The sequence below is a fragment of the Thamnophis sirtalis genome, unplaced genomic scaffold (assembly GCF_051295495.1).
Source record: "Thamnophis sirtalis isolate CommonGarterSnake01/CBP01778 unplaced genomic scaffold, rThaSir2_p1.2 scaffold_7, whole genome shotgun sequence".
NCBI classification, from domain to species: domain Eukaryota; kingdom Metazoa; phylum Chordata; class Lepidosauria; order Squamata; family Natricidae; genus Thamnophis; species Thamnophis sirtalis.
This window is the reverse complement of record NW_028261387.1, coordinates 31,906,725-31,978,813: the sequence shown is the minus strand read 5'-3', so window position 1 is coordinate 31,978,813 and position 72,089 is coordinate 31,906,725. Positions and strand designations below refer to the sequence as shown.

The following is a 72,089-nucleotide window of genomic DNA, read 5'->3' as shown; positions in this document are numbered from 1 at the left end:
ATATATATATCTTCTAAGATGTCCTGCAAGAACACCGAAATCTTGCAAAGTGTAATTACATTTGTTTTCACAATTGGTCGTTTGTTTGGCTTAAATGCTTCAATGGTTTCTCCATCACAAATGGGAAAGATACAGCATTTAAAATGCTTGTAGTTGAACAGAATCTCTGTCTCTAAATGTAGGGAATTCTCTTGCTCATGTTAAATCCCCCACCCCCCCACCCTCATTTCAGCATTGCTTACATTCACTGGCTGACAAGGATTCTTGTCTTCTATTGCCTGTGATTGAACTTCAGTTTTCTGGGGTCTGTCAATGAGCTTATCATCTGCATCATCCTCTGCATGTCCCAAATCATGCAGTCTGGTCATTTTCACAGTCAAACATCTGCATTGCCACATATTTCACTTGGAAGGATGTTAAGTGAATAGTAAAACTTATTGTTTTACTATTCAGAAAATTCTGAAATAGTTTTGTGTCAAGAAAGAATTTGTTATTTAATCCCCATGGTAACATTTGATTCCCATGCACTTGACCCATTCACCTTTTTGTTTTAATCTAATAAACAAGGTTCATAATAACTTAGATGATATCCTGGGGGAAACAACATAGAAAAATAATTCTCTAATATATTGCTGAGGTTAATTTCAGATTGGAGAGTGTTTCAAGGGAATATTTATCTCATTGTGACAGGCCTGTCCTAATCATTGATCCCTACTCTTGCACTGATGGCCTCTTCCCAGCCATTGTCTTACTTTCCTCCATGAGATCAAGGCTCAAGGGTGAAAAACTCCAAATAGTTTTTATCAAGTTGGAGGGTGTCCTTGATGGAGTAAGGGAGAAATGCTATTTCAACTATAGTACAGTTAAGGACAATATCAGGCTGCTGTCTCACTCCTGGGTAGAGATGCAAGGAAAATACTATCAACAGAAAGCAGAGAGGAAAAGGGTTGCCAGGATATGTTGGTTCCAAGGTTAGGACAAATAAGGAGAGGCCCTTAGACTAGAGCTAGAAAAAGTGAAGCAAAAGACAGCTGAACTGATTCGATAGCAAGTTCCCTATGAGGAAACATTGCAAAAAAAATGGAGTACTTTAGTTCTAAAAGAGTTGTATCAAATTATATCTGGTGGGAAGACTGTGGATAGATGCTGACATAACTAGACTGAGTAGTTGATATAAGAGAGTCATCATTTTCAGGAAACTTTGTGAGATAGCAATCAAGCAGTAAAGGCTTGATTCTTAGACTTGTCTCTGTCTCCCTCTCTTCTCCAACCACCATCTTTTTTCTTCTTTCAGGTCAGTCTACCTTCACAACAATAAGCTTGATGATGCCGGACTACCAGAAAACTTGTTCAACGGTTCTGACAATGTGGAAATCTTGATCATGTCCAGCAACTTCTTAAAATATGTTCCAAAGAATCTACCACGGGCATTGTACAAGCTACACCTTAAGGTAGAATATCAGTTCCATTGCATGTCAGAAACTCAGCCTTTATAAAGCTTATTCTTTTGAATTATTGAATACATTGACTGCTTAGCTATTGCATTTATGGATCATATTGTTCTGCTCAAGAACTCCATAAAAGAATTAAAAAAGAAAACTGCCCAATAGAATCTTTAAAAAGTAGTGGCAATATCAAAGTTGCATTCTAGCCAGTAGCCAAACTATACCAGCACAATGCCAATCCAATCTCTGGAGGTGAGTCAGATTTTGATCTCCTTCCTGCTGATACCCCTGAGAATTATATTCTATAGAAGCTCAAGAACAGAAGAAATCTGGCAGGAAATTCTGGAGATTGTCTTCTTATGTTCATCGAAGGTCATCCAAATAGGGAACACTGCCTTAAGGCTTAAGGTCACATTTGGCTTTTTCTCTGGCCTCTTCCTGACACCGCAACCACCTTAGAATATCCCTCTTATACTCTGAGGACTGAAGTTTCAGTGAAGAGGCTCACACTTTGTTCCCTTTGTCTCTGGACAGAATAACAAATTGGAGAAGATTCCTGTAGGAGCTTTCAATGAGCTGTCAGATCTTCGAGAATTATATTTGCAGAACAATAAATTAAACAATGAGGGGATGGACAATGAAACCTTTTGGTGAGTTTGTTAGTTTTTAATGGATGCACATTTAGTAGATAATGGCAGCTGGGTTACTTTGCATGGTTCCAAACAACCATGGGACTCCTCTTCTAAACATACCCAACTGTTAAAGGGTTAGGAATCCATATTTATTTTATTTGATTATAAGACATAATTAACTATTTTTACTCCTTTTTTGTCTCATTCTTTGATTAAGATACCAAACTGGAAACTGGGGTTGATTTAGTTTTTGACAAGCTTAGTTAAATGTTTATCTTGTTTTTCTGGAGATTAAAATGGCAGCTTACCAGCGGAGCTGGCAGCAGAGTTAGACAGTGCGGAGGTTGGGGAGGAACATGGGCCAGTCCTGGAGGCTAGGGAAGACTCAGATGAGGGCTCTGTGTCAGAGGCAGAGTTGGGGCCAAGGCCATCTGGCAGCTTTCAACTGCCTTCAGAGCTACATAGCAGTGAGGCTGAGGAAGAGCTGGAGCCTGTTCCCAGTGTGCGCATGCGCAAAGCTGCCAGAAGAAAAGAACAGCTAAGAAATCAGGGTCAACTTGGAAGTAAAGCTACAGGTGGACGGTGAATGGCCCCTGTCATAGGAAATAAAAGAGGACTGAAAGGGGAGTGGGCTTTTGCAGGAAACAATTTGTTAGTTCGTTAGTTCATTTCAGGAGTGTGAAGATCTGTCCATGAATCTCAGAGACTCTGTGCCAAGTGTTTCCTTGCACAGCACTACATTTGGAAAATATTTACATGGCAGCTTTCCAAGCTAGATATGGCCTGTGGTCATAACTTCACCTCTGAAAGACTGTTTACAAGGCCTTTGCTAAATGTGAATGAGAGAAATTCACATCTGTTTAATAAAAGGGGTTTTGTCGGGACCAGGAATCTGCTTCGTGTTTTGGGGGAAGCCTAGATCAAAATACTAATAAGAGGAGGCTTATACAAGTGTCTGCAAAGTGCAGTCAAAAAATTCAAGCTGAACACCATAATGGTGTGACCCAGGAGTTTTGATCACACTGTCATGGCTGCCAGGTTCAACCTTTTTTTTAACCACTCCCTGTTTGTGTGGCTTTAAAGGGGCAATCACTGCGTGTGGATTCTTGAACAGGGGTTTATTAATCATGAACTGTTATAGGTAGCAACAGTTTTTATGTACATGTGAGGAAAAAAGTCTGGCATAGTTGCAGGTATAATTATCCTAATTGCTACAGTGATGAGGAACAGAGGCAAAACCTATTCATTTCCCCTCTACTAACACTGTGTGTTTGGCTGCTTAAACACTTAAAAGGAATTCCCTTTTTCCCCCCTCAGGAAACTCTCAAGCCTCGAGTACCTGGATTTGTCTAGCAATAATCTTTCCCAGATTCCACCCGGTTTGCCTCGAAACATTGTCCTTCTCCACTTAGAGAAGAATGCAATAACATCAATTGGCAATGATGTCTTGACCCAAATCAAAAACTTGGAATATCTTCTGCTTCACAATAACAAACTCAAGGCCCGAGAGATCCATCCACTGGCTTTTCATGGTCTGAAGAAATTGCACACTGTTCATTTATATAACAACCTGCTGGAAACAATCCCCAGTGGGCTGCCCAGACGAGTAAAAACTCTTATGATTCTCTACAATCAGATTTCAGAAATTGGCAGGGAGGACTTTGCCACTACTTATTTTATGGAAGAACTAAACCTGAGCTACAATAAGATCACCAGCTCACAGATTCATCGGGAGTCTTTCCGTAAACTGAAGCTACTGAAGTCATTAGATCTTTCTGGCAACAAACTCCGCACCATGCCTCATGGCTTCCCCAAGAATTTGCAAAGCCTCAAGTTAAAAATGAATTTGATCAGTTCCATTCCCAAACGCACACTCTCTGGAATGGCAAAGCTGCAGGAGCTTTATCTCAGTGCCAACAAATTGAAAAACAATTTAATTCACAGTGGATCATGGAGAGATCTCACCAGTCTTAAGGTACAAACAGACAGAGATCTAGAGTCCTAGAGATGCGTAAAAACAATACTAAAAATAGTATATAACTCTTTCAACTAGGCAGATCTAGGGGGGGGGGGAATTAAGGTGCGTGTTCAGAGAAAACCACAGCTAGAATAATTATAAAATGAAAGAATGATGCAAACCACACAATATGAAAAAAATTTATGCTAGTTTATCACATAGAATTTGAAGTTCTGTAGGTAGTATGGACAAGCAAAAGGGAGAGGAGGAATTAAAAACAACACAGGTATATTGAGATGGGTGGAATATTAAGGAATCAAAGACATTTCTATCTCTAACCATGCAATTAACATGCCCTGCTATGCATTTCTAAAGTCCTTGTTATAGTGCCTTTGACTCAGTATTGATCAGGAAAAAAATGCAACAGTTTTTAATTGCAACGCACTGTTTAATGGCCTAGGTGTCATGTAATCACCAGGGGTGGGTTCCTACCGGCTAAACAGCTGGTTTGCTTCACGCGTGTTTTGGCGCAGAAGGCAAAAAAACAGAAGTTAATGCCAACCCCAAAGGAAGGGAAGGGTACAGCTTACCTTGCATCCAGATTCAGCTCATTTCCATAGTGGTATTTCAATCAACGTATATGTGAAAGAACTGGGATTCCTCTTTGCTAATATGTTAGCTGACCAGGATGAAAGAAATGAATGAACAAAAGGAAGTTAAATATAATACTGCAGAACAGACAAATGAAATTGTGGAATATCGAAAGCGATGGTGTGTCTGTGTGACTGTGAAGGAGAGAAGATGAGAAATATAGTGACAAAGGTAATAATATTGGATTTGCTGGGAAGAGATGAGAGCTTGCGTTCATCTATTGAGCACTGATGCTTACAGTAATGTGTGGGTAGCTCACTGGTGTGTAGAGTAAACCTAGCACCTACAATATACAGATCTGAGTAAATTATAGGATGTAGGATTTATAGTAATTTACTCTTTTCAAGTAAATCAGAATGACTTTTGTTAATTATTTAAATTATTCTCTTGTGGATCTTTTTCCAGATACTGGACATGGCTGCCAATCAACTGACTTCGATTCCATCTGGCTTACCAGAAACTCTAGAGTATCTATATCTCCAGAGCAATAAGATCAGCATTGTGCCAGAAGATGCCTTTGATTCCACGCCCAATATCAAGGGAATTTATCTCAGGTGTGTCGCCAGAAAAAATATTAATGGCTTCGCAAATATAAAAAAGATTTTCCTTTATGTATGAACTCTATATTGTACTTCAAGCATGTTTCATTCTGTGCGCTAATTGTTTATGAACAAGACATTGTGCATTCATTGTGCTTATAAATCCTTGTCAGATACAGTATAGGTAGTCCTCAATTTACAACAGTTCGTTTGGTGACTATTTGAAGTTACAACCTCACTGAAAAAAAGTGACCTATGTCTGTTTTTCAGAGCGTTGTGAAAAATCTCTGTGGTCACATGATCAACATTCAAACCCTTGGCAACTGACTCATATTTATGACAGTTGCAGTGTCCTGGGATCATATGGTCATCTTTTCAACTTTCTGACAAGCAAAACCAATGGGGAAATCAGATTCACTTAACAACTGCAGTGATTCACTTAACAACTCTGTCAAGAAACATCATAAACTAGGACAAAATTCACTTCACAAACATTTATTTAACAACTGATATTTTGGGCTCAATTGTGATCATCAGTTGAGAATTACCTGTATCTAGATCTTTCTAATTTTATGCATATAGAAATCTCCTGAAATTGTAAGACAACAGTTGTAAGAATGAAGAGACGTAGAATGGGTGGAGATGAAACCAAAAACTGAAATGTGAGCAGAAAATGGAGAGAAACAGACTAACCCTTTTCTTTATAAAAAGTCACTTTGTGATATCCTTCTCTTAGTATAGAGTTTATAGGACAAGGAAGGACATTGCAATAAAGGATTGGGAGGTAATTCTATTCATTTTTTTTCCTTTACCTTTCAAGGTTTAACAAGATTGCATTCAGTGCTGTGAAAGAGAGCACTTTCCAAAGACTGAAGCATCTGCAAGTGCTGGACATTGAAGGAAATTTTGAATTCAGTGACCCCTTAAGAAATGAGGATCACTCAGAGGAGGAAATGGAAGAAGAGGAGTAACAGGGAGGAAAGGAGGAGTAACAGAGGAGGAAACGGAGGAAGAGGAGTAACAGGAAGTGGCATTTACCTGAAAACAAATCTTTGCTAACCAAAGCGTATCACATGGTAGAAGATTAAGTTAAACGCTTTTCTAAGGACACACATAAATTATCTCATTTATTCAACCCACGCATCTGTGACAAAAACAAAGCTCTTTATGGCCCCATCCCATGAATGGCTAAGTTAGCAAACAAACATATAGTTCACAAGTCTACATCATTATAATTGATAACACCACAGATGAACAAGTGATAAGGATAATATATCTGCATTGGCCAGCAGTATCATATTGAATTGAATTGAATTTATTGCATTTATATGCCGCCCTTTTCCCCGAAGGGGACTCATAATATCCATTATGGCTTTAAGGTACCTCATACCACAGGCTGATTCTGCACTGATAGGCTCTGGATTTTGTGGCTCAAATATATCATATTTCCTTAATAGGAAGACAAAGTGTGTGTTTTTAATCTGAATAATTACCTGTACATTGGAATGGAGGATGTCTTAGCATGGAGGTTCTCATTTAAGAGCAGCAAGCAATGAAATGAAATTGGCTGTAACAGAGAATTAATCTCACTCCACCCTCTCGTCTGTCCTGCACAATATATATATATATATATATATATATATATATATATATATATATATATATATATATATATATATATATATATATATATATATATATATATATATATATATATATATATATAATTTTCCTCCGTTGTTATAAGAAAAATAATTCCTCATCCCTCTGAAAAAATTTGGGGACATCACTATCTCATTGTGGGCCCCCACTGTGAAAAACGCTGCCCCTGTCTAAAGGCCTATGAAAGTCTTTAGAACATTTTTAAAGAATCATATCAATGACTGAACTTCAGAAACAGACAACCAGTGGACCTCCTTATACTGCTAAATTAAAATACTGTATGACTTACCATCTGCCACCTTAATTAAGGCAATAGAAATTGCAATTCATTGACATCTGGAGAGCCATTGATTTAGCTGTAAAATGGTTTTATATATATATATACACATAGATACACACACACACACATATATATATATATATATATACACACACACACACACACACACACACACACATACACACACATACATACATACGCAGGTTTTGGCGTATTCAGGTCTTTTCCCGTGTAAGATTGAGAGTATCTTGGCGATGTTTCGACAAGGTCCCTCGTCGAAACGTTGCCAAGATACTCTCAATCTTACACGGGAAAAGACCCGAATACACCAAAACCTGTATACCTGTACCCATGAAAATTCACTCTGAGTCACTGAGTAGATCTGGCATTATAACATTTAAACAAATTACTAGTATGGTCAGCTTTCAAATGTCTGATTCCTATCTGCAACCTGGAACTCATGTTTGGCAGATTGTATTTTGAATGGAATTTATTACAATCCACACTGATAATATGGATTGTGATAAAAATGAAATAAACTATTTCCTCCCTGCAGATTTATATCATTGCTGGAGCAACAAATCATGAATAAAATGCTATAAGTCACTAGTGAGCAAATTGCCAAATGCATTCTAGGGTGGGATAAATGATAATGATTAAATAAATAACATTTTGATTTCTTATTCATCAGGAACTAATTCAGCAAAATGGAATGTCTCTTTGGACTGTCTATCTGTCTCAGTCTGATTCGTCTTGATGGTCCATAAAGATACAAAGCACTTAAGAGGAAATGACACAAATATTATAAAAGTCTTTCTAATCCTTTGCCAAGCTCAGCCAAAACAGTCTGCTAATATCAGAGGAGTGGGTGACCCTCCTCTAATCTTATTACTTGTACTACTTTTTTTTTTAAGTGTTTCTTGGATCATTGTGATGTGAGAATTTACAAAAGCTGGCTTTTGTTTACTTAAAAACACACCTCTCCCTATTTTTACTTGTTAATAAAAGGTAGACACTGTAGAGTTAAGGCCCCAATTCAAGGTTACTGAGTTAATGCATTTCACCTAACAGCTATACTCATCCATGTAAGACAGGAGTACGTGTCCTGTAGCTTCACTGTAAGTCTAGTGTGTGGCATCTCAGCCCTTAACTGACAGTCAACACAGCCACATTGGACACTTGCTCAGTATGTATATATTTGGATTTTAAAAAAGAAATTCTATTATGGCTGGATCCTTTTTTTTTTAATTTATCCCCATTCCCAAAGAAATACAACTCTACCTGAAGACTTAAAATACCAACTTATTCTGTTTTGTGAAAATTAAAGTATATTTTTGCCTTGGAATGATTTGTCCAATTTATTCTGTATGTGCATGTGAGGTTCTTTGCTAAGGACATATAAATCTGAAATTCATCAACTATTAGACTTAACTGGATGTACTAAATTTGAACAATATTTGTATGAGATTTTGGGCCAGACGTGGCTATTAATCACGGTTTTTCTAAAAGCTTGGCCTTGTATTCAAAAATTCGCTAACAGAAGTTTAGACACTGTTAGATATACCGTTTTATTGCAAGCAAAGAATTCATATATGTGCGGAGAATTCGCTCGCTGCAAACCCAATAGTCCCAACTTTCGACTTGTTTCCAATTGTTTCCTGTTAGTTGATTATTAATTGCTTTTCCCTCAACCATGAGATTATAGTGGAACTGATCAATGTTATACAAAGGCTTTCTCTGCTCTGACTACTCACCTTGCCATCTTCAGCCCTTACAAATCTCATTAGTCAAAAATATGCACTCAATTTTCTCTGCAGATAATAAAATCATGTGAAAAGTTCCATAATTTCTTCTAGTTTTTGAGTTGTGGTGGATCTATCATAGTTTTAAAGAAAGATGAGAAAAGGTGTATATGTGGATCAACAGAAATATTTTGCTTTCCAAAGGATACAGTTACAGTATTATATAACATGCCTATTTTTTCTAGGCAAATAGATGTTGCAAATACAAAGCCCTGATTCTGTTTAACATAGAAAAAAGTTAGATAAGTCTATGTAACACGTCAAATTCCTTATTGTAAACCTAATTGCATTTTTTAATTCCTTTTCCTTGGAACTACAAACTGTCAGGAAGAAGATCATTTTGTGCTTTGTATTATCCATAGAAAATATTTTTAAACGTGAGTTCATGTTGCAAAACACTAGCAATTAGAGTGGCCACTTACTCTTATCCACCCAAAAAAAAAAAAAAGTAATATTTTAATTAAGAAGGCCCAGCTTTTTCTAAATTTTCATATACTAATGCAAGATTGTGGCACCTCCGGAGTGGCTTGTTATTTCAGAATCCTGCTTTCTGCACTCACAGTATCATGCCTAATACAGTTCTTTAAAAATGGAAACTTGGTCTAAAATCTTAGCTTATTAAGGAGGAAAAGATATTATGTTTAAGGTAAACATGAAGCAGACCACCTGGTCATTCAATCAGCCATGTTTTGCCAGTCCTATTAGATCACTCTTTCTTACCCACTGACTAACTGGAGCCTTCTAAATATAGTTCTCTGGCTACAGCTATGTGGAAATCCAGTTTTATTTATATATCAAACTTCTTAATCACCTATGTCCCTCATAGAGGGAAAGATCATACTTCAAAACACCAACAATCACTCATAACATTACTTGATTTTTCTGCATATATTTCCATAGTTTTTTTAAAAAAACTTTTTATTAAGTTCCTCTCATTTGTAAATAACTTTTAACTATGCACTTCCCTTATTAGGGGAATAGTTCTGCTTTTGCTGAGACATAGCAAAGAACTTGGCAGAAGTGGAACAGTTGCAATCCAGTTTCCAACTGTAGATCAGTAGGGAAAACACCTGATAAATATCTATGCCAACCAAACTTGCCAAGAAACCTTAAGATCATGATAGCCATTTACATCCTGCTCACAGTCTCCAAACAACTGCATTATTGCACAATATGAATCCAGCTGTTATTCCACCAAGGACAGGAACTGGGGAGAGAAAGTTTTAGATAGATTTTGCAAAAGTAAGAGCTTCTGTTATGGGGAAATTACAATAATTTGTGGGTATAGCTTGATATTTTCCAGCAGCAAAGTTTTCTCTTGAAATCTGGGGTGATTTGTAAAATAATGCTGCCAAAGCAGTATTTTTTAGGGACCTGTTTTATATCTAATGAGTAATTTAAAAGTTGTAATTCTCTTTGTCACAGATTTGTATCTCCAATATAGCATGTATCACATATTAAAATTACACCCAGTAGTAAGATTTCAGCCATGCATTTCTTAGAAACTTAAATATGTGGGGACAAAGAAATCCAATTGCAAACAAATATTACAATTGAATAAAATAATTTGTTTCTATTTAGTTAGCTTTATCCAAATCAAAATAATATCTAAAATAACCACTCATTTGCGTCAATCTTCCTTCTTCTCCACTAGGACTATATACTGTGAAACAACCTAAAGATTATCAACAGCTGAAATTGATACTTAAGATGTAAAATGCATAATATAATATTCCTATATTTGTTGTTATGGGGAGTTCAGTGGTGATATTCTTACACTGCCTCCTATATAAAACTAGGAATGGCACATATAATAATATCACACTGCTATGATTAGTAAAAAAAATCTATATTTTACAAACAAATTAAAAGAACTCCTCTAGGAATATGGTTTTTGTCTTCTTATATCTTGGGAGGGGAAAAAATCAGATGGAGAACTAGAACGTCCTACATTGGAAGCCTAGTCTGAGTAAAGTTCTCTATTATTTCATTTTCTACGAGCAGAAAAGGTCTCATATTTTTCTGCTTCCAAGGGAGAACACAGGAGTATAACATGAAGTCTACTGATCTGGATCAACCTAGCCCAGCTTTATCTTCCATTAATAGCCAAGTAAATAAAAAGGTGGAAGAAGGTATGGTGTAGCACCTGATTGCTGATGTTATCTTGTAAATACTATTCAATGAATTAATTATTTAGTAATGAGAAGGAGAATGGGCAGTGAAGAAAATAGAACATGATCTACTAAGTTAATTTGTTGATTTCCAGCAGGCAAAATAGATACGTTGGTTACACTTGAAGGTGTTGAACAAAGAAACACAAATCAAACTCTCCAAGATTAGCCATATGTACCTTCCCCTATTTTTCTTGATTTTGTAAAAGTTCACTTGTCCCAATAAAAATATTTCATTTTTCCCCCTCAGCCAGTATGAATACTATGATTTTTATAAGAAATATATATTCATTTATTTCATATAGTCTTAAGTGATCCCCTGCTGTAAAATCTTCAAAGGAATATATTTGGTTAATTAGGAAATGCATTCATATATGGAAATGTGCCAATTATGCAACATATCAGTCCAGCCACACAGAATTTTGGTGAAGCTCTTTATGCACACATTATAGTCTGGAAGTTATACCTGTAAACAGATGAATGGAAAATGTTGCTTATTTGAATATTCACTTAATTTTCAAGTGCTTGATAAAAAATATGGTAGTTCTTATAACATTATTGTTCAGTATTGCAGGTCAACTTTTTAAAATAAGAACATTTCAAAAGTTATTTACAAAGCGCAATGATAGAATTTTAATAATTCATTCTGGATTCAAAGTTATCCCCCAGAGGAAGCAGAGTATGTATCCCCTATATGAAATGAAAGATAATAGCCAGATATACTTGGTAAGAAGTTGTGCTGATAAGATTAAATATTTTCCAAGTTTGTGGCTAACAGAACTTGGTCTTAATTACGAATTAATGCAATTTTTTTCTTAATTCCTGTAATTCTTCACTATCAATTTTACAAAACTGTAACATACAGTCATTTTTATCGACCTATAACACTTAATGATAATCTAATTTTATTAGGCAAATGGAGGCTTAATTCAAGCAGTTCATCGTTGCATATATTAGTTTGCAATTCCGCTGAATATGAAATTATGACAAGACATCTGATGCAATGCTAATTATAAACAACTTTAAGAAACATGATGGTTATTATTTCCTGGATCAAGCTACTCACAGGAATGTTTTAATAAAATTGAAGAAGGGAGGGAGAACAATGGAGGAAGGATGATGATGAAGGTGATAATTTTCTATTAATCTAGTGTTAGATGAGAGGTGGTGACTAAACATTTGGGGAACATCATTCCACCGCAATTTGAATGAGTCACTTCTCTTAGTCCAGTATTCTAATTCAACTTTTGCCAATCCTTTGTTCTTGAAATTTCAGAATGTGTGTTAAAAACATGTGTCTTAGCCAAAAATCTGGTTAAAAAAAAAACCTAGATCAATTGCTAGAGTAACGTTCAAATGGGAAGACAAAGAAAAATATACTGTTCTCCTAGATGATTGAAAAATTGAAATAGAACATGTTTCCACCTTCAAGTCAATATTTTCAATTTTAGGAATAAAACCTTTGTATCTATTTTTACGGAACAAGGAGAAATGTAAGTAGTAGCACAGTGTGAACTCTCAAGTACTGAAGGTGGAATTTAGGACATCAGCCAATGGTAATATCTCAAGGTGCTTAGGCTTGGAATTTCCTCTACCTTTTCCCCCTCTATATTCCCTCCCCACAATTAATCTCAAAAAATCCCCAAATCCTACAGAAAAAAAACAATGGGGGAGGGACACTGATTGTTCTAATGCTGGATTAACATAGATACATGTGTCTATATCTTTCCAATGCTCATTGCAATTCAATACAATATTTTTCCAAAGACATATTGCAAGAATGGAAGATAAGGAGAGACCTGCCCATAGAATTGCCAAGAGTCAAGCACAATTGAATGGATAACATCATTTTTCATTGGGGGAGGACAATCAGATGTCAGGAGTTAAACCTGGTAATTTGACAAATAGGAAAGCAAAGGAACAGTTGCCCAATACAATTCCAATCCCCACCTATGGTACGTAACAATAATGCCTCATATGGGGAGCCGAAAACAGTCTGCAACTTGTGTGGCTGGTTGGTGCCCTGAGAGCTCCCCCGCCTTCAATTTTACATTATTTTTTTAACAGGGTTTAATTATTGTTGCCTCTCTCTAAAAATAATTTCAAATTTTTAATTTTAATATTTTAATTTTATATACTGTTTTTATATTTTAACATCTTATTGTCCGCTGCCCAGAGTCCTTCTTTGAGGGAATTGGGCAGTTCAGGAATGTAACAAACAAATATATAACACCTGCTTTGCTCTATCCAGGGGAGAATTCATTCTTTGATGCTAATCAGATTCAAGAATGCCCAAGAACTCCAGTGTTCACACCCTAACTTTGCATGGGATTAGCAAGTCAAAGGGCTGGGTGGAATTCAGATGGAGGAATATTACTTTCAGCATGGAATTAGAGAATTAAATTCTACTGTTTGGTTTCTCAAAATTCAAGCTTGATATTTCTAAGATTTTTCAGCCATTTACATGAATATTCAGTCTTCATAGTCCTACTTTCAGAAAACTAATTTGATGTGTAATATTTGACTTCACATGATCAGCAGTATGCAGAGGTATTCAATATTTGGCTATTTATTACTGTTGGAATATAATGGTTCTAATTAGAAAGTGTTTTCTCATATGTAATACCAACCTGTATATGGCACAAATGTAGAAGGTGATCCTGTATTTGTCATTTTACCAGACTGTATATCCAATAAAGCAGTTGAGAAATGCACTCAAAATTAAAATTTTGAAGAGGAAATATCAAGAGCATTTAAAATTAAATTTGTGAATATGCTCATATTCAAATGCAGATTTTAATTCTGAATTCTCCCAATATCTATTAAAAGAATGTTGTACTTTGTGAGGAGATAATCTTCTCAAAATATAATCTGTACAAAATATAATCCTCCCATATTTTTGCCAAGAAAACTACATGGATGTGTTCATTAATTCACCAGGAGTTAGGTTGATTCGAAGGAGATTTTACCTTTTATGGTAAAATAGAAATTTGTTAAATATGTGTGATTTTTTTTTAAAAAAGAAATGTTTAGTGTAATAAGATACAGATAATTGTTTTTGCAATGACTTGTTTATTAAAACATTTTTGCTGGAAGCAATTTTAATATACATGGTTCATTTGGAATCACTAGAAGATATTTTAGATGCAAAGGATATGAGAAAGAGATAGTAAAAGAAAAAAACAAGCACATTCCCATTTAAACATAAAATTTTAGGGTTAGTTCATAAACATTTCTCCTCCCAAATGGTCTCATCTCTCTTCCTCAACAAACTAGACAAATATAAAACTTCTTTTTCTCTCAAATAAGGAATAAGGCAGGGATAAAATATTTGCAAGAATGATAAATGATCAGTGGAAATAAACATTCAAAACATAAAAGATAGAGCACTGGAGAACAGAGAGTGAAAGAGGTCACACAAGGACTTGTAAGCTAAAACTTCACAAAAACCCTTCTTCCATGACAGGCACTGAAAAAGAGAATTGTTTCCAGCTGTAGAAGGAGCCAGATTTCCTTGAACAGAGCACAAAATAACAAATTATTTACAAGTTTGCCTTATGGGAGATATACAGCCCAGAATCTCCACCCCCTGATCATTGCCAACCTAGTGAAGGCCACTGCTGATGATTCCATAGAGTTATATATTGCATCATTACGTCCAAAGGTAAGAGAAAAAAAAAACTGCTTTGGACACTTCTGCCAAAGGAAAGGCGTGTATGTATATGTATATGTATATGTATATGTATATGTATATGTATATGTATATGTATATGTATATGTATATGTATATGTATATGTATATGTATATGTATATGTATATGTATATGTATATGTATATGTATATGTATATGTATATGTATATGTATATGTATATGTATATGTATGTATGTATGTACGTGTGTAGGTATGTATGTGTGTATATATATACATACATATATACATATATACATATATACATATATATACATATATACATATATACATATATACATATATACACATATACACATGTACACATATACACATATACACATATACACACATACAAATATATATATATATGAATGAAACAAGTTAAAAATTGGCAGATATACCTCGTCCTATAGGGGAATAAGCCACGGCTGCCAAAATCTAAACTGATTGCATGCTATTTTATTTTCCCTAGCAAACATCACTGGTGATAAACACCATGTTCCTCTATTTTGTTATCCCAATATTTTTGGGTCATGAATGACAATATTTGGTTCACTTTCAGGAAATGAGCTTTGTAACTGACTCTTCAACGTTAGTCTTTTTTGTGAAAAATTCAAACTTTTAGCCCAAGTATTAAAGCTATAAAAGCACTAATTCCCTCTATCTCCTTCCATCTAATGGGCTGTAAGAGTGGTGCAGCAATTCAAAAGTCAGAACTTTGCTTCTTGTCTCAGACTTGCTTTAAACTGCTCCAAATGGAAGCCATTTCCAAATTAAAAGTACAAGATGATAGAGTTGAAGCTTTGAACTGGCTCTGAAGAAAGTCATCCAAGATACCTTACATAGCATATTTGTGTGTGTAGGGGGGTGGGAGCAAGTTCAACAATTTGCATTTATAGACAGCAATCATAGAAACATTATTCATCTGAATATATCATTACAATGAAATTGTGCCACAATTGCATATGCTAAATTATAAGTTATATTTACTCAGACCACAAGGGGCCAAACTATCACACATAGAAGCTATATAAATTACAGAACATTGTATAGCCTTTTTAGCACCAGTTATTTTGGTTAGGGATTTTTATAATTAGACCAGTTTTTCCCCCCAACCGTGTCAATTTTAAGATGTGTGGACTTCAAATCCTAGAATTCTCCAGCCAGCATCCCGTACCTGTACATCTTAAAGTTGCAACAGTTGAAAAACACAAATTTAGTCACTGTGGATTTTACCAAGTTAGAAGTGGAACCAAAAGAGATGCAAAATATAAGGAACTACTTAGGAGGCTAATATGATAGGGAAAGTTTAGAATGGGGCTTGATACTTTATTTTTAGGGATCTTAAAAATAAAACTCCCCTTCTCTATCACCTCATTAAACAAAACATAATTCTTCTCAGTTCAAAAATATACTATTATAATATATACATTGTAAACCTTAGAAAATAATATGTAACAAACAGTATTAGTTGCAATTTATCTCTCCAAATAATGCAAAATAAAAATGAAAGGGCTCTGAGAATCTTTAATATACAATGGGATTTCTATACATGATCATTGATGTTGCTACCATCATAGTCAAAAGTCCATCAAAACTACTATTAGAAATTGACTATTTGAAATGCATGTGGTGGTGGATATAAAAATCACATTGGTCTATTCATTCATTCCTTAAATTTATATAGTGCCACTTCAAGAAACTCTTGGAGGATTCATAAAAATTGTAAAATGCAACACTAAAACTTCCATAGTAACTTAAAATTAAACTTAAGTTACATTAAAATTAGAATTATGTAAGAGCTCCAGTTCTATCACAATTCATCCCAAATCCCCCAATTTTAACAAGCTTCTAGATTTTAACTAGCTTCTAAAAGGCTTTTATTGATGGCGCCAATCTTGTTTTCAGGACAGCCATTCTATATAACAGGGACCATCATAGAGAAACAACACCCTGGGTCTTAATTCCCCTCCCCTCCCAAAGTGGTGTTGGGGATTAACAGTATTAACAGTTTCTCCTGGAACATAAAGGTCTCACCTGGTTGAAGGAGGCAGTCTCAAAGATACTTAAGTGTCAAGCCATATAGGATGTTATAAATTAAAAACATTATTTTGGATTACAACCAGAAAGCTACTACAATATTGACTCAGAACATTGAAGAATGCAGAATGAAGCTGCAAACAAGAATGACTTGTTAAACAATTTCAACCCAGGTTGCACGTAACACCAGTTTAATGACCTCTCAAGGCCACTGAATTCATGCACTGTTCACTCCACCTTCATCTATGCAACTTTAGGAAACCAGACTAATTTCCATTTGAAACTAACCACTGCTTATGATCACAATGTATCCAAATCAGCAGATTAATAACAATACTTTATTTCACATAACTCAGGCTCAGTAACCAGGACTTGATCCCATCCACAATTTAGTTTTAATCCATTAGTTAGTAATACATTTAAAACTAAGAATAGACCATTAATGAATTTCTGGAATATTCATTTTGATTAGAAAAATGGAGACAGGGTGATTCAGTAGAAATCAGTTCAATGGATCAGAAGGTTTCTTCTTAAAAACATCACCATATCTGTAAACAACATTTGTCCAGTGATTAATTCCTTTCTACTAACCCAACCGACCAATGGAACCCATCTTCCATGAAGCCTTCTGTCTTCACAGGTGTCCACAGCTATTTTATAACCTCAGTTCAGGAATAACAGTCATTTCATGCCTTGCCATTGAACGAGCAGGCCATGTCCCAACCTCATTTACAGGATATTCTTTTGTTTTCAGAGACTTTTAGGATTAACTGTACATTACACATTTGTTTCCAATTCATTGATTTCAATAGTACAGTGGTCTTTATTGTTGGATTTCTCTGTGTAACATTCTGTGTGATTCTCTTCTTGTTCCATTTGGATAGGTAAGTGATGCAGTGTTGTTTTGATTGGTTCAGGTCCACACATTTTATTCACGGACTTCACACAGCCATTCTTCTGATAAGCAATAATTTTGCGGATACTAACAGGTTTTGTTTCTCCAATCAAAGGCACCTATGAATTGAACAAGGGGGTCATACTATTACAATGCTTCATTATTCTAAAATACTTTTCTATACTTATACTCCATTTTAGCATACAAAATTATAGATTGCCTCACACTCATATTGGAAGCACCAAGGCACTTCTGGGTTGAAAGAATTAGCCGGTCACATCACCGTTGCTTGGCGGAAGGCTCAGTTAGGACTCCTTTCATGTCCCTGCCAGGAGCTGCAGCAGAGGACAGGAGCTCACTCTACCCTACGGCAGCACTCGGATCTCGAACGCAGGCCTGGTAACCTCCAACCCAGCACCCTAACCATGTGAACCACAATACTCCAAAAAAATTATAGGTAGGACACACCGTTACACAGAATGCCTCTAAAAGAGATACCTAATTATCTTTGTTTGGTCAAGTGAGTCCTCAAAGTATCACATCAGTTTTCTCCTACCTCAGATCTTTCTGCAGTGAATTCTTTTCTGCAAATATGCGCCATTATTCCAGCAGCAAGAGCATCACCCAAAACATTGATCATTGTCCGAAATCTGTCTCTGTCAAACAAAATGAAGGCATTAAAATGACATTTTTCTTTCCTTGTGTAAATGTTCATCAATCTACATAGTTATTTATACAGAAAGTAACAGTACCTGCACACAAGCTGATGTTATTTTACTCAACAGATAATATAGCACAGGGCTAGGAATAAAAGTACCCAATTAATTTAAACATGTAGGCTATCACACTATGGCAGATCAAATTGTTCCAATACTGAAATCTCATGGATTAATTTTATGGTATGAAAGCATAATGCCAACAAGAAATAAAAAACACTCCATGAACATTTTCCTAATTTGTTTCATAAACCCCTATTTTTTATGTTGACTCTGGTATTTGATTTTTCCATTTTTATAAAATTAAGCAGAACAATAACTGGAGAAGGAAAAAACTTTCACAGATTTTATATTGCCCTCTGTTTGCTTTCCTAGGTACGATTCAAAACAAGAAATAATTGAGCAAATTTTTTTTTTGTGATAAATAAATAACTGAATTTTCCAAACCAAATCTTCAAATCTAACCAGCATTGTACTTATGGTCTCCAGAATTGTGACATATTTGGCACCAGGAATCTCCAAGAGAATAGATCTGGAATTAATTATAAAGTCGAGAGTCTGGTGCAACAATTTTAAAGGGAAAGAAAGAAAGAGAGGGGGGGAGGGAAGGAAGGAAGGAAATTATAAACAAAGCAAACAATCTTAAAAGCCAAATGTTAAATAAAACTGGAAAATGCTTTTAGAAGAAAACAGAAGAACAAGAAGGTAGACTAGACCACATAGGATTTTTTATTTAAAAAAGGGAAGAAAATAAGCCAAAGACACAAGCAAGATGTAAAGCCAGTCCAAATGGAAACTAGAAAACATTTGGATTTCAACTGGAAAAACAATCAGATTTGGACATTTATAGCTGAGGGATATATAGAAGAATGTAGGAAACTGAGGAATAAATTCTCAGAAGACAAATAGAGAACAGAATGTCTGATGCTGCATTTTAGATTAATCTCTCTCTAGTGTCTGCATTTGCTGTTAGCTGTCAGCTTTTGGTAACTTTAAAAAAATAAATCCACAGTTGATTTTAAAACTGTAACAAAAAATTACCGGTAATTATATTATGACTTGTGATTATCACAGATCAATGCTGAGGAAATTTTTTTTTCTAAGTAAAACTTTACATTGACTTAAGGAATTTAAACTAGAGGAAAAGGCCGGAGTTACTTTTAATGCATTGTTTGAAGCTGACTCAAGTTCATTTGGCAGAGGTACATTAAATCTGAAATGCATCATATGATTTCTTCATTCTTTTTTCAGTACAATGAGCCCATCTGAGACGTCAATCACAATGGTTATTATATTGATGTGGGTCATAAAACTAAAATTCAGGAACATCCAGGTGTTTGGCTTAGAAAAGAGTAACGTGATCCAAAATCAGCAATGTTCAGAGTTTGACTTCATTAGTATAAAACTGAGTTGAAACGGAAAGATTTTTTATTTGCCACTTACGTAGGTACAAATGAAGATATGGATCTGTTTATGTTCACATTTTGTGCCCTTCGTTCCCATGAATGCTTTGTTAAAATCTGCTCTGCAATCTCTCTCAAGTTTGCTTCCCCTATAAAGGATGCTTCTGTTTTTGTGCTGTCCATGGTTATAATCTATGGTGGGGGTTTTTGGGGCTGAAAATTTGAAATAAATGCTAGTTTTCAGCCAAACCATAATAAATCATGGTCATGTGACCACATGATGCTACAAATGGCTGCAAATGTGTTGCCAAGTATCTATAATGCAGTCACATGATGATGGGTGGGGAGACTGTCCTTCAGAATTTCAGTTCTGGGTTGTAAATATTTTGTGGGGAGGTCTTTGGAATTTTGAATGGTCCCTAAGCAACCAAATTGCAAGTCAAGAACTACCTATACACTGAAAAGATATCTTTTGGTTTGAATCTGGAAGGATAATTCTTATATTTTTGTTTTGTAATGTAACAGCAGATGAAAAACTGTGACAAACAGAAAGTAAAACCATGAGTGAGCTTTGCTACCCCCTTGACATGACCATGTACTCAACATCGACAACAAAGTGAGTGATAACTCCCTAAAAACTGAACCACTCAATCCTCATATATCCAATTAGAAAAATGCAAAGAAAAGAAAATGTTTGCACAACTTACAGAGCCCAATCAACAGCAATTATTAGAGTGATGTCATCTGTAGGCAACCCGACTGATGTCAAAACGATGACCATGGTCACAAGGCCAGCCTGTGGGATTCCAGCAGCTCCTATGCTGGCAGCTGTTGCCGTAATGCTTTTATAAACAAGCAGAAAGATCATAATGATGTAACACAGAAGTACATCCAAAACTGGATAACTTGATCATTAATAAGAACTAATGTACTTGGCATAAGAATCAAATACATTTTACTCTGCATTCAGTTGCACAGAATTCCCCTGAACAAGGTAAATAAAACACAGGACTGCCCAATATAAGTAAGGTCAACTTTGCATGATGCCAGAGTTTTACTAGTAGAGTTGGGTCCGGGATATAATTTCTTTGTTTGGATCATGAGAAATAAAATCAAGGAAAAGCAACAAGACTGACATTTCACAGGCAGAAATTTAAAGGCATCTGCCACCAGCTGTGAGGTTAGGTTAAGTAAATGTGGCCTTAATTTTATCACAGTAGTTTACATGCATGTTTTGTAGAACAGCCTGAGGGATCATGAAACAGAAGATAAGTTTTCTCTTTCTATTCTGCCACCATCTCTCTTTCTCAAACTATTACTTGACATTTGAAATAATTTTTCTCTAACATCAGCAGGAACTTTCCCCAAATGCAGCATCACAGAGGGAAACCATTCAAATAGAACCAATGGACTACAATTTTATAGTAACCATAATTTTATCTCTTGCTCTTCAAATATAGATCATGATGATAAGGGGGTGGTGTTATGAAGACATATACATCCACATATATTTCCCGTCCCAAGATCTGCAATTTATCCATTCTAAGTGAACCCAAACAGTACTTCGACTGCCTAAATTCAACTTCTTGTCAGTTTGCTGAAAATTTATGGAAATGGTCAAATCATCAGGTTGTAATTGTCCCAAGTGGTGCTTGTCTTCTAGAGGTGGCAATCAATTCAAAAAATAGGTCTCTGCAGATGGCAGGAGAAACAACCATATTCATGAGCCATAATCCAGCAGAATTAAGCACTCCTAAACCCACTAAAATAAATGGGCTTTATTTACTTAACATTGGATTGGATTGCTGGCTGTGGTATGATTACAATTCTCTTAAATCTTTGAGATCCAACAGGTTTTAATGATATTGTGTATGAAATAATTCAATTATTGGGATGAATGAAATTATTGTTTTAAAGGCTGTTGCAGAGATGGAATTGAGTCTTGATCTTTCACTAAATTCTTGTCAACTTCTGTGTGACCAAGGTGATATAGCCATCAGCCATGGTATATATTGTGACTTACCAAAGCTGCTAGATTGTACAGTATGCAGCTATTTGATCTGCGCCTTGTAAGTAATTCAAGTTTTCTTTAATATGCTGTTTAGTAAAGAACAAGGCAATCATCGCACTTGATCTAATAGGAGGAATTTCCCTGCTCTCAGCAGTAAATCCCAGCATGGGGCAGAATTGAAATCATAGCTACATAAGCACGGATTAATACAAAGCTGAATAGGCTGAATTGGGATAAAGTAACACTATGTCTGATCTAGCAGCAATTCAGTCATATACATAGACATTTTGCGAAAGAGTTTTGTTTTGTTTTGATCTGATAATACTGCTTTATGGAAATCTGTCAAGTTTGTACAGATCGCATCCACTTAATGCTTTATGCTAAGCTGTACAGTATTGCTAGTAAATATTCTCCAGATGAATCTACTTTTCCCCCTCATTTTTTTTGTATTTACAAAAACAAAGAAAACTAAAAGAATATTTACAAAAGAAAAAGGATTGTTTAAGTTATGCATTCCTTAGTTGTTCAGTTCAACTTCTGAAGCTTTTAAATGTACAGAGCCGAATACAAAAATCTCAAAAATGGCTCAAAAATCAGTCATGATACGGCTTCCTGGGAGGAGCCTACTGGTGGGGGCAGCAAAAAATCAGCTGCCTCCGAATTCCTGGCTACGTACCTGTTTAGAGGATCTTCCATCTGACGTCTTATCAGGTTTTCTTATCCTTCAGGCAAGAAGGAAAGAAGAAACTGTTTTGCTGGCAAATGCTCTTCGATTTTTGCAGCTTTTGTGCTTGCAAGGAAAGGGGGGCTAGCCCAAGGCAGAACGGCTGTCCGTGCTGGGAACTTCAAACTGCCTTGTGCAGGACAAAGTAGGTCTCTCCCACTCTGCTCTAAGTTTTGTTTGATTTATTCTTATCACGAGCTGGATCCGTTTACTGTGGACAATAATTGCTTATCAACATTTTAGCTTCTTTTCTTTTTCTCCTCCGAAAAATTATTTACTCAGAGGCTTCTAAAATGGCGCCGAGCAGGCTGGTTTCTCCGGTAATAACGAACACTTTCTGCTAATCCTCACAAGAATTCAAAACAAAAGAGATTGCTTATCACTTGTTTTGGTTTCACAATAGAAGAATTTTACTCCTTCATTAACCTTGCTTATTTGGAAGTTAAATGGTGATGAATCTGCTGAATGGTCTTGTTACAATGTTTACTCACTGAAAGTTTTGCCAAGCCTTAAACTTCAAAATAAAAGCCTCTTTATTTAAAGCTGCATATTTAGGCAATAGAGTTTTACTAACTGCAGGCAGATAAATTTTGAAATGGCCTCAAAACCAAATATTAACTTGAAGTCGTCACCCTCTACCTCCAGGGGCACATCCTCAGTGCCTGGCACAAAGCTGCAGCCTCCGCTTCCTACGCCCCCTGCTGGGGATGTGTTAACGAAAGAATTTTTCCTGAGTAATCTAAGCGAGGCTCTTAATGCACAGACAATTAAAATGGAAGATAAATTTAGAGATAATAGAGAGGAGAGAAAAGAGGAAATAAAAGAAATGAAAGAAGAAATTAAAAGTGAAATAAAAGGACTTAAACAGGAGCTGTATGAGAAATTTGAGGCTAAGGTTGATAAAATTAGAGACGACATGCTGAGTCTTGTAACTGTATTAACAGAACATATTTCTGGAGTGGAAGATACTCTAGAGGTTCTTAATGATGCCAATGCTAACTTGACATTGAAAACAGAGGTGGTGGAACAAAAAGTGGAAAATGCTGAAAAAGAAATTATTATGATACAGTACCGACAAATGGAGTTCGCATTAAGAGTAAGGGGGCTGCGTGAGGAGAAACAGGAGAACCTGAAACAGATCCTATCGGAAGCTTTTGACCGCCTGATGGGAAGACCAGGGACCAATCAAGATTGGCGAATTGACAAAGCTTACCGCGTTAACTCCTGGCTGGCAAAGCAGAAGCAGCTTCCTCGAGACATCGTTATATATTTTACTACAAGAGAGTTTAGAAATATGGTACTGCAAGCATCTTATAACACTAAGCTTCAAATTGGCGGTCAAGACTTGGCTGTTTTGAAAGAGATACCACCTCAAATGTTAAGAGCCAGGAGAGACTACGCTTTTTTGGTCGAAGAACTCAGAAATCGTCAGATACAGTATAGATGGGATGCACCATTTGGCATCATATTTACATTTGATAAGCAAAGATACCGCCTCAACGCTGTATGGAAAGCCCGAGATTTTTATTATAATATATTGAAGGCCGGACACCCTGCACCATCTGGACCTAGAGAAAGACCACAAGAAGGACAGGATAGACAGCAAACTACACAACCACCAGACAAGATGGAGCATCTCTCTTCTCTAGAAGTGCAAGGTGCTATGGAACCAAGACCTAGCCGCATGACTACTAGACGTATGGAGAAACAAGCGAAAAAGCAACAGCATCAACAATCATCGGCCATCGATCAAGGATCTACAACAACAAATCTGGAAGCAATGGGAGGAGCTAGACCTAAGGTTAAACAGGCCGTGCAGGAAGCTCTAAAAATGCTTCAACCAACCAAAGATGACAACTAAGATTTTAACATGGAATGTTAACGGACTGAACTCTCCACAGAAGAGGAAGAAAATATTTCATTATCTCAAACAGTTTAAGAACGATGTAATTTGTTTGCAAGAAACTCATATCAAGTCAACTGATCAAAAATATTTGATTAACTCAAAACTTGGTCAACATTTTGTAGCTTCTGCTATGGAAAAGAAGAATGGTATAGTTGTATACTTAAGAAAAGACATGAAAGCTGAATTAATAGAAGCAGATCCCTTCGGAAGATATATTGCTTTAGACTTAATCTTAGAAGGGAAAAAGACATTACTTTTGGGAATTTATGCTCCCAATCAACAGCAAGATAGATTCTATAGAAATCTTCATGCTAAATTAGTACAATGGGACTATAGTTCCTGTATACTATTGGGTGACTGGAATGGAGTGATAGACACTAAGAAAGATAAGAAGATTTCCCGCCTAAATACCAAGATGCGAGCAAAGTTACCCAAATCTTTCTTTGACATTATGGATGATTTTGAATTGAGAGATATTTGGCGAGAAAGAAATGCAGAGGAATGTGACTTCACTTTCTTCTCGGACAGGCATCAATCCCTCTCAAGGATTGATTTTATTCTAACCACTAATGATTTGCTTTCTAGGGTCAAGAAAACAAAGATTGCAGCTAGGATCCTTTCGGACCATAACCCAGTTTGGATGGAGTTGGGAAGGGTAGTGCAGGCAAGAAGGTCTTGGAGATTGAATGAAAACTTATTTAGATATGAAAAGTATATTAATGATTGTAAAAAATTACTATCTGAATATTTTGTTTTGAATATGAATAAGGGTACATCTATGGAATTTGTATGGGACGCAAGCAAAGCGTATATGAGAGGAGTTTTGATGAATATAAATAAAACACATAGAAATAAGCAAGGGTTAAAACGAACAGAACTGGAAGAGGAAATTAAGAGAAAAGAGCTGGAGTTAACAATGAACCCAGACGATACAAAGGTTAAGGAAGCTATTAACATATTAAAATCTCAATTTGACATGTTGATCTCTGACCAGGTGGCTACTAATCTATTATATGCAAAACACAATACTTTTTGTAATGCAAACAAACCTGGCAGATGGTTAGCTTATCAGATTAGGAAAAAAAGGAAAACTCGAAATATATCTAAACTGATTTACAGAGGGAAGGAGGTGTTTCAACAGGAAGAGATTCAAAAGGCTTTCTGGGAATTTTTTACAGAACTGTATAAAGGGGATAAAATTAATGGTTTAGACATAGACAAATATTTAGACAAAGAGAAAATACCTTCAGTTAGAGAAGAACACAGGCAAAAATTGAATCAACCAATAACCTCGGGGGAAATCCTGCAGGTAATTAAGCAATTAAAGTCAGGGAAAGCACCAGGTACAGATGGCTTGACAGCGGTTTACTATAAAAACTTACAGTTAGAAATGGTAGAACCTCTTAGAGAATTATTTAATATGATTCAAATGGAAGGTAAAGTTCCTCCATCTTGGAAGACAGCGTTTATATCTTTGATACCCAAAGAAGATCAAGATACTACTCAACCCAAAAATTATAGACCTATTTCATTACTGAATGTAGATTATAAAATTTTTACCAAAATATTAGCAAATAGGTTAATGTTGGTCATTCAACAATTGATACATACGGACCAAACAGGTTTTATACAAGGGAGACAGATGAAAAGTAATGTTAGATTAATTATTAATGCATTAGAATATTTGGGAAAGAACAACCAGATTCCAGCTGCGTTTATATTTTTGGATGCTGAGAAGGCCTTTGATCGAGTTAACTGGCAATTTCTGTTGAAGATACTGCAAAAAATGCAGATAGGAGATAATTTTTTACAGTCAATTAAAGCAATATACCAACAGCAAACAGCACAAATCATAGTCAATGGAAGTCTAACAGACTCTTTTCAAATTGGAAAAGGTACAAGACAGGGCTGTCCTTTGTCCCCATTATTGTTTATTATAACTTTGGAAGTATTGTTGAATAAAATACGGGGCTTGGATGGTTTAAAAGGGATCAAGATTAGGTAGCAAGAATATAGAGTCCGCGCTTTTGCGGATGATTTGGTCATAATATTGGAACAACCGCAGGAATCTAGTATGGTTTTAATGAATATGATTAATCAATATGGTCAAGTGTCGGGCTTTAAAATAAACTTAGGAAAAACCAAAATATTAGCTATAAATATGAATATTAAACAAAAGGAAGAATTAGGAGTGATGCTAGGATGTGAGGTAGTTAAAAAAGTCAAATATCTTGGAGTTAACATTTTAACTTCAAATGGGAAATTATATAAGCATAATTATGAACCACTTTGGCATAGTATACAGACAGAGATGAAAAAATGGGAGAAATTGCACCTATCTTTGCTGGGTAGGATAGCGGCAGTGAAAATGAACATTCTACCAAAATTTTTATTTCTCTTCCAAATGTTACCTATATTAAAAAAAGATGCGAACCTTTTAGAATGGCAGAAGGGTATCAACAAATTTGTGTGGGCAGGAAAGAAGCCGAGGGTAAAGATGAAAATAATGCAAGATGTACGTGAGAGAGGAGGATTGAAACTACCTAATTTAAAACTATATTATGATGCAGTGGCATTATCTGTAATTAGTGATTGGATTCACTTAACCAATGATAGAATATTGAACATTGAGGGACACGATCTGCTATTTGGTTGGCATGCTTACCTGTTATTCAACAAAAAATTGGATAAGAACTTTAAAAGTCATATTTTAAGAAATGCTTTATTGCGGGTCTGGAAGAAATACCAATATAAATTAAATGACAAGATACCCATGTGGGCAATTCCTAGACACGCAATTGAAAATATGAATACAGCACAAAAACAGGACAGAATTACCTACAGACAGCTTCTTACCTCGGAAAGGGGGGTATTACAATTAAAATCTTTAGAGGTATTAAAAGAGGAGAAGGTAGTTCAAACATGGTTCCAGTATGGGCAATTACAGGCTAGGTGGAAAATAGATCAAAAAATTGGTTTTATTCAAGTTGAGGATAATCTGTTTAAACAAATAAGAGATCAAAGCTTAATACATATAAAGAGGATATATAATGTATTAATACAGATGGATTCGGAAACAGAATTAGTTAAAGATTGTATGATAAAATGGGCTCAAAATATTGAGGAACCAATAATGTTGGATACATGGGAAAGAATTTGGGTAAGAAATGTGAAATTTACACAAGCTCAAAATCTGAGAGAAAATTTTTACAAGATGTTCTATAGATGGCATTTAGATCCTAAAAAGTTGGCTTCTATGTATCCGAATGTACAGCCTAAATGTTGGAGGTGTGGTTCTCTCGATGCTACATATTATCATATATGGTGGACCTGCCAAAAGGTTAAGGCATTTTGGATAAAAATATGGTGGGTCATGCAAAATGTTTTTAAAAGAAGGATAAAGTTTAGTCCTCAGTTATTTTTACTAGGTATATGTACTGACTTTACAGTGGTAGAGACCAATTTGATTCTGCACCTGATAACTGCAGCAAGACTGTTGGTGGCGCAATATTGGAAGAAGGAAGACTTGCCTACAATCCAAGAATGGACATTGAAAGTAACAAACTTAGCTGAAATGGCTAAAATATCGGCATATCTCAAAGATCATTCAAATGAGAGATATAAACGAGACTGGAAAAAATGGATTGACTATATACAAAATAAATACGGGACTAAGAAATTCCAGTTAGCCTATGCTTAAGATCAGAAATGATTTAAACTGTTAAAAGTCAGTTCAGTAAGAAGAAGCTAAGGTCAATCTAGAATGTCATTAATTTCTTTATTTCTTTTTGCTCAATAGATTTTAGACTGTGTTAGTTAAAAATCCATACCGGGTATGGGTTCTGGGAAGTCGGGGGGGGGGAAGGAGGAAGGGGGTGGGGGGGTGGAGGGAGGGAGGGGTACACACACCAAAAAAAAATTGTACTTCAATGTCTTAATGATTGACAAATGATGACATATTTGTGTTTTTTTTTTAAAGAAAAATAAAAAAGTTCTGTTTAAAAAAAAAAAATCAGTCATGATACCAGGATTCAATGCTGGTAAATGCTAAGTAATAAGAAAAGGAAGAATATGTTGTGTAACATGTACAGAATTTCCTCTTTAATTCCTCTGGCGCCTCTTAAATTGTACAATAAAAACTCAGGAACAAGTTTGATTTGTAAAGTTAATGTCCTCCCTTCTTTGTATATTAATTCTCAGAGAATGGAAAATAAACCAGATGACTTTGAGATCCCAATATAAGAAAACAAATATGATTCAAATTTTTAACTGAGATTTTGTGGGATAATTTTCAGAACTGGACTACAATAATTGAAAAATAAAAGTTATTCAGAAGGAACAGATGCAGCACAAAAAGAAAAGGAATTGAATTATATGTTACAATATCATCATCTTATAGAAACCCAAGGGTTAGGATACGTAAGGTGGCTTTCTTAAAATGCTTTGGTAAAATAATTTATTATTTTAAAACTTACTTTAAAATAATAAACTTATTTATTGATAAACTACTACCATCTTTGGATACTAATCCACTTATATTTAAATAATCAAAGAGAAGCTGTGGATATTTTTTCCACAAGAAAATGGCAGATCTTTAAAAAGCAGTGAAATTGCAGTCTTGGGAGACTTTGATTTCTCTAACATCTGTTGGGAGAACAACTCTTCCAAAAATGTCTTTCCAGGAAATTCCTTATCAATCTTGCTGACAACTTTTCCTTCAGCTGGAGAAGCATGCTTTATTTGGAGGAAGGAATGTCACTTAAAAGTAAAGAATCATTTATATGCCGTTCTTGTAAAGCTCCAGAATCAGTTTTGGGTTCCAACACTGTTGCAAGCAAATAATCAATAAAAGCAGCCTTCCCATTTGTGACAGGGAAATGCAGCAGAGATTCAAGAGAAAATATCTTCCACTGGGAGGAACTCTTGCATGAAGTAATATTTGACTGTTGTAGCTTTCTGTTTACAGGTTAAGAAAAGGGGCTTCACAGATCCTCTCCCCTAGCAACCAACCTCATTTGTTTTACATACAACTAGAAAAAAATGCACTAATCTTCTAATTCCATTTTCAAATGCAACCAGAGAGCTCTGTCTAGCTTCCCAGAGTGCAGACAACATATCGAGTAAGTATTTTGGATAAATGCCTTGTGAATGTTAGAGAGTGTTAGAGATTTTCTTTATTTCTTTTTGTGTGTGTGAGGTTCAATGGGAGGGAAGGGATATAATTTCTTCAGGAACTTCTCATCACCATCACCACCATCATCATCGTATCATCATCATTGTAGCATTTTCCCCACAGGTGCAGGGTCTGCTTTTCAGGTCAACAAATGTCACCTTACATGATCAAACACAGCATCTGTGTCCAATTGGGCATTTTTCATGTCTGCATTTATTGTCCTGCCAACTTTCTTTCAGCCTTCCACACGGGCGCTTGCCATTTACATTAAAATGGAAGGGGATGTAGGCAACAATATGGGGACCTGCTTGTAGAACATGGCTGTACCACTGTACACGTTTCTCCTGCATTTTCTCTGATGTTGGCATGGTGGCACAGTTTGCTTCCAAACTGTATCATTACTGACATGGTCAGGGAGAGAATGGCTAACAACCAACAAAGCATGCAATCTTCATGGTGCGTACAGTGTACTCAATGCATTTGGTGTCTGGCCATTTCCTTTCTTCAGGAACATTTTTAATTAGCAGTTAATCAAATGCTTAAGATTTTCCATCTGCACTGTTAATATGGATTATACATTCCATTAGTTCTGAAAATCATTTTATACGACTTTAGATTATTATCTGCTATGCTGGACACTGAAGACCAGAACATTGTTTTTCCTGCAGAAGCCTATGTTGTAGCCTTCCAGTGGCCAGCGGAGCTGGCAGCCGAGTGGGACAGTGCGAAGGTTGGGGAGGAACATTGGCCAGTCCTGGAGGCTGGAGAAGGCTCGGACAAGGGCTCTGTGCTGGAGACAGAGATGGGGCCAAGGCCATCTGGCAGTTCTCAACTGCCTTCGGAGCTAGACAGCAGTGAGGCAGAGGAATAGCTGGAGCCTGTTCCCAGTGTGCGCATGCACAGAGCTGCCAGAAGAAAAGAACAGCTAAGAAATCAGGGTCATCTTGGAAGTAAAGCCACAGGTGGACAGTGAATGGCCCCTCCCATAGGAAATAAAAGAGGAGCAAAAGGGGAATGAGCTTTTGCAGGAAACAATTCATTAGTTCGTTAGTTCGTTTCAGGAATGTGAAGATCTGTCCATGAATCTCAGAGACTCTGTGCCAAATCTTTCTTTGCACAGCACTGCGTTTGGAAAATATTTACATGGCAGTTTTCCAAGCTAGTTGCGGTCTGTGGTCATAATTTCACCTTTGAAAGTCTGTTTACCAGGCCTTTGCTGAATGTGAATGATAGGAATTCAGATTTGTTTAATAAAGGGGTTTTTGTTGGAACCAGAAATCTGCTTCATGCTTTTTGGGGAAGCCTAGGTCAGAACAGCCTATGAATCAGAGATTTTGCCCCCCTCCCATTTTACCTTATGGTGATGATCTGTCCAAAATCCAGCTCATAGTTGTTTACTTGGGCAATGAAAATAGCTGCTACTGCTTCATATAAGGCTGTTCCGTCCATGTTGATGGTAGCCCCTACTGGGAGCACAAACCTAGCAACCCTCCGGTCCACATGATTATTCTCTAATAAGCACTTGAAAGTTATAGGCAAAGTGGCTGAACTGCAAAACAACAACAACAAATAAGGGTAGTTTAGACTGAAGTTAGCAGAATAATGTAGTTTAGAAATTTGCTTATGCAAACAAATTTAAGGCAAAATTATTTGCGCCCATGCATTATTGGGTAAAAAGTATTGCATAAATGACCTGATCCATTCAGTATCTTAGGTGATGATAATAAAGCTATGAAAAAAATTAATTATATTATTTAAGGAAAAAAAGTACAAAAGCTATGACTCACAGAATATTGGAAATGTCTTATTATATTTTCCAAAGGTTTTGTCAGAAAAGAATTATCCTCTCAACATTGATCCTGTCTCTTTGTTTTGTTCTATTGCTTTGTCCCAATCCCTGAAAATTATATTTGTATTAGTATAAAATAACATATTTAAGATCTTTTGCTTACTCCCCATGCTTTTTATTTGTTTTAAAATCTGGGAATGAAATAAAATAAGAGGGAATGGGAATAATTATAAATGAGCATATAAGAATATATTTCATTTCCTGTTTGGAACCAGGCCACACAAGGGGCAAATGAGTGCATATGCAGCTCCACTTGTGTGAGTGGCTCATGCACACAGAGATCCATATGCACCTCCCAGTCTGCCAAGCTGGAAAGGTTGGGGACTGCTGATCTAAGGGACAGAAACTGGAAGGATTAAATCTGGAAAATAAAACAGTATTCCAAGTTTGCTCTGATAATGGATGTTTAAAATTTTTATCCAGCAAGTGGCAGCACCTAACTGATCTTAGCTAATCATGAATGAGTAGTATTGGGCCAGGATAACAGGAAATTGTAGGACTATTGACTAGACCAGGAATTGAAACAACACATTATAACAATACAGTGGCAAATTACTGCCATATTAGTGCTAAGAAAATTGCATGAAAGTGACCAGAATTATCACCAGAATTGAAACATGACTTGAGAGAAACATCTTTTATTCCCTTAAAAATTAAGAAAGCTTTGCTCTACAACTTTAACCATTGCAGTGTGTACCTGGATGATGTGGCCAGAGCTATAAGCAGTGCTTGAAGAATGCCTCTGATAAAGACAATGGGATTCTTCTTGGTGATGAAGAAATACATCATTGGCAGAATAACAAGTCCGTGAACAACTAGTCCACAAAGTACGGTAACAGCATAAAATCCTAGTTTCTTCCCAATGGCTGTGGGATCATCCATTTCCAAAATCTTACCAGCAATAAGAAACACTATTCCAAATGGAAAATACCTAAGAAAGAATAAAGAGATCTATGCAAAGAATACATCCATATAAAAATGGGTGTGTGTGTGCAATATTTTGGCGAAAGTATTGCAGCTAGATTACAGAGATCTGGGCTCAAGTCTCCATCAGACCAAAGTGCTTGCTGAATGACTTTATCCAGCTCTATTCTTTTAACCCAATCTTCCCTACAGAGTTGTTATTATGGGGATAAAATATAGAGACATACCTATATATTACTCTGTCTCTCAAATGGAATAAAAAATAGAAATGTAGTAAATAAATGCATCCTTGAAGGACCATATATATTATTGTAAGACAAAATGGGTCTTCTTCTGCAAGATACTTTTGCAACACAATTTGGCCTCTAAAGTCATATAGGTGGATCTCCCTTTTGACAGAAGTGCTAAAGGTGTATGTCCTTGTGGTAGGAACTCATCACTTGTAGATTGGTTAGGAAGAAGAAGTTTTGAAACACTATGTTAAGGAACCCTAATTTCTATTTCTTTCTTGGATGCAGAGAGTTTTTCTCTTAGTGTAGGCAGAACCCCAGCCCATTGCAATCTCATGCAGTGAGGCACAATGTTTACAAATATCTTTTTAAAAGGAGAATGCACGCAACCCTGTACATGTTATTTACATCACTCAACAACCGATTCAGTTTAAGTAAGCTGATTTCATTGCTGATTACATACTTTTGCTTGTCAATATTTATTTCTGCTGACATTTACTTACCACACAGTCACAGCCACTATCTTCATGACTGATTCATTTAAACACTGGCAAAAACTGACCAAGGGAACTCCACTGGTACCCATTCTGCCCAGCATTATACCTAGAAATATATAAATGTCATAGTTTCTTCTTATTTATCTTCATTTAACTTATATAATATACTTTGAGCTTTTCCTCGCTTGCACCTAATCATGATAAAAACATGCCTTAGCAACATTTCCCCCCTGCTCTATTGCTATATCATTATTTTTAACTCAACCCCTGCCCATGAATGAGACAGGCTTAAAGTCAATGTTGGCTATATTTGAAGTAGCATTACCAAGATCACTGCAAAGGGGGACTGCAGCCGAGAAATTAAAAGACACTTGCTCCTGGGGAGGAAAGCTATGGCAAATCTACACAGCATATTAAAAAGCAGAGACATCACCCTGCCAACAGAAGTGCATATAGTCAAGACTATGGTTTTCTCAATTGCAATGTATGGCTGTGAAAATTGGACCATAAGAAAGACTGAGCACCAAAGAATTGAGGCCTTTGAACTATGGTGTTGGAGAAGACTCCCTTGAGTCCCTTGGACTGCAAGACGATCAAACCAATCAGTCCTGACTGCTCCTTAGAAGGCCAGATCCTGAAGATAAAACTCAAATACTTTGGCCACCTAATGAGAAGGAAGGACGCACTGGAGAAGAGCCTAATGCTGGGAAAGTTTGAGGGCAAAAGAAGAAGGAGGTGACAGAATGAAGTGGCTGGATGGAGTCACTGAAGTAGTAGGCGTGAGCTTAAATGGACTCCAGAGGATGGTAGAAGGCCTGGAGGAACTTTGTCTGTGGGATCACGATGGGTCGGACACTACTTCGCAACTAACAACAAAAGCATTACCTCTATTTTGATACCATTTAAGAGCAGCTTCAAGTATAAAATCAATTAAGATTTATTATTAGGGAGAGAAATTAAGTGAGCAACAGTGACTGAGAACAGAGACATGGGGCAAATAAGGTATTGGCAATAGGAATATTAAATTCCATGCTAGTTTATTTGCTACTTGTTCAAGGGTGAAAGGAAAGCACTACAGCTTAGCCTTGAGGAAAGATCTTCACTGTGATCTGGAAATATATCTGACATTTGAATTACCAGATAAGTTGTATGACTGGTAATGAGTCACATTTCTGAGTAACGTATGCTAAGAATTACTTATTTTGAACAACACAAGCTCCACTGTTATGTTTCATAACTATAAGCATAAGGACCTATCAGATTCCTACTGGAACTGGTCCATCTAATCCTGTTCTCCCAGTGACCAGCCCCTTCACAAGGATGCTTGCTAGACCAGTGGTGAAACTCAATTTTTTTTACTACCAGTTCTGTAGGGGTGGCTTGGTGGGCATGGCAGGGAAAAAATACTGCAAAATCCCCATTCCCTCCCATTTCTGGGGGAAGGATATTGCAAAATCTCCATTCCCACCCACTCTGGGGCCAGTCAGAAGTGGCATTTGCTGGTTCTCCGAACTACTCAAAATTTCCGCTACTGGTTCTCCAGAACCTGTTAGAACTGGCTGAATTTCACCCCTGCGCTAGGCTCCTCATAAGAGGGAGTTGCTGCATCACTCTAATTCATGGGTACTTGAGACAAATTTGGCAAAAGATATATTATGGCAGGTTTCATGGAGACTAGTTATCGGCCTTGAAAAGACACAGTTATCTCTGGACTGGGGACAGTTTTCTTCAGTTCAGGGGAACAAGATGGAAGAGGGCTATGTCTTGCCAAAGCTCCAGAGTAACCTTGTTGGCCACTATAAGGAACAGAATATTGGGACTAAGATGGGCCTAGCAGGTTCTTGCATAAATTTTTCTGGACTATAGTGTATAATACATTGAAAGCTTTACAGGTTAAATTTAACTGATATGATATTTCAACTGGCATCCTATCAAGAATGTTTTTTGGGGAATGGGGCAGTAGTGAAATTCAATTTTTTTTACTACTGGTTCTGTGAGCGTGGCTTGGTGGGCGTGGCAGGGGAAGGATACTGCAAAATCCTCATTCCCTCCCTCTGAGACCAGTCAGAGTTGGTATTTGCCAGTTCTCTGAACTACCTAAAATTTCTGCTACCGGTTCTCCAGAACCTGTCAGAACCTTCCGAATTTCATTCCGGAATGGGGATATAGAGGGGAAGGGAAGGGGGAAGACATCTCATAACTTCCACATATAAAAAAAGATAGGTTCTTCCAACAGTATTGAGTGGTACTAGAATGATAGGCTTCTCAAAAATTACAGATGTAAAAGAAACCTGTATCACTTTGCTCATTAAATACAGGCAGTTGTCATTTATGGCTGCCTTGCTTAGCGACCATTCACAGTTACGACAGTGATGAAAAAGTACGTTTATGAACAATCCTTGCAATTACAACCTTTGGAGGTCTGAGAAACAAAATAAATTGAATTAAAACCATAAGCATACTTATGTGTTTCACTTAGGGACTGCTTTGCTTAACAAGTGAGTCACTGGTCCCAATTGTGGTTGCTAAATGAGGACAACCTGTAAAAAAGCTTTGTTAAGCCTATTTCTTCACTTTAAAAAGGCCTTGAAAATCTTTGTCAAATCTTCGGGCATCTTGGTAGAAGTGCTAATCGCTTCACACCATAGAAATAGAGCAGTTATCTGGAATCTGAACACATCTTCAGCTGAAAAGGCTGAAGTGACATCTCTGCAGATAGAACTCCTACATGGTTGCTACAAATGTTCTAATGTACAGCTAGACGCCTTGAGATGTCCCTGTTTAGAAGATGTAGTTTACTCCCATTTGATATTCTAGCTAAGTCTTGGCTTTGAATAAAATCCCTGTTTTTCAAACTAGAAACAATCCAACCTGGTTATAAATTGTGCTAAGCTAGTTAAACTTTCCACTGCTCTCTAGAGGACACTTTAAAAACTGCTGGACTGATTCTCTAGACTTATTCAATATCATTCTGTTTAAAGCAGACTGGGAAAAATGTTTCAGAGCTTCATGTTAATATTCAAAAACTGGCAATACAGAAAAGTTAGACTCACAGTGGTTAAATTATGGAAGTGCCTAATAAAAATCCACAGCTGCTGCCTTTGCCCCCAATAAGAAAGGCAAGGAGATCTGTCCTCTCCTTTAATAGGAACTCTAAAATGAAAAAAAACAAACTCTAATATTTAGAATTAGTGGAATGGGATTAAATAGAAGTCATGATTAATTTACTGACTACATGCTATCTTTCTTTTAATGCACATGCCAAGCCAGTTTGACTCCTGAAACATGCAGTTTTCACAACAGCCTTTTAAAAAGTAGTTTTCCCTTGCCTTCTTTCTAGGGGTGAGAGGAAGTGACTGGCCCAAGGACACCCAATTGGCTTTGTACCTAAGTCAGAACTAGAACTCCCAGTCTCCCAGTTGTAGCATGATGCCTTACCACTACACCAAACTGGCACTTACTTCCTCCTTCACAATCTCCTATCAAAATGTAAGACTGCATTCTTTTTTTTATCATTGTCGTTGCCCTTCTGCGGTCCTACCCATTGAATGGGGTAAAAAAACTCCAAGATAATATCCCCATTTTCTCCCATGTCTCTTAGGAATATTATCTAACCTGCCACACCTTGTGACTTGAACATATATTTCACTTCTTCATAGGTATCTCCTATGAATAAGACTAAGAACTGAAGAACCAAATAGGTTGTTGTTTGCAGAGAGGCCATCATTACAATTGTGCATTGTAACAGTCAAGCCACCAACCCAATTTTATGATATTTTTTTCAGCTGTTGTTAAGCAAATGTGGCAGTCATAAACCAAATGCCACAGATGTTAAGTAAACTAATGGTTCACTATAGGTGTGACTTTGTTGAAAATCGGAAACGCCAATATTTGGCAAACTGTCATCAGAAATATCACAACTTGCAATTGACCATAAATGCATTCATCTTGCTGAGCACCCTAAGTTCAGTCACATGACCCTAGAAAGGTCAACCATGGGAATTTCAAACCTGGGTTGTAAGACTTTTGAGTCAGTTATAACTTCAAATAGTCACTAAGCAATCAGTTGTAAGTGTAAGGACTGCCTGTATTCTTAGATAAAGATATATAGCAAATGAAGGCAAGTAGCCACAATTCTTGTTTAGTAGCACACACTTTCCTCCATTGCTTTAACTATACATGATCTAGCCACATGCTGTTGAAAATAATACTCTAGCCACAAACATGCTTTGCTCCTTTTCATTTAAATTTCTCAGGACAACTCTAGGAATTACAGGGAAGCAAAACAAACAAAAACACAGTTAAAGAAAACAAAAATTCCAGTTTAGGAAAAGGAAGGAAAAATGGGGCCATGTAGTATTAACATTATTTTAATACAGCCATAAATATAGCCATTGTCCTTAAATTATATATTCAGAATTGTGAAACATATTTTCCAAATTAAAACATTAGGAATTCTAGAAAAAGCAATTAAAATAAAAACAACCTTCTAAATGTCCTAGACTTCAATTCATGAAATCCAATTAGTATAAATAACTGAAATAACATATAATACTCAACTTGTCTGGAAAGCATTAGATAGCATGTGACTAGTCTATTTCATGCAATAATTTCATTTGACATGCTATTTTTAAAAAAAAAACTTACCCATGGTAGCAGAGAATATTACAATTCCCAACACATTCATGCCTTCACTAGTTCCTGGCTCTGATTTATAAATCACTTCTGGTGGTGGTGTAATATCCAAAGCAAAATTCTGGATGATGGATCCATTTTCATCTTGCACACCATAGATTATAATTCGACGAGTAATACTTTCAGATGATGTTTTACTCACTTTGACAATTGGAATGGTTTTGGTTCGATACTGAAAGAACATAGATTATCTGGGTTATCTGCAGAAGGATACTCCATTGCAGTGTTTCTCATTCTTGGCAACTTTAAAACTTCAACTTCCAGAATTCTCCAGATGGGCGGGAGAATTCTGGGAGTTGAAGTCCACCCATCTTAAAGTTCCTGAGCCTGTGAAACACTTCACTATCACTTGAAATTTAAAATTATTTTAAAATTTTCAAATCTGGAATAAAGAAAACAATACAATTGAAAAACAACATTCCAACCCATGCAATTGTAGAAAAACATCTATATCCAGAAAAATTCAAAACATTTCTACAAGGTTAGCATGTCAAATATATTTTTAAATATCCACATTTCAAAGTTGGTAAATATATGCAAAACAGAAATACTGTAGCTCCTCACTTCTTATCCAATAACATTTCCTGGGTCTCGAACTCAAAAATAGTTTTTTTTTTTTTTTTTGTGGGAGAATGAGATATAAACAGGAACAGGTCAGGCAGAAAAGCTCATTGTTCTCTGTTTATGGGAACAAAGTTAGGATCCCATCTCCAATTTGTCCTTCTGGATAAACCATATCCAGGGCAATATTTTATGTAGAAAACTGATGCCATTCTCCTCCATTGGTAGCACCTCTCTCTTTTCCTATTACTTTTCTGTCTCTTTTCACAAAAGCTGGAAGAAATGAAATTTAATGTATTAATGACTTTAACAGTTATTACATGTCCTCCATCTGGAAGCATACATATATTTTTGCCTGGAAATAATTGCCATTTATTATTGCAAGGTTTAAGAAAATACTGATTTTTTTCCAAGGGGGCATTTGAGTGCTCTGGTTATCAATTTTCTCTCTACACTAGAACAAACAATTCAGAGGATATATGGGATGGAAGAATAGAGAGATGGTTCATTGGTGAATCAATTAATTAATAAATAGATACAGTCAGGGGTGGGCTTCAAAAATTTTAGCAAGGGGTTCTCTGCTCGGTTGCTGGGTGGGTGTGGTCTAGTTAGCTTCTTGCACCATGTGGGGGGGGGGCACGTTTTTGCTTTCCCCAGGCTCTGGAAGCTTTCCTTGAGCCTCTGGGTGGGCAAAAACAGCCTCCCCTGGCTCCAGAGGTCCTCTGGAGGCCAGAACTTCCAGTAGGCCCGGTTTTCGCCCTCCTTGAGCGTCTGTGTGTGCCTTGCACTTACCTGCATCCAAAACAGGCCACATGTGGATTCCTGGGAGGGGCAAGGTGGGGTGGGCGGGGCAAGTCAGGAGTGGGATTTGGGGTTCTACAAACTGCACAGAATCTTAGCTAGAGGTTCTCCTGAACCCCTGTGAACTCCCAGCAGCTCACCCCAGGTACGGTGTTTTTGTGAAGTCTAATGGGCTGCCATGTGTAGGTTCTGAACTGTATTTAAAAGTTACCCAAATCTATTTGCTACCAATAGCAGTAGTAATAGCAGTAGACTTATATACCGCTTCATAGGCCTTTCAGGCCTCTCTAAGCGGTTTACAGAGAGTCAGCATATTGCCCCCAACAATCTGGGTCCTCATTTTACCCACCTCGGAAGGATGGAAGGCTGAGTCAACCCTGAGCCGGTGAGATTTGAACCGCTGACCTGCTGATCTAGCAGTAGCCTGCAGTGCTGCATTTAACCACTGCACCACCTTGGCTCTTAGATCCAGATCTTAGACCCACGTAATGTTAATAATAGTGATAGGAACGAATTCCTATCATAACAAGTCTCCTCTCTTTTTCAATATTATCTACAGGAACATTCCCCAAGAGTTACCTTCCAGATGCATTGGGGTTTGCACTGATAATATATCTAGAGGAAAGAAAGTTGGAGCAGCAATAATTACCACCACTTTCCTCCAAATAAATTCCTCCAGATACCTTAAACTGCATCCTCTCTTTGAGGAACACCAGGTTGGAGAAACTCTGCTTTATATACTACCCAGGAACAGCTTTTAAGGATTGTAGATGAGATCTTCCTGACAGCAATTGGATATACTACAACTATATACTATAACTATATTTTTGCATACAAAGTTTATGCCTAATACAGGGCGGGGCATAACCTTTTCCTAGGGGGTCACAGCAAGATCGACAGCAGTTTACAACTTCCGCGACACCTCATTTTAAAGCCCATAAAAAACTGAATTGAATGAGCTATTAAATGTTAAATTTGCTTTAAGAATGGCTGGAAAATTCGATTCGGAAGAACAAAGGATCATTGACAGAATAAAATGCATTGCCTTTCGAGAGGCTCGCGATGCTGGAGCGACGTTTATCAATCGAAAATGGATTGCAAACAAATTGAAACGTCATCCGGATTGGGTTACTGATAATTGGAACAAAACAGCCCAAGAATGTTTCACAAAATTTGGAGAAGGGCGTCCTCTGCAACTGTCCCAAGAAAGCAAAGCCATCATTGCAACTGGCAGTCGCAAACAACGAAAAGGAAACCGAAAAGTGGCCCAAGAAATCCTTCAAATTCGTGGAAAACGAGTTGATCAAAGGACAATCGGCCGATATCGAGAACGAGAAGGTTTGAAGCCATTCCACGTCATTTGCAAACCATTGAAAACTCAAACACACGTTCAAGATCGGCTTTGGTTGTGCGATTGGTTGTCTGAATGGACCGAGGAAGATTTTCTTCATTTGGCGCCATCTGACGAATTCTTCGTTTATGCCATTCGAAAACCGAATTTCCAGAACGATCGAATTTGGGCTAAAGACGTCGACGACATCGCCAAACATGAACGATATCGACAAATTGTTCGCAATCCGACTTGCATCGGGATTTTCGTCATTTTCACAGCCAAGAAACTGCATTGGGTTTTGAAGGATAAAGGGGAATCCTGGGATGGCAGTTATTTCCGTGAGAAAATTTTATTGGAGAATGTCATTCCATTTCTCAGTGATCCAGACAATGTCTTGGTGGTTGGTGAGGCTGTCTTTCTTCATGACAAAGCTCCTTGCATGCGTGCAAATGCGACTCAGCAATTGTTAAAGGAAAACAATGTCGAATTTTGGGGCAATGACGTCTGGCCGGGAAATTCGCCAGATCTCAATCCGGCAGAGAACATTGGGGCCATAATTAAGGATGAAGTGGAAGCTCTGATGATTCAGGAGCAAGGTCAAAATCGATATTCGGTTGAAACTTTGAGAATGAATTTGGAAACTGTGTTGAAAAATCTGGAAAATCGAACGGAACTGTTTGAAGATTTGTTGTGTTCTTATCCACCTCGTTTGAATGCTGTTCGAAGGGCTAATGGTGGTCATACTGACTATTAAATCGTGTCAATAAACTCAGTTTTTGATGGGCTTTCGAATGGTGTATGAATTATTTGTGTTGTTATTACAAGTGTTGCTGTGACCCCCTAGGAAAAGGTTATGCCCCGCCCTGTACATAACCAACTTGGCATTCCCCACATTTTTACATTTCTACTGTCATCATGAGAAGCGACTGTGGAAATTGTTGTTCATAATACTTGGAAAGCGTCAAGCTACCTAACCTGCATATTTTTTTTTAAAAAAAATCAAGACCATATTTCACTTATGGGACTTTGAATAGTTTAGAATTCTATTGTAGGTATTTCTACCTTCTGCTAATTCTCCTATTACTTAACATTTGCTGTTAAGGGTAATAATGAATTGATGATGCTGATGGTGATAATGTGGATGATAATGATGATAAGAATCGTGTCTGATTCTTAGCAATTCTATGGACCAGAATCTCTCTACTACCTCTTTGAGTTTTTCTGTACTCTGGCTGGTGTCCGCTTTGATGGTGTCTAGTCACTGTATTCTTTGGTGGCCTAGTTTCCTTTTACCACTAACTCTTCCCAACATAATTAACAGAATAACAGAGTTAGAAGAGACCTTGGAGATCTTCTAGTCCAACCCCCTGCTCAAGCAGGAAACCTTACAGCATTTCAGACAAATTGTTGTCCAATCTCGTCTTTAAAATCTCCAGTGTTGGAGCACCCACAACTTCTGGAGGGTACTCATTTCACTGATTACTTGTTCTAACTGTCAAGAAATTTATCCTTAGTTCTAGGTTGGTTGAATCCTTGGTTAGCTTCTCCTTGAATAATTGCTTTCTCCAATGAGAATTTTTAATGTTTGTGGCTATTAGGAAGATTTCATTTCATTTCATTTATTGAATTTCTAGGCCGCCCAATCCCGAAGGACTCCGGGCGGCTTACAGAAATGAAAATATTAAAAATAATTTTTAAAAACAATGGGACACAACAAAGTTAAAAAGAACACAACATACACCCAATCAGGAGGGGGCTGAACCTCAATCAAGGGGTCAACAGCCCCAGGCCTGCCGGAAAAGCCAGGTTTTAATGGCTTTGCGGAAGGCCATGAGAGTGGGCAGGGCCCGGATCTCTGGGGGCAGCTCATTCCATAGGGCCGGCGCAGCAACAGAGAAGGCCCTACTCCTAGGCGTCGCCAGCCGACATTGTCCCGCTGAAGGCACCCGGAGAAGGCCCATCCTGTGCGATCTTATTGGTCTAAGGGAGGTATGTGGCAGAAGATGGTCTCGCAGGTATCCGGGTCCTAGGCCATGTAGGGCTTTAAAGGTAATAACCAGCACCTTGAATCGTGCTCGAAGAACAATGGGAAGCCAGTGCAGCTCGCGGAGGATAGATGTAGTATGGGTGTACCTTGGTACACCCAGTATCGCTCGTGCGGCTGCATTCTGGACTAATTGCAGTCTCCGAACACTTTTCAGGGGCAGCCCCAAGTAGAGCGCATTACAGTAATCCAGTCTTGAGATGACGAGGGCATGAGTGATTGTCTGAAGTGCCTCCTGGTCCAAATAGGGCCGCAACTGGTGCACCAGGCGAACCTGGGCAAAGCCCCCCCTGGTCACAGCCGACAGGTGGTGTTCCAAAGTCAGCTGCAGGTCCAGGAGGACCCCCCAAGTTGCAAACCCTCTCTGAGGGGAGCAATTTTTCTCCCCCCAGGGTTAAGGACGGACTGGATGGACTATCCTTAGGGGGCAACATCCACAGCCATTCAGTCTTGCCAGGATTGAGTGCGAGTTTGTTCACTCCCATCCAGACCCTAACAGCTTCCAGGCACTGGCATATCACTTCCACCGCTTCACTGAGTTGGCACGGGGCGGACAGATACAACTGAGTATCGTCCGCATACTGGTGGTATTTAATCCCGTGCCGGTGGATGATCTCGCCCAGTGGCTTCATATAGATGTTAAATAGGAGGGGGGACAGGACCGACCCCTGCGGCACCCCATAATTGAGGGGCCTAGGAGTCAATCTCTGTCCTCTGACCAACACCGACTGCGACCTGTCGGAGAGGTAAGAGGAGAACCACTGTTAAATGGTGCCTCCCACTCCCACCTCTTCCAGCCGTCGCAGAAGGATACCATGGTCGATGGTATCGAAGGCCACTGAGAGGTCAAGGAGCACAAGGACAGAGGAATGCCCTCTGTCCCTGGCCCACCAGAGATCATTGGTCAGTGCGACCAAAGCAGTTTCGGTGGAGTAACCAGGCCTGAAACCAGACTGAAAAGGGTCTAGATAATCTGCTTCATCCAAGGTCCGTCGGAGTTGGAGGGCCACCACCTTCTCAACAACCTTCCCTAAGAAAGGGAGGTTGGAGACTGGACGATAGTTTTTAAAAATAGCTGGGTCCAGAGAAGGCTTCTTGAGGAGGGGTCTCACCACCGCTTCCTTAAGAGGCTGTGGAAAGGATCCCTCCATCAAGGAGGCATTCGTAATTCTCTGGAGCCAGCCTTGTGTTACCACCCTGCTGGTTGAAAACAGCCAGGAGGGGCACGGATCCAGTAAACAGGTGGAGGCACTCATCACTCCCATGACCTTGTCCACTTCATCAGGGGTTACAAGACTCTCATTCCAGAAAGTCTGAGCAAGACCCTCCCTCGGCATCTTTGCTGGTTCTGTCCAAATGGAGTCCCGGTCTGTCCGAATCTGAGCGATTTTGTTTGACAGAAACTGAGCGAACTCCACAGCTCGACCCTGCAAGGCATCCCCCATTTCCCCCCCATTCAGGAGGGAACGGGTTATCCTAAACTGGGCGGCTGGGCGAGATTCTGCGGACGCAATAAGAGCAGAAAAATGCGGACATTTTGCCACCCGTATCGCCACTAAATAAGTCCTAATAAAGGCTCTTAGTAGTGTTTGGTCGGATTCGGAGTTACTAGCCCTCCAGCGTCGCTCTAGGCATCTCTTTTGGCGCTTCATCTCCCGGAGTTCCTCAGTAAACCAAGGAGCCCTCCTGGATCCACTGCCGCGGAGAGGCCACAAAGGCACAATCCGATCCAGGGCCCCAGTCGCCGCTATATTCCAAGTGGCGACCAGGGACTCTGCCGGATTGTGGGCAAGAGAGTCAGGTATCTCCCAAGTTCCTTCTGAAATCCCATCGGGTCCATCAGGTGTCTGGGGCGGAACCACTTAATCGGTTCCACCTCCCTGCGGTGGGGGAGTAGCTTCCAAAAATCAAGCCTCAACAGGAAGTGATCCAACCATGACAAGGGCGAGATGTCTATTTCCCTTAACTTGAGATCACGTCACCACTGCCCCAAGAGAAACACTAGGTCGAGCGTGTGTCCCGCTCTATGTCTCAGACCCTGAATTACTTGGGTCAAGTCCATGGCTGTCATGGAAGCCATGAACTCCTGGGCCCCATCAGAGCGTTCGCCTAAGGACGGCAGATTAAAGTCCCCCAGTACTAACAGTCTGGGAAACTCAATCGCCAACCCGGCTACTGACTCCAGGAGCGCAGGCAGGGCTGTTGTGATGCAGCTAGGAGGTAAGTACGCCAACAACAAGCCCACTTGAACCCCTAGGTCCAACTTCAAAAGAAGGGACTCACACCCAACAATCTTCAGAGCAGGGCTCCTACGAGGCGCTAAAGATTCCTGAATAATAATTGCCACTCCCCCACCCCTTTTTTGGTGTCGTGGTTGGTGGAGCACCTGAAACCCTTCTGGGCACATTTCGGAGAGGGGGACTCCTCCCTCATGGCCCAGCCAGGTTTCAGTAATACATGCCAGGTCTGCCCCCCCCCCCGGTCAAGTATTAAATCCCGGACGAGGGGAGCTTTATAAATCACAGACCTGGCATTTAGCAACAGCAACCTGAGACCAGGGCCCTGGCTTCTCCTGCCACCTGGTCCTTTGAGTTGAGCTTACAGGGCCGGAACGAGGGATCGCTGTGACGTAGCGAGCCCTCCTTCCCCGGTAATGGCTAGCCGTGTAGCCCCCGTCGTACCTTAGGTGGGTTCATTCATCCAGCAATCACCCCATACACTCTCCATACACAAAAAATTGCGCAGATCTTGACAAAAAATACCACTCAAGTGGAATTGTGCAGAAATTGCGGTCGGAAACCAATGATAATAAAAAGGAGGGAGAGTTCCACAGTCCCTCTCCCTCTTGTAGGTCCGGAGATGCAAGGAAGGGGGGGGGGCAAAGTTCCCTATCAAAACTTAGTCAACCCCTTAATTAAATTAAATAATACAAGTGCTGGTGATTTTAGAGGTTCTCGTGGCTTATCTGATGAACTGTATATGGTTTATCTAGTTTTTTTCTTATGAATTGCAAAGAAATATTTTTAGGATTCAAAGAGTCGGATTCCCACCTGTTTAAAAGTGGCTTCCACAAGGTTGGCAGGAAACATATTCCTGAAAAGACAAAGAAAACTAGTCAAGGGAATAAATAGAATTTTGAACACAAAGTTTTGCGAGCTACAAATAAGCTGTCATTTATAATATAAAACATTATGTGGCTAAAAAAATAACTTTAGTTTCTTCATGGTGAGTGATTTTCCTATTTTTCCTCTTGTAGAACTTGGGGGAAATTGGAACAATGTGATATTCTGTTAATGTAAGGTTTTTTAAATTAATATTTCTAAACATTTATAATAAACGCTATGCAAACATCCTGGCATAAAAAGATGGGAGCTTGAAAACCGTCTGATTCAATTCTTCTATGCCACAATAGTAATCTCTAAGGTTATCTCGCAACAATGCACCTGTAATTATTTGGAAATTTACTCAAGACTTGTCATTACAGGCTAGTACTGTATGTGCCAGCAGATTTGCTTAGTTTGGTTCAATCAAGCATGATCTGTACAGATGGATAAAGAGACAGATTGCACCAAACATCAAATAAATCCAAACAATTAACAGCATACATGAATCTGGCCATACATTTTTCTCACACTTTCAATTAAAGATTAAATTGTGAATCAGCATGTAATGAGAAAGACATTTTTCCAGAAAAAAGGTTGTAATTTTGAGTAGTGGAAATGTGATTATATTGAAATAAATGTTTCATTTTTATGAAAGGTTTTTAGTTTTCCCCATATTACTGTATTGCCTTAAAAAAAACATGCTTAGGGCACATGTATCTTCAATTTCCCCAAGAGATCTAAAATTATTCCCTTTCAATTGTCTTTTACTGTTCCAAGAGATCCTGACTCCTCCATACAATCAAATCATCTGGTGTCATAGATTCTATCCATGTACATTAGGAATTTCATTAATTCTGTTTATGATGTGATTTGGATGAAAGGTGCTGCAGACATGCAAAGGATTACTTTGCTGATTAAATGATAGATTAGCAGTTTATGATGGATAATTAATCTGGAGCAACTGTTGGAGGGGGTTGCATTCAGATTGAACAGATACTAGGTATGTGTGTCTTAGCAACCTTTGAACTTGTGCCTCACTTCCAGCTGCACTCACATGCAATTAGGATTATATGGAAGGAGAAACATCTTTTAGATGGTCATTAGTGATCTAATGTCAAAAAAAGTTTTAAAGATTCTAGCTTGTTGTTGTTTTTATTATTTTTCCTCTTGCAGGAATTAGGACTGTGCCTTTTAATAGATACTAAAAGAAACCAACTCTAAATGTTCTTTGGAAGGACAGATACTGAAACTGATGCTCAAATACTTTGGTCACCAAATATGAGGAGAGGACCCATTGGAAAAGACCCTGATGTTGGAAAGATTGAAGGTTAAAGGAGAAGGGGATGGCAGAGGAGGAGATGATTAGATTAGTGTCATCAACATAATGAACATGAATTTGGGCAAAATCTGAGAGATAGTAGAGGACAGGGGAGCCTGACGTGCTGTGGTCCATGGGATCGCAAAGAGTTGGACACAATTTAGTGACTGAACAACAATCTGACTGGGACTCTTCCAATATATTTTAAATAGACTGTGGTTTTCCATGGTAAATCATTCTTCAAAATTAACTGTGTTGAAATAACCACAAGACAAGGTGCTATTTCACTAGAACAGGAATTTAGGGTCACATCAGTTCTAGTAGACTACAGGCCCTGACAGACAATTTTGATAAGTCACTAAACAAATTAAACTTTGCATGGTGGTAATAGTTGTGTTGTGGAGAAGATTCAGTTAGTCTGGAGTCCTTTCTCTATTTTATAGAAACATAACTCTGAGGGGGGGGGGAAGCAGCTGGCACATAAAACTGAGCAGTTCTTGGAAAAACTTCAAACTACTGATTTTAAAATACTAGATTTCAAAAAACAATTCTGCCCATTTTGAAGCTACGCTGACAAACCTGAGATTTGTGCTTCTACAGTTCTCATTCGTGTTGTATGATACTTTGATTGGTTTATTGGAGGTGGGATCTTGGTGCTGAAGTCTTTCAAACTCTCTCAGCAGATTTTAGATGATTATAATTATTTTCAAATGGACACACGGATCTCAAAGATTACAGTGATGGTACTTTATTTTAAATGGGACTATTTGGTCAGCAGAGATCCATGCCTGCATATTCAGATTCTTCTGGAAGATATGCTGCTTTTAAACATCCCTCTCATAGTGATGCCTTATATTTCTTCATCTCTTTCATATTCTCTCTTAACCAAATGGAACAAATAAGCTGCTAAGACAATATCAGTTTTTAATTCTGTAAAGCTATTAACTGAATACTGCTGATCTTAGTTCTGCTGTAGTTCGTCTAGGTGGAAAGAATTTTTACTGTCAGCAAGGTCCCATCATGTTTCAAAGAGATGCCATGATTTTCTTTTCCATCTGCTGAGCTGATGTATTTCCTCTTGCTTGCCTTCAAGCTTTTTTGTGCAGCAGCTTTAAACTGCTTGTCTCTTGAGCAGAAATGACTGGTAATAAAGCTGGTTTAAGACATGTCTGTTAAAATTTCATTTTCAGCTTTGATAACAATGCTAGCCAAATATCCTGTCTGAAGAGTAGCTACGTGCTCCTCATTAACTATTTCCATTATTTTTTTTACCCTCCCACCTACATGCTTGGGAAAGCAACCTAGATCTCTTTTGTTTCTGTTTTTCAAAAACAGAGTTACCTTGAGGTAAGATGGATGGCCAATACATTTTACAAATAAAATAAATAAATGGCCCAATGTTTCATCAGTCCACCAGTCCACTGTTCACAACACAGTCCTTTCAGCAGTTCCAAGATGGTTCCACATTCATTTGCACTATTCAGGTGACCCTGAGGGCACACATAGACCTCCAAGTGGCCTCAATGACTCTCACAGAGAATGCTAACTACCAGACGATTTCAAGGAATAGACTTCCTTCCATTCGCCACCATTCAGTCGGAACTAAAGAATCTTCTTGGATGAGAAGCGAAATACGTATCTTCAAGCAAAAAAAACAAAGTCTAGTTGCCTTTTGGAAAAGCACCTTTGGGACAACCATGACCTGGATCATTAAGAATCTCCATAGACAGTCACCATTCATTTGTTCTCTTTGAACAGCTGTGGCTCACACTCTAATAGCTGAATATGTGGATAGGAACAAAGAATTGATGGTTATTGGTGATACAGAAGGAGTGCCTGGCTTACCAAGCATATAAAAATCAGGCCTCATGTTCCTCTTCTTGGGTATAGATATTGCCCAAAGGGGCTTGGAGGGCAGCAAATAGTAACAAAAAAGGATGAGAGAGGCTGGCAGCTCCATACAGCAACCAGTAGATTTACAGAAGTTGCTTAGAATGAATTAAAGAACAGCAAGTAATGGCAGTGTGAGTTGGAAAACACCACTTTGGAAGAAGATAGGGAAAGCATGCCTGTGACCTGTTCCTGTAATAATATTGGGACAAATGGAACAGGTTTTCTGTTTCCATTCTGACAAAATTCTACAACTTGATTAAGCCTTCTCTGAAACATTCGCCAGGGAGATCATGGGTTACCTTTGCAATGTATAACTACGTTTGGCTGTCAGTGAAGATATGTAGACATGTCCATGCCTGGTACCTATGTTTAATTACCACTTTACCATTAATTAATATGGGAAGGAGGTTACATTCAAGGACATACAGTTAACAAACACGTCAGCTGCATGCTTACTATGCAAATTGTTCAGGGCCATAAAAAAAGACTCACTCACTGCTTAATTCTAATGGCTTCAGTTATATTTCCACTTAACTCTGCTTCCTGCTATAAACAGCATTAAGTTTGATTTCCAGGTCTTTGCAAGCTGAACCAACAAACATGACAAACATTTCTCAATGTCAACACTGAGAATCCAAAGTTTCTTCTGAGGATTTATGTACATTTATGTTCAGTTTATAATTTACTCATAGTCTACAAGAGAGAGAGAGAGAAGCCAAAAATAAAAGAACATGAAGAACAAATCAAGGAGCTTTCATCACATAATTTTATATCAAATACTGGTGAAATGATCATAATTAAGTAGCAGATGTTTTCTATGGACAAAGTCTCAGCTTCAGTTTCTAGCTCCTTCAATTGAAAAGATCAAATAGCAGGTAATAGGAAATGCCTCCATCTGAGACTAGAGGCCAGTCAGTATATGGAATTAGATATACAAATAATCCGAACTGCCAGGAAGAATTTGGGGGAAAATATTCACAAATACAATCATCTTAATGTGCACTTGATTTAATGTGATTCCATTATTTAAAATAATATTGTTAGATTAGAGATGAAAATAAATTTGATTTCTTTATACTAAATAAGAACCAATGACAAGCTCAGTGTACAAAAGGGAGCCTGCAGTGTGTCATGCCTCTCTTTTAGTAAACTCTCTTCATGATATATATGAAGAATTATAACTTGCCATGAGAAAAACAATTAGTTTTCTGTGAGTAGATGTACAAAATGTATACCCTAGGCCAGGGGTGTCAAACTCAAGGCCTGAGGGCTGGATCTGGCCCATGGGGCTGCCCTGGAAACAGCAAAAAACTGACCTGGGGTGCCTCTGACAGCAAAAACAGAGCTTAAGGGGGGAGGTCACACACAGCCCTCCTGAATGCCTTCTTTGCTGGCAGAGGGTTTCAGGATGCTTTTGCAGCCAAAAATGGAGCTCGGGAGTCCATTTTCGCTGGCAGAGCACTTGGGCCATGCTCACCCTGGCCACGCCTCCCTGCCCCCCCCAAGTCAAACACAACCCTGATGCAGCCCACAATGAAATCGAGTTTGATACCCCTGCCCTAGGCTATCATAATAGAGAAATATGGAGCAAAGAAAGCCAACATTTGTTAATTATCTCTGTGTTTAATAAACCATTTTGTTTGCTTTTGATGCATATTTCAGTTTCCAATGGGCTCAGGCAATATTTTTTTTTATGTAAACGATGATGCCGGAATTATTTATGTGCTTTTCAGGACAGGTTTTGGCACACATATTTTTCACTCAGAGTGAAGCATAGCCACAGATCCATGCAGGAATGACATATAGTTATGACTGCAGCAAATTACAACAATCATTAAGTGAAGGAGGGCATTAGTACAGAGTGAACTATGTCTAGAACAATGCATTTTAATATGATGTTAGGTCATTTCTATATTTTTATTTAAATGTATACCACTTTTCTTGCCACTGTTCATAGTTTCTCCTTCCACTTAAAATCTAAATTTTCTTAATCTCATAAAAATGATGACAAATTTCAGAGATTTTTCCCCCTAATCTTTAAAAAATGGAAGGGTTTTCAAAGATCATCCAGCCCTATTCCCTGTGAAATGCAGAATATATAATGCAGGATGCATTAGCTAATGCATAATGTCAAAGAAAAGGGTAATTCCTCATGACACAATATTTCCTATTGCTTAACAGTTTTTGCTATTAGGAAGTTTCTGCTAATGTTTAGGAAAAGTCAGTTTGTATCTACTACTGCTTCTAGGTTTGCCTTTGGTACTAATAGGAAGACTAAGCATGCCAGATAGACAACTCTTGTACTTCTTTCCTTTTAACATTTCTCATCTATAGATTAACATGCACCACTTTTCAATTGCTTATCATATCATAAATCTGCTTTCAACTCCATATGTTCGGTTATTTAGTAAATATTAAGTCTTCTTTCCTATCTTAATCAAGCACTGTACTATCTTATATCTTTCCTCAAGCCACCATTTATATTACTTTGGAGACTTAAAAATTTCCAAATCTAAAGGGGGATTTACTGAGAGGAACAGAACAAAAAAGGATCCTACTGGCTCAGATTGGTTCGCTTGAACCAGTAGCAGAAATCATGGGTGGCCCTGCCCATCCGCCCTGGCTCCACGGTATCCCATTTAGGCTTTTTTCACCAAAAGCACATGCACAGAAGGCTGTGCACATGTGCAGAGGTGGCACGTGCACTCACATTTGCAAACCAAGGTAAGTGAATACCATTCCTGATCCTATCCAAAAGTGGTAGGATATGAAGCAAGGAGGATGAACTTGCCTTTTTCAGAATTAGTTGATATTGAGAAAGGGAGACTAAAGGATTTCAAAGAAGATGTACTCAGGCATCTGAGTAAACATTGATGTTTACAATATGTTGGAATTTCAGATCAGTTCTGTAATAAATTTCTCCACCATGAATGTGTCAACAAGATGAAGCCCAGTTATTTATTTTTTTAGAACTTCAGGTATAACTCTATAATTATCAGGTTTTTAATGGACGCCATATTTTTCTCCTTCTAACAGCTATGACCATCTGGTTGCCCAGGTTACAATTTAGGTAATACTTGTAATTTTTTTCTGAGTGTATACATATATTGCATTAGAATTCAGGCCAAACACTTATGCTTCTCCTTAGGTCTCCTTTACTTACTTTTAGCTATTAGAGGAAATGGTGGTTCTGAAGCAAGAAGGATAAATTAAAACGTGTCAAAATGTCTTTCAGTTTAGGGAGTAGAAACTAGCTCCACTTAAGTTCCAGATTCTTTTAAATGAATTAATCATTGACCTTTAGCATTCATGGATTTTATAATATAAATTTTAAAATGTGATCATTCAACACATTATCACTGAATATGTAAAATCTGAACCTTCATAAAAGCAGTGAGAATGTTGTTACCGAATTAGATCCAGCAATGCATCTGCAGAACTCATTATTGGCTTCGCACCTTCTTCGGTGTCTTCCTTCTGGGCTGCCCCACCAGGATGGATAATAGAGACCATAATGATTCCCACAATCACAGCCACAAATGTAGTCCACAGGTAGTAAGTAACTGTAATGATGCCTAATCGACTAGATGTTTTAGCATCCAGAGCTGCTAGTCCTGACATCAGGCTGTTGAAAGAAAACACAAAATATGTATTATTTTTTTCCTCCTCCTTTCTTTTTTCCTTCCTATTCAGTTAGGTCTATTACTATATTCATAGAAAGGAAACCAAATTTCAATCTAACCTTTCTTTGAACAAAGATGATTAAAGGAAGACTTGCATTAGTCTTCTTTTGCAGGAGACTATAGGAAGGAGCTGACCTGGAAAGAGTTAGCAGAAAGCACATGTACCAGCTATGTGGTAAATCCATACTTTGTATTCAGCTTTCAAGGTTTAGGTTAAATTAAAATAGAGGAACCACATTGACTCATTCTAAAGTTTGACACATTGAGCAAGTATGTTCTCTAATTTGCTTTAAAATAGAGAACATCACATTTTTAGCCTCAGTGAAAGCTGCATACAAAGAGAAAGCTGCATTAATGAATCTAGCTATATCATGATATCAGAAAGAAGTCACTAAACTTTAATGATCTTTAGTTCCAACAGGCAGCACCACAATCCAGAAATTAATTTAAAAAATGTCTAAAGCAATCAAAACATGCATATAAATGGCAAACCATAAATAATTTGAAGCATTTTAATTGTGTAAACCATTTATTCTGGTACAGAATTATTATTTAATGAACAAATGTCTTAATCTCTTCCAATCCCACTCCAACATTTTCTTCATTTTGTTTTTTTCATTATTAGATAAGCAAACAAAATGGGCTGATATGTATGGGGCCAAACAACATATTCTCCATGTATAGTACAGATTATACCACACCTAAGAAAAAATAGCTTTTGCAACCATTAAGTTCCTCTAAGACCTGATCCTGCTACCAAATGAAAAAGCACTTTGTAGCTATTTCATCTGCTTGACCTTTGTAGAAAAATTAAGGTGTCATGGGACAGTCACATATGAAAGAGAATGATACTGTAACATTAGATGAATGACTAATTGTTTATAAATTGCTAAAAGCACTATTCACATTATGTATGCTTTTTTTTGGTGGGGGAGGCATAGCTATATTTTTTTCAGATTTGGAAAGTCACAAGAATGCACGTCAGTCCAATATGATTATGCAGTTTTACAATATGTACAAACTGAGATTAAAATGATTGGGATGCTGAATTTTATAAAATAAATGTTGGATTTTAAATTTAAGGACTCTAAGTTAGGCTGATTTAGAGCCATGGCTATACCAAATAAAATCCTTAGACAGAATAAAACAGGGTCTTCTCTTAAGTACAGAAAAGTTCTAGGCCAAGGGTCCCCAACCCCCAGTCCATGGATTGGCACCAGACCTCAGTATGCCAGAAACTGGGCCACACAACTAAGTGAAGCCCATCCATGGGATGCAGAAAGCACACAAAACCATGCCTCCACTGGTCTGCAGAAAACTTCCACAGAACTGGTCCCTGGTGTCCAAAAGGTTGGGGGCCACTGATCAAGGGTGTTTATCTTCCCATAGAAATGGCAACAACACTCTTAGATGTTTCTAAGTATAGTTTTCCAGTGAGGCATCTAGCTATCAATAGACAACTAAGTTGTCCATCAGGATTTGTAAAGCTTTCAACTCACCTTATTAACAATAGCCAAACTAACAATTATTAATGGTTCCTTTTTTTATAATGTAGTGACTATCATTTATTGAATTCATGTTGAAGTAGAGTTTATCCTCCAGCATAAAATAATGAAAACCGTGTCCAGAAAATAAATAAATATACATACATACGCGCACACACACACACACACACATATTGTACATACACACATATTGTACATACACACATATTGTACATACATACACACATGTGGGTGTGTATGTACAATATGTATGTGATATATCAATTTCAATATTCCAGGTTTTGCTTGCAGATCAAAGTAAAAATATATATGTGAGATTTTGTTATATTTAGTTTCATTGTATATTAACATATGTCCTCTTTTCTAGAATCTTTATTAATATTAGATAATAAAAATTATCCATGATTATAGTTACAACATAATTTCTCAGATGTTGAGAATACTAAAGTACTCTTTCAAGTAATGAGAAAATAATAGTTGATCCCTAAGAGAAGACAATGCTCAAATGGTAATAAAAAACCATGTTTTTTGCTAAATGTAATGCAAAGTAGCAGATTTACTGTTAAAAAAAAACAGGCAAAGGGAAGAAATCAAAAAGCTTCTTTTAAAGGGAAGTTGAGTTGGAAAGACTGAATGTTCCTAAAACAGATACATTAATCATAATTATTGAAAAAATGCAATTTAGGTCATTTCAATTGAGGACATAAATCCTATCTATGTTATAATCTAACCTTCCAATTTACAGGGTTGGAGGGGAGAGGGAGAACAAAATAAGATTCAATGTAAAATTTAATTTAAGCAAAAAGTTAAATAAAAAGATAATCAAACTTGAGTAATTTGGAAAATAATTATAGACTATCATGGAAAACTAGTTATCAGCATTCCACCACCTCAAACTACAGATAGACCTCAATTTACAACCATTCTTTTAGTGATCAAAATTATAATGACATTGAAAAAAAATGACTTATGACCATTTTTTACATTGCAACATCCCCATGGTCACATAACGAAATTTGTATGTTTAGCAACTAGACTGTATTTAAGACAGCTGCAATGTTCTGGGATCATGTGATCAGTTTTTCTGACCTTCTGACAAGCAATTTCAATAGGGACGCCCGATTCAATCAACAAATGTGTTACTAACTGAACAACGACAGTGATGCACTTAACAATTGTGGCAAAAAAGGTTGTAAAATGGGGCAAAGCTCATTTAACAACTACCTTGCTTAGCAATGGAAATTTTGAGCTCAGTTGTGGTCATAAGTCAAGGACTACTCATAGTAATCTTCAGATGTAAATTCTACAAGAATTCCAAGACAAATTAACCTTTATTTGGTATTAAAAAGTAACAATTTCTATTTGTTTCTTCACAATTCCACACACACCACTTCTAACCCATTTAGAGCCTTTTCTACTGAACCTCTTGTTCTAAAACTAGTTCAAAATCTGATAATGCAGGTTCCTTCTGCTAAGTCCTCTTCCTGTATTTATTTCATGTTTATTATTATAAACCACATTTAATATTTTCAACTTCCTTTGCAAACTAGATAGTCCTACACTTCCAAAGATATAGTGTATAGTTCAGATGTGGCTACTAGCACTGCACAAGGCAAATTGTTTCCTTTGTTAAGTTAAACTATGGAATATACTGGCATCTGAAGTGGTAATCTGTCTCATTGTAAATCGATTTAAGAGAGGATTAGACAAATTCAGGGAAGGATTAGAAAAATTCATCTGTCCTCTGGAACATCTTGCCCCTCTGACCATCCTGACCTTTTGTAAGGGTCTAAAGACCTGGCTCTGCCAGTTGGCTTGGGCCTTCAATGAGGGAACATCATAGTGAAGGTGATAGATTGACTAACAACAGATTCCACCTCATCCTCATCCTGCCCCGCAGGATGATTGTAAGCCACCCAGAGTTACCCTGTGGTAAAATGGACCATAAACCCAATCAGACTTCTGAGTGCATGCGTTAAAATAAGCCCTCCTCCAAAAATATTGCAACACAACAGCAGCCATGAGGCAACCACACTCACCGCCTCCTGCATCTCAAAAATAATAAGACCAAGCGCTTATTTGGGGGTCAAAAGAAAATAAGACCCTTTCTTATTTTCAGGGAACTACAGTAGAATAGAATAGAGTTGGAAGGGACCTTGGAGGTCTTCTAATCCAACCCCCTCAGAGGTCGTATTCAGCCGTTTCAAACAAATTCAGGTGAACCGGTTGCGGAAATTTTGAGCAGTTCAGAGAATTAATTATTCTAACGGTCAGGAAATTTCTCCTTAGTTCTAAATTGCTTCTTTCCTTGGGCAAAATTTACAAAAAATACTTCTTACAGTGCCTAGTGTTGTCTGTGCTTCTTGCACAGACAACACTAGCATAAAGAAGAAATGATCTACATTAAACTCCGGAAGTCAAGTAGAAGCTATTGCCTCATAGCTTTCCTTTTGTTTCAAGTTTTTATTGAAAAGAAGTGGAGCTGAACCCACAGGAGATTTCATAAAGGTAAGTTCAACACTTTCAGCATGTTAGCTAGCAAGAAGTTATTAAAATGGTGATAATATGCCTGTCTATGCCATAAGGCTAAATGAGGCATCTGGAACTTGACAGATGATAATATATTCCAAATGTCAGTTTGAACCATTTTCCAGAGCAGCCATCATTAAGACAACTTAATACAGTTGTCTTCAACAGTTCCATTATTTATGAATAGTGGCAACGAAACTAGCTAAAAGATTCACAAATCTGATATGTACATGGAATTTAGGTTTATCTGAATTCATCTGTGGTGATAGCTTTCTGCTTAATTCATTGTCTCAATTTCTGAATGGTGGAAGCCTCAAATGTAATAACTCTGGAAAAGGGAAACATAAGGAGCTGACCATAAACCGATTCAGCTCATGCCTCTCCAGCTTGTTCTGTTCCATCCCCCACCAGGAGCCATCTGGATATTGCTTTGAAATGGATGGATTATAGATGGACCTATCAGAGGGGATTAGAGTGATTAGAAAGACACTAATCCTGTCAAGAAGTAATGGTCAAGCATTACCAACCAGCAGTTGCTCTAGCATACAGGCTTGTTTTCATTCATTCACCTCTTGATTATATTTTCATTGAATTTCTCTTCATAATTGCTTGCTATGTAAAAACCTCTCCCAAATAAATTGCTGCCTTCTTTGTTAAAATAATGTTAGCAGTATTAGATGTAGCCTGATTGTTGGTTGGCAGAACCGAAAATACCAGCTTTGTGTTACAACATAATTATCAGTTTAGTAATTGTCTCATAAATAAAACTGGATGTTGCAACACTGAATGGTGTACTGATATTAAAGAAATGTATCCCTTTCTTATCCCAGCCTTTGTTTCAACAAACAAAAGATACTTGAAACCTTGACTCTAAAAACTAAAAAATAGAAACAAAATTTGGAAATGAATGAAACACTTTACGTCTGACTATAGAATTCTACTCATTTTAGCTCTTGCTGCCATCAATCTTTAGATTCTATATTTTCCAAAATGAGAATTTGAGCATTTTTGCTTTGTTTTCAAAGCAAACTCATAGGAGGTCAAACTAACATAGTAGGCTGTGCTGAAATGAATGCAAAAAGATGCTTTAAAAAGCAATGAATCCTGACCAACAATGCAAGGAGTCATGGATACATGCCACTTTAATACCTATACAAAGATAAATATATGGGAAACTGTGCATGAATAAATTGGAATAATGGTCTATAATTGGAATGTGGAGCCCAGAATAATGGTTTCGAGGCTTCTGATCCTAATCAGAGAGGCCTCTCTAAACAGGCGTATGAAACTGTTTCTTAAGCACCAGGTTGAGTTGAGCCATGACAGATCTGTGATCAACCATATTTTAAGCAGACAAAAAAATAAACAAGAAGCAAAACAAAACAACAATTTGTAGTGCAATAGGGAAAATCAGCTAAAGGAGTCCAACCATGAGAAAGGGCAGTTCCATGATTCATTCAGCTCTGGCTTTGGATCTGTCTGACAAGATGATTATTTCGAGAGCCAAGACCTCTTTTTTTTCTGGCTCTGATCTTTTCTTGGCAAACCTGGAGTTTCTGGGTGGTCCCTTTCCTTACTTCTGGTTCCAAAGTTCTAGGCTCAAGGCAGCCACCACACTTCAAAGCAGTCGCTTGAAAAAACAAAGCAAAAACCATGGTACCTTAAGCCTCTGTCAGCTAGTTTTCTTCTTAAGAGAAGGGAAAATAGGTGAACTCTTGTTCCACAGTGACCCTGATAGTCTTCTGTAAATTGGTCAAAACAGATCTTTTGCAGAGGGCTTTTAATTTATTTTAATTTATTCATTTATTTATTTTGTCAAGCATGAATTAGATAACAGGTATATGTATAAACACGATTATGAATAAATGAAATGGATATAAATACAAGGGAATATTAGGACAGGGATGGCAGACACACTGGTGCACTTATGCACGCCGCTTAAAGACCTCTTAGGAATGGGGTGAGGTCAACAGTAGACAGTCTAAGATTAAAATTTTGGGGGTTTGGGGAAGAAACCACAGTGTCAAGTAGTGCATTCCAAGCGTTGACAATTCTGTTACTGAAGTTGTATTTTCTGCAATCAAGTTTGATAGTAGTTAGTTAAGTTTGATTGTAATTAGTTAAGAGAGCCATAAATAGCTAACTCTTAATTGGCATACTGCTGGTTTAAATTAATTTTATGATCATATTTTTACTACCTTGTGTTGTTGCATTGTGGATGTTTTATTTCTGTACACCACTAAGATTCATAAGATTGTGCTTGTTTAAAAATCCAATGAATAAATAAACCAAATTCTTCATTTTACTCCGGCTTCACTACCTACTTTGGAAAGAATAGAATTTTTTAATTAAAAATTAAAAAGCGAGATCACCTTAATGTAGCTGCCCTTAATGTGGTATCTGCTTGCACTGCTCAGGACTAATTTTCTTTACTCTGCTTCTACAGGCACTATCTCAACATGTAATCATGGTTTAAGAGACTGGAAAAAGCATCTCCTAACACAACAATTGCTATGGTACAGGAGTGAAATTCAGCAAGTTCTGGCCCCAGAGTGGGGTGGGAATGGAGATTTTGCAATATCCTTCCCCCAGAATTGGAGTGGGATTGGGATTTTGTAGTATCCTTCTTCTGGAATGGGGTGAGAATGGAGATTTTGCAGAATCCTTCCCCTGCCATGCCCACCAAACCAGTGGTGGGATTCAAATAATTTAAGGACCAGTTCTCTGCCCCGATGACCAGTTGGGTAGGCGGGGCTCAGTTGTCATTTGACTGGGTGGGTGTGACCAACTCAATGTCACTCAGGTTGATGGGCGCTTTGCCTTAGCTGTTACAATGTACCATATTTTTCAGAGTATAAGACGCACTTTTTCCCTCAAAAAAGAGGCTGAAAATCTGAGTGCATCTTATACACTGAATACAGCATTTTTTTGCCTTCTGAAACCCCGCCCCTTCACCAAAATGCCCAGGCATAGCTTTTAAGAGGCTTTCAGAGAGCTCCTGGGGGCTGTGGAGGGCAGAAATGAGAAACAAATGGGCAGTTTTTTGCTCAAACCTCCCCCCCCAGTCCCCAGGAGCACTCTATAAGCTTCCTAATGCCCCTTTTTTGACAAAAAAACCCCAGCTCATTTTCACGAAAAATGGGCAATTTTTTGCTCATTTTTTGCCCCCCCCCCCCCCACGGAACACTCTACAAGCCTCCTAAGGGCTATTCATGCCCTTTTAAAAAAAAAATATAGGCCAGTTTTCACAAAAAATGGGCCATTTTTGGGAGGTTTGCAGAGTGCAAAAACTTTTTTTAAAATTTGCCTCTTAAAACCTTAATGCGTCTTATACTCCAGTGCATCTTATACTCTGATCTGCCATCAGTGCCAATCTCAATGAAGAAAGGAAATTGTGAAATAATCTAAAGCTATTCCCAGAAATAAGAATGATAACAAAATTACACCAGAACACAAATAACATAACTATGCACCAAAATCACAATTTTTAAAAAAAAACATGGGATTCCATTGGGAAAAAACCCCAAGATCAGTGAGCCAAACCTTAAAAAGCCCTTCTTAATGGACCAAAAGATAACACTGATTTTGCATTAACCTTTGGGGAAATATATCCTGCCTATGGCAGTTTTTGAATATATGGTACTTTACGAGAGTTTTGGGACTTGGCTAGCCTAAGTTCTAAAACTGTATATAACAGGTGGAATTGCAAGGTGCTATTAAATACAGACTTAAAATGCTCCTTAAAAAATCTTGTGCATTTTTCCTGATGAGCTACAGATTGTGCCTGGAATATCTTTTGTTTTTGTTTTAAATTTAAACATTTAAAAACAGCATAAATAATTACAAAAAGAAAAAAGAAAATAAATAAAATGTAATATGTCAGTAAATAAGCAAGTTTTCAATGGCCACAAAAGCTAAAGTTCAGTATTTAACTAATTTGATTGTATAGAGCTGAGTGTGTTTTATCAGAATACTAAAAAATGTCTGCATGATTCTGAACAAAATGTTAATATCATTATTTAGCACTATTCCAAAGATAAATGCACATATAATCATATAATAAAAATAAAGTAAAAAACAGAAAAAACAATAAAAACATAATTAGAAAATATCTGATTTCAATTTCCCTTACTGATACTTGCAATCAGCATGCTTATATGCATTTAAAGTGATTTTTGATTACAGTCCTTATAAGTTATTTTTCTGTAAAAATCCTATTCTACATTTCTACATTTGCCTTATTGTATGATGTATCATGAACTGGGGAACAATTTTTGTTTAACCCTAATCCTCCCATAGTTACATTGTAATTGTTTCTTTATCATTTTGCATCTACCAGTACTTTATAATGCATTTTTACTGTTCTGTCTCTGTCATATTTTACTAACAGTTTGTATATATGTCCTAATAAAAGGCAAGTATTTTTAATTATATTTCTTTCACATTGCTATTTTAAGAGGAAATAAACACTTTCAATAAGCAATTTGAGAGGAATCCAAGGTAGATCATAAGAAACAGAAAGCCCTGAGTTCCTTATTTCAAACATCATTTATTAGCACTAAAATAATAAAACAGTTTTATTCACTAATAAAAATAAGAAAAGCAGAGAGTGCTAAAACCAGTGCAGTAGAACAATCTTCATCCCAATGTCTTTTAAAAAATTATGGCTTTTGCCATCTCCTGCATGTCTATCCCAGAAAAATCAAAAGTGATCTCTGTTCAAAGAGATTAATTCCAAAGGGAGATAAAGCCATTGAAACCCCTAGGGCATATGCCACCATAGGAAGAGTTCAGAGAAATGACTGTTTTTCACCTAAGAAGCAAAAGACCACTGAATGCATTTGGCAGTAGAGAGCTTAGAGCAGTGTTTTTTCAAACTTGGCCACTTTAAATTGTAGGGACTTCTAGAACTCCATAGCCAGTATGCTAAAGTTAAAGTTCACGCATCCCAAAGTTGCCAAATTTGAAAAACCCTGTCTTAGAGTATTCTAGAACTAGAGTACAGTTTTGGAAGCAAAATTAATTATCTCTAATAATATGCTAGCTACTTTAAGACTGTCTGCTTCACTCTTACTTCAATATATTCTCCTTGTATGTTTGTAGATAAAACCAGTTATAAAAGTTGGTTATTCAAGAAAGAAGAAGAGGAGGAGAAGACAAAAAAAGGAGAAGGAAGGGAAAAGGGAGAATGGGGGTAAGGAGAAAGGGAGGGGGGAAGGGGAAGAGGAGGGGGAGGAGAAGGAGCACAAAAATTCAGGAACTTGTCATCACTGGAACTGGGGAATGCAAATTCATATATGTTGAAATTCAGAACATGTTAGTACAGGAGCCAGGATTATATTTCCACATACATTTGTATGCAAGAGAAATAATAACATTTCTCACTTAAACATGGCTTGTGGCTACTTTTCACATATCCCTAGAAAAGCCTATCCAAAAGGAAGTCCCACCGAATTCAGTCAGACTAAAGACTAAAACCACAGAGGAATGCCAACAGAGATGTGCCAGTCCTTAAAAACTTTAGACTTGAGCAATAAAACAGTTTAAATATATAATAGCAATAGCAATAGCAATAGCAATAGCAGTAGACTTATATACCGCTTCATAGGCCTTTCAGGCCTCTCTAAGCGGTTTACAGAGAGTCAGCATATTGCCCCCAACAATCTGGGTCCTCATTTTACCCACCTCGGAAGGATGGAAGGCTGAGTCAACCCTGAGCCGGTGAGATTTGAACCGCTGAACTGCTGATCTAGCAGTAGCCTGCAGTGCTGCATTTAACCACTGCGCCACCTTGGATGACACCCCCCTTCAACTTACAACCATAATTGAGACCAAAACTTCCATTGCTAATCAAAGCAGTTGTTAAGTGAGTTTTGCCCCAATTTACGACCTTTTTGCCATAGTTGTTGAACAAATCACTGCAGTTGTTAAGTCAATCATGTGGTTGTTAAGTGAGCTAATCGGAAGCAGACTGGTAAGGTTACAAATGATGATCACATAATGTGACAAAATTAGTGGACCAGAGGAATGCCATCGATATAGTTTACTTGGACTTCAGTAAGGCATTTGATAAGGTAGACCATAGCCTACTACTAGATAAAGTAGAAGAATGTGGGTTTAGACAGCATCACCACCAGATGGATTTGTAACTGGCTGACCAAACGCACTCAACGTGTAGTCCTCAATGGAACTGCATCTTCATGGAGGAAAGTATGCAGCGGAGTACCCCAAGGCTCTGTTTTAGGCCCAGTACTCTTCAACATCTTCATCAATGGTTTGGATGAGGGAATAAATGGGGAACTCATCAAATTTGCAGATGACACCAAGCTGGCAGGAATAGCCAACACTCCAGAAGATAGGCTAAAGATACAGAAGGATCTTGACAAACTTGAACATTGGGCACTATCTAATAAAATGAAATTCAATGGTGAAAAGAGTAAGGTTCTACATTTAGGCAACAAAAAAAAATGTACAGGTACAGTATAGGTGGTACCTTGCTCAACAGTAGTAACTGTGAAAGGGATCTTGGAGTCCTAGTGGGCAACCATTTAAATATGAGCCAGCAGTGTGCAGCAGCTGCCAAAAAAGCCAACACAGTTCTAGGCTGCATAAACAGAGGGATAGAATCAAGATCACATGAAGTGTTAATACCACTTTATAATGCCTTGGTAAGGCCACACTTGGAATACTGCACTCAGTTTTGGTCACCACGATGTAGAAAATATGTGGAGACTCTAGAAAGAGTGCAGAGAAGAGCAACAAAGATGATTAGGGGACTGGAGACTAAAACATATGAAGAACGGTTGCAGGAACTGGGTATGTCTAGTTTAATAGAAAGAAGGACTAGGGGAGACATGATAGCAGTGTTCCAAAATCTCAGGGGTTGCCACAAAGAAGAGGGAGTCAAACTATTTTCCAAGGCACCTGAGGGTAGAACAAGAAGCAATGGGTGGAAACTAATCAAGGAGAGAAGCAACTTAGAACTGAGGAGAAATTTCCTGACGGTTAGAACAATTAATCAGTGGAACAGCTTGCCTCCAGAAGTTGTGAATGCCCCAACACTGGAAGTCTTTAAGAAGATGTTGGATAGCCATCTGTGTGAAATGGTATAGGGTTTCCTGCCTAGGCAGGGGGCTGGACTAGAAGACCTCCAAGGTCCCTTCCAACTCTGCTATTGTATTGTATTGTATTGACCCTGGAACAGTGCAACTATCATAAATACGGTACATGCCCAGTGCCCAAATTTTGATCACATGACCGTGGAGATGCTGCAACAGTTGTAAGTGTGAAAAATGGTCATAAGTCACTTTTTTCAGGGCCATAACTTTGAACAGTCACTAAATTCATGGTTGTAAGTCCCCAAACTTTCCAAGTCAGTGAACTGTTTTGAGGTGGCAGCAGGGTGGGGTTGGGGAGAGGGGATGGTTTCAAGCATGCACATACTGTATGCTGTTTTCATAAATGCTGTTTCACACGCGCACTCTCCCACCATTCCTGTGGCCCAGTTCTGAACAGGCTGTGGACCAATCCTGGGCCATGATGAAGACTCCTGTGTGAACCTAACCAACATTAATGCATTAATGCAGTAAACAAACAACAGGAAATTTGGCGCTTACAAAAAACTCTAATTTGGTCACAGTCAGAAGTGTTCATACCAGACGTTCTACTGCAGATAGCAATTAGCAATAGCACTTAGATTTACATACCGCTTTACAGTGCTTTACAGCCCTCTCTAATATACGTGACACAGCATTTTTAGATACATACAATTCTGAAGGACTTTGGAGAGTACAAAATAAAGATTTAAAATTGGCATTCTGTAATAATACAAAAGAGTGTGAGAGAGATGTCCCTTATTACCTTAGTCTGGGGATACTTTGAAAATAATACTTGCTTACAAAAAACGTTTGTATCCCTGCCGGCATGGGATTACACAAAATAAGGACGTCTATTAAGATAACCTTTCTTCTTGTCCAAGCTCCATGAGTCTCAAGGAAGGAATAGTCTTAGCATAAGGTGACCAGATTTTCAGATTGGTAAAGAGGGACACCATTGACCGGGGGGGGGGGGGCCTTGATTAAAAATGTTATATTTGGTCAAAAGGTCACCCCAGGACACTGAAATCATCATAAATACGAATCTGTTGCCAAACAAAATTTTGATCACATGACCATGAGGATGCTGCAATGGTCGCTAAGTGTGAAAAATGGTTGCAACGGTCGCTAAGTGTGAAAAATGGTCATCAGTCACTTTTTTCAATGCCATTGTAAATTTGGTCACTAAATGTTTTCCCCCTCCTCGAGAAACCTCACTTCTTCCTTCATTCCTCTTGCTTATCTACCTTCACCTTATCCGTCTTCTGCTCTTTCCCTCTCTTCCTTCCTTTCTCCTTCCATCCTCTCTTCTTTCTTCACTCACTTCCTTCCTCCTTTTCTCTTCCTTCCTCCTTCCATTCTTTCAGCTTCCTTTCTTTTGCCTATCTACCTTCTCTGTCTTTCTGCTCTTTCCATTTCTCTCTTCCTCTTCGCTTCTGTTCCTTCCTCCTTCCATCCTTTCACCTTCCCTCCTTCCTATTTCTTCCTTCTTCCTTCCTTCTGCCTATCTACCTTCACCTTCTCTGTCTTTCTGCTCTTTCCCTGTCTTCCCCTTTCCTCCCTCCCTCCCTTTTTTCCTTTCTAGTTCCATCTTTTCTTCTTTTGTCTCTCCCTCCCTTTTTCTTCCTTCCTTCCTTCCTTCCTCTTGCCTATCAACTTCATCCTCTTTGCCTTTCTGCTCTTTCCCTCTCTTCCCCTTTTCTTCCTACCTCCTTCCCTCTTTTCTCCCTCCCTTCTTTTTCTTCCTTTCTTCTTCCATCTTCCTCATTCTCCTTCCTCTTTCTATTCTTTCTCCCTCCTTCCATCTTTTCTAGAGCCGAGGTGGTGCAGTGGTTAAATGCAGCACTGCAGTCTACTTCAGCTGACTGCAGTTCGGCTGTTCAAATCTCACCGGCTCAGGGTTGACTCAGCCTTCCATCCTTCCGAGGTGGGTAAAATGAGGACCCGGATTGTTGTTGGGGGCAATATGCTGACTCTGTAAACCGCTTAGAGAGGGCTGAAAACCCTATGAAGAGGTATATAAGTCTAAGTCTAACTGCTATTTTCTCCTTCCATCTTCTGCCCCCCTTCTTCTTTTCCTTCCCCCCTCCCTCCTTTCTTCCTTTCCTTCCCACTCTCTCCTTGGGAGGGGTTGGGGGGGCAGCAGAGACCAAATAAAGTCAGAAAAACTTATTAAAACTTTCCTATTTGTTGGATCGCATTGCTGCAAACTTATAAACCAAATCAGGGGAACATTTTGCAACCAAGGGTGCTGCAATGAAAGGGGGGAGGCAGCCCTGCCCTTTCCCCAGTTTTGCAAGGAATGAGAAACGGTGCTTTAATCCGAAGCAACTGCAATTTGGAACCGCAGACAGGGAAAGAAAGAAAGAAAGATCCTTATAGCACAAAACCCACCTTTGCATGGTTGTGAGAACATAGGTAAAACAAACAAACAAAAAAAGAGCACAGCATCCCTCCGCCCTCTGAATGGGACTCAGCATGACTCCGATTTGAATACAAGGACATGGAGCCGGGCGGGGAGATAAGCACCTTCATTTGCATTCTCTGCAACCATGATGCTTTGCAAGGAACATTCCCTGGGCTCTCCGTGACTTTCTGCAAATTTTTCCTTTCGTGCTTAAAAAAAAAGAACGGGACTTCTTTAAAACGCCACAGAATGAGCTTTCAGCCTGACAAAAATGCAACCCCTTCCTTCGTCCTCCTCCTCCTCTGTCACTAACAGCTGTCTCTGTCATTCTCTGTGTGTGTCTGTGTGTGTGTGTATCCCTGCCCCCGCGGATGGTCTCCGGACTAGCAGAGCCTCCTCTTCCTCCTTTTTAACCAGGCGATCTTCGGCTGCTGCACAATCCCAAGGGCATGCACTGCCCGGTTTGCTGAATCCGGCACGGCTTCAGAGAAAGAAGGCGTGCGAGAAAGCCCCCCCCCCCGCTGCCTGAGCGTTTGAATGAAGAAGGCTGCAGGCTCCTTTGTCCTTGGCTATGCAATTTTCTTTCATTCTCTGCTGCCCGAATGAGTGAATGAGGCAGAGGGAGAATGAAAGGAGATTGCGTCCCTTCTGTCTCCCCGTTGCTCAGAAAAGCAACTCCGGAAAGGTCCTTTGGTGCCTGCTAGCAAAGGACCTTCCCAGAGTTGCTTTTCTGAGCAACGGGGAGATAGAAGGGACAAAATACCGGCCGGCTGGGATGGGTATACAGGGCTGGGGGCGGGGCAGGCTTACTTCCGGGTCTGGTCACAAAAATCGGGACTTTTTAAGAACGCCCCGGGACACGGGGCAAATTGTGCAAAAGTGTGATTGTCCCGCGAAAATTGGGACATCTGGTCACCTTATCTTAGCAGGCTCTTCCTAAGCAACTTTAGTAGGTCAACAGATTCAATTTGGGCAAGGCATTGTCTGATACAGTTCAGTGTTGTGCAATGTAGCCCTTTAAAAGTAATCACCAACACTCTTGACTTTGGCCCTATGTGGATCAGTTCGTGACTGGGGCATGAATGATTGTAAACCTGCTAGAAATCAGCAGGCTACTTCTATGACAACATATTTTAAGCATAATTGTGGCACTAATAAGAAACATGCACTCAATTTAATAATAGTTGGAACACAATTGCAAATATTGTACATTCAAAATAATTACTATATAGGGGAATCTTCTAAAGCAGCCGCTCCTTTTGAGACAGACAGACATTTTATATTTTGCATAAACAGTCAGGGGTCATACCTTACTAGTACATTTACCATACTTATTTTTAAATCCTAGAAAAATATCAAAAATTTTGAAATTATTTTTTAAAAATATAATAAAATCCTCACCCAAGGCCTTCCTACATTTTAACTTCTTTCTATCCCTCACTGTCCTGTTCTGCTTTTCTCACCAACATGAAGTCCCAGAGATGATCCAGTGTTACTGTTGGCAGGTTCCAGTTGTGATAGGTTGTTTTCTGATTTACTATACAGCAAGTTAACTAAACCATAACTCAAATTAAACCTTTACTGTTGTAATGTGTTGTAGCAAGTGATGAACTAGGATGATTTAGTTATCAGATTTGCATACTGTTTAAGTAAATGAAGAACACTCAATTCCAAAATTGTTTTACATTTAAATCAATTCACCTTGATTCTAATATCACCTTTCTCTATACCATCTCCTTCCCATTGTTAGGTTCCTCCAAATATATATTATATGGATTAAACAAGAAGTCACTGTTTCTGCCAAAATAATATTCACATAATGTTATTTGGAATGAATCGTCTAAAAAGAAAACTATACAAAAAACAGTTGAACTGATAAAAGCTAACCTACCTTGAAACAACCAGAGGCAGAATCAACATTTTCAACATTCTCATCAATAATTCTCCAGGAAATTGAAAATAACTAATTTCCTAAGGAAATAAGGAAATGGATGAATTGATTTTTTTAAAAGAAAGCATTTATCTCAAAATAGTGTTAAGATGCTTTGATATCTACATTATTATTTTCTTCTTCATTACAACAGCATAAGAAACAACAGATGGAACATTGAGAAAATGTGCATATAATTGAGGTTATGAATAATTGGCCTGCTTTGAAATGGTGATTTTAATACTTCTTGGATTCTCAGATGAATGACATATTTAATATAAAAATGATGAATCTAGAAAGAATTTAGTTTAGCTATTGTTGGGGAGGGGAGTACTAAATCCACTGACCACCAGACTTATCTTTGTTTATTTCAGTTAAAACAAAGCAACATAATTCATGAGGGGACATCAGAAACTTGAAGTACTCATAGTCTGCTTATCAAAAACTCATCAGGGATGAATGAAACAGATGTGAAGTTCATAGTTTGGATGATATAGAAGAGTCTCTCTTATGCTCCTAGTTTTTCTTGATGGTGAGACATGCCTCAGAAGTTGGTGAAGAACATAAATTATGAATACATTCATAAGAGAAGCCATGCTCATTCAGATATCTTCACCATGGACCTTTTAAGGTTTTCTAGGTCAAAAGCTACAATATTCAAGAAACCTCATTTTATGCCTAGCTTTTCCTAGTGTTAACTTCCCAAGTTATCTTTCCATTTCACATATCAGCTTGAATGGAACTAGATCAGAACTATATCATCTAAATAGATGGCAAACCAGAAGACACTCTATGCTGTCATATTGCCTGCTTTCCTGATGTGTACTTATAGATTTTGCCATGCTAAACAATTCCTTTACAAAGTGAATGGATCCATGATGGATAATTGTGACTCTATTTTACTCACAATAGGAGACAAATTCCTATTTCTCATATTCAGCCAACATCTTTGGGGCAAACATTGTACAACTTTTCGTCTTTGATGTTTTAAAAACAGAAAATTCCTCTTATTTCTAAAAATGGGTAATAAACCATTTCTATCTAGCTGACCCAGCATGAAGTGTAAACTATGAAAATTGGTAAGGTGGGAGGAAGCACAAACGGATGAATCCCTCAGGTTGTTCTAAAGCATACTTTCTAAAATACATTCATTGCTAACAAGTAAATAATGATAATGGGGAGCTTTCCCTATAAATCTATTAAGATCAACAATACTATTTTAAAGTAAGTGGCTTGTGGAATGTAAGTATGTTATATATTACCGGTAGAAAAGAACATACATTAACTTCACTGGGAATAATATATTCAGATATACCAGGAATTCACAACAATGCAAGGAGTTTTTTTAAAGGTTCCTGTTATTTGAACATCTTCAGTATTTAACATTTTACACATTTCATTTTTCAGTGACTCAACTTTTCAACCGTTAAAGATAGATAGATAGATAGATAGATAGATAGATAGATAGATGATAGAAGATAGGTGATAGATAGATAGATAGATAGATAGATAGATAGATAGATAGATAGATAGATTTCATTCCAGAACAAGATGACTTGTTCTGCAAAATATCAATTCAGCAAAATGTTCCTCATGACAGCCCCTATTTTAATTTATGAATCCTTTGTTCCTCAATGATGCTAACCTGCTCAGATCACTAACCTGGGGAGAAAGGCGCCTTGTCCTCAGAAAGAATCCAAGAAGACATCCCACTATGACAGATAACACTGAGAGAATAAGTAAACCATTCCTTTTGCAAACATCCTTGACCCGACCTAGCATTGTTTTGAAAGTCACTGCCATGGTGTCCTCAGTGATCTCCGGAGGGGAATCAGCATCCCATAGACACAGAGATCTTTTCAGCCTGTTGTGTTAGAATAGCAGCCATAGATTAGATGAAAGCATTTCTGGGACTGCTTAGTTGACATGCAAGGTCGCTCTTCTACCAGTAGCCAACAAGCATGTATTTCCAAATTAATACTCACAATCCTATTAGTGACTACATCAATACGAACCTCAAGGAAGATTAAGAACTCTGGAAAATGAGAACAGAGTGGAGTGGTGTTTCAGAAACCAGGGTAATCTTGGAGCAAAGTGGTGCCTAATATGAAGATAAAATAATTGTGCATTGTTCAGTTGTTATAAGCAGAGGATCTTAAATAATGGTGGCATAGAGGAATGCAATGCATACAGTAGGTATCTTCTGTTTTCATTCAAATTGTAGGTGATTAACACTAGTTAAGCACAAGATTAAACTTTAAGTAATGCTGGCTTATTTTTCACTACTACCAGTACAAATAATCTGGAAATATTGGAAGCATATGGAAAAACGGCTTGTCCCTGTCAACATTTTTTTCAGATTTTTTTCCCCCAGTGAATTAAACTATATGCAATTGTATGATTTATAAATGTATTATGTATAACTTGATTTGGTCATAAATGTATGTTTAATATAATAAAATTTAAAAATATAGTTTATTCAATTTACTAATGTATTTTTATTTTTATCTGCTAAGTAGAAGCAGGCAGCCCCCAAAAAAATTGAAGTTGTAAACTAAAGAAACCATTGACATTGTAGCAAAATGCAACATTTTCTCTGCAATGTATCAAATACAGAAAACATTTTTTTGAAAAAGATGTGGGATCAAGGCTAAGAATATACATTTTGCTATATTAAATATTATTTAATGGCACTCATTTTCTGAATCTATGTCCATTCATCAGTTCAATATTTTTGAAGGTTCTCTTATATTGCCATAAAATGTTCCGTTCTATTATATATTGGATTATTACTTGATTTTGATGTAATTGTTTTTAAAGCATCTTAGCCATTATATTTATTTAATTCAATCTCAATGCCCACCCAACTCGAGACCCAAATCCACACTTATCCTGAGCACTTCAGAAATTAAAAAAGCACAACATAAATAAAATAAGATACATAATAATGCAGAAAACAAATTAAACAAAATGTCAAACCAAGACAACTAAGATAAAAACAGATGCAACATATGACAAACATATATAACAAGGAATTCCATACATTCTATCTGAAGGCCTAGTAGAAAGCCGTGTGTTTCCTTTCTTTTTTAAACTTTAAAATTATTATAACATATTTCTTTTTTGCCCCAGTTTTCCAATTTGCGAGTGGATCTTTGAAGGAGAGGAAACATTCTTGTGTGTGTATATATATATATATATATATATATATATATATATATATATATATATATATATATATATATATATATATATATATATATATATATATATATATATATATATATATATATATATATATATATATATATATATATATATATATATATATATATATATATATATATGTTATATTTATGCTGATAAATAAATAAAGGGAGACTAGTATAGATCTATTTCAAGCTATTTAGCTCTCATCAGCTAGCCATACCCAAGTTTGGGAATCGAACCTGTGCTCCATTGCCTCCCAGGCAGGGAGTTAACCATTTGAGCTACAGAGAACGACTCCTTATCAGCCAGCCAGGGTGGGAGGTATATACTTAAAGTCACAACCCCTGGTATGCCCAAGTATGGGAGGAAGGTCACACTTCCACTCTCTGTCATTAGGCTCGTCACAAGAGACCATCCAGACAGAAACCCAATATTTTTTACTGTTGCCTTTTTTGTTACATTTGTTATATTTATGCTGATAAATAAATAAAGGGAGACTAGTATAGATCTATTTCAAGCTATTTAGCTCTCATCAGCTAGCCATACCCAAGTTTGGGAATCGAACCTGTGCTCCATTGCCTCCCAGGCAGGGAGTTAACCATTTGAGCTACAGAGAACGACTCCTTATCAGCCAGCCAGGGTGGGAGGTATATACTTAAAGTCACAACCCCTGGTATGCCCAAGTATGGGAGGAAGGTCACACTTCCACTTTTATATATATATAAACTTTGTGAGACAGGTGGCTACATAAATATGGTGAGAGCTAAATAGCTTGAAATAGA

The 72,089-nt window shown here is 37.7% G+C and overlaps 2 protein-coding genes across 3 annotated transcripts in view; one reads left to right on the top strand and one right to left on the bottom strand.

Annotated features, from left to right (window-relative positions):
* PODN (podocan) overlaps positions 1-6,429 on the top strand; it is an 18,087-nt gene extending 11,658 nt beyond the window's left edge. The window contains exons 7-11 of the mRNA XM_014062813.2: positions 1,295-1,451; positions 1,980-2,095; positions 3,395-4,052; positions 5,091-5,239; positions 6,045-6,429. Of these exons, the coding sequence (XP_013918288.2) occupies positions 1,295-1,451; positions 1,980-2,095; positions 3,395-4,052; positions 5,091-5,239; positions 6,045-6,195 (1,231 nt within the window). The 3' untranslated portion in view covers positions 6,196-6,429. The remainder of the gene's footprint in view (positions 1-1,294; positions 1,452-1,979; positions 2,096-3,394; positions 4,053-5,090; positions 5,240-6,044) is intronic.
* Positions 6,430-15,221: 8,792 nt separating this feature from the next.
* On the bottom strand, positions 15,222-71,252 carry SLC1A7 (solute carrier family 1 member 7). Of its 2 annotated transcripts, XM_014062837.2 has the most exons (12): positions 70,113-71,252; positions 69,760-69,961; positions 68,059-68,138; positions 52,359-52,574; positions 45,685-45,727; positions 37,848-38,067; positions 33,207-33,306; positions 32,247-32,480; positions 31,055-31,249; positions 20,594-20,728; positions 18,324-18,423; positions 15,222-17,886 (listed from the first exon to the last, which is right to left on the bottom strand). In XM_014062837.2, exons 2-12 carry the CDS (start codon positions 69,898-69,900, stop codon positions 17,650-17,652), a joined length of 1,701 nt encoding a protein of 566 aa, XP_013918312.1. In that variant the 5' UTR covers positions 69,901-69,961; positions 70,113-71,252; the 3' UTR covers positions 15,222-17,649. The 2 variants fall into 2 exon arrangements, with proteins under 2 accessions (XP_013918312.1, XP_013918311.1); XM_014062836.2 differs by having other exon boundaries at positions 69,760-71,252.
* Positions 71,253-72,089: the final 837 nt, after the last annotated feature.

What these genes read in the sequence shown, in the direction of transcription:
- SLC1A7 (XM_014062836.2), bottom strand. Translation starts at nt 69,900, where the DNA reads ATGGCAGTGACTTTCAAAACAATGCTAGGTCGGGTCAAGGATGTTTGC. An exon ending in GCTCTGGCCACATCATCCAG is followed by an intron (nt 31,250 to 32,246) that starts GTACACACTGCA and finishes GTTGTTTTGCAG; the next exon opens with TTCAGCCACTTTGCCTATAA. An exon ending in TCACTGCAGAAAGATCTGAG is followed by an intron (nt 17,887 to 18,323) that starts GTAGGAGAAAAC and finishes TTCAATTCATAG; the next exon opens with GTGCCTTTGATTGGAGAAAC.